The sequence below is a fragment of the Euleptes europaea genome, chromosome 1 (genome assembly GCF_029931775.1).
Source record: "Euleptes europaea isolate rEulEur1 chromosome 1, rEulEur1.hap1, whole genome shotgun sequence".
Classification (NCBI taxonomy): Eukaryota; Metazoa; Chordata; class Lepidosauria; order Squamata; family Sphaerodactylidae; genus Euleptes; species Euleptes europaea.
In genome coordinates, this window is record NC_079312.1 from 44,980,928 (window position 1) to 45,053,016 (window position 72,089).

Here is a 72,089-nt window from a genome sequence, read left to right on the forward strand (position 1 = left end):
AATGAGCATTGCTGACAAATGGCCATCTAACCTCTTCTTAAAAACCTCCAGGGAAGGAGAGCTTACCACCTCCCAAGGAAGCCTGTTCCACTGAGGAACCACTCTAACTGTTAGAAAATTCTTCCTAATGTCAAGACAGAAACTGTTTTGATTTAATTTCAAGCCGTTGGTTCTGGTCCGACCTCCTGGGGCAACAGAAAACAACTCTGCACCATCCTCTCTATGACAGCCTTTAAAGTACTTTATCTCCTTTCAAGTACTTTGTCCGGAGATGGGGCTCCCAACCCGCTCCCCGGACTTCCCGGCCGCTTCAGAGGGGTCGGCGCGTTCTCTCCGGCCCGAGGCCGCGCAGCCGGCGCAGCAGGGTCACCCCATCCTCCTCACTCCGAGGCCGCGCGGCCGGCTCAGCCTCCCCGCCGCCGGGGCCACATCTCCCGCTCCCCCGAGAAAGGGAGGCCTCCCCAGCCCGAGGCCAAGCCGCCGTCTTCCCGCCGGAGGTCCAAACCCCAGCCTTACCTCCGGCCCGTCCCTCCTCTCTTCCAGGGCCGAGCAGAGGACGGAGACGACGGAGGTGCGTCGGCTCTCCCCCCTCCACAGGGCCACGTCGCGGTTCGAGTCCCCATGGTCCCATAGCGGCCGCCCGAGAAGAGGAAGACCAGCCCGCCCGCCAGCGGAGTCACGGGCGGGCCCGCGTTCGGTTGAGCCGCGCCCCCCGCCCAACCCTGCAGGGCCGGGCAGAAGCAGCTGGTCATAGGGACCAGCTGAGTGGGTGACTTCCGGGTGGTGGGGAGGGGGCAGGGCCTAGGATTGAGTTTCGCTGGCTGGGGAGGATAAAGGGGGGGGAGAGCCGCCAGGGAGGACACGGAAGCCAGGAGTTGCAAGAGCTGTGGAGCTTGTAGGCACGCTGGCTGAGTCGGGAGGAGAGACTAGCTCTGATTCTCCTTCCGACTGGTCTGAGGCGGAAGAAGTCGTCTCAAACCCCTCTTCCTTGCGGGCAGCGACCTCGGACCCCGGGGGAGACACCCGCCCGCGTGACATACTTTATCTCCTATCATTTATCTAATTCCAACCAGATAGATTAATAGACCTGCAAAATGGAATTAAGGTCTGATTAAAGTCTCAAATTTGCATAAAAATCTGAAATCTTAAAAAAAAAAATCTGGGGGTTGAAACTCCCCAAAATAACAGAAATGATGCCCATGGTTTTAAGAAAAGAATGCCCACTGAGCTCTCAGTCGCCATTTTGGAGTCTGCTAGGCAACCATAACGATATTGCTGAGTCTTCTAAACCTTGTTTTCTCTACAGCAAAGCCATGGGTTGGGCAGGGATAAATATGAAGGCCAAAACAGTCCATCGCCCTCTCCTATCATGTCCCCTCATGCAGGCAGACTCACCAGAACTCACTATCCATACCACTTGGCCTGGCCTGGCCTATACCATGCGACTGGGTCCAACCTGGTGGTGGCAGCCACTGTGCAACTGAGCCTGGCCTGGTGATGGTCACTGTGCAGCTGGGCCCAGCCATGTGGTGGCAGACACCATACAGATCAACCAGAATTTTTCCAGGGAGAGGATGCCCAGGAGATGGGAAGAAGGGAAAGTTGAAGAGAGGGAAGCAGGTAAAGGTAGATTGGCTAGTGGGTGGGAAGAAGAAAAGGAAGCATGAAAAAGGGAAAGGCTCTGTGGGCTGCCAGGTAGGGATGCCAGCCTCCAGGTGGGACCTGGGAATCCCCCAGAATAACAGCTCATCTCCAGACTATAGAGATCAGTTCCTCTGGAGAAAATGGATGCATTGGAAGGTAGACTCTGCGGTCCCTGTCCTCCTCAGGCTCCATTCCCAAGTCTCTAAGAGTTTCCCAACCTGGATCTGGCAACCCTACCCACCAACCCCTGCCAGTGGCGAGCAGGGACCTGACATCCTTACTGCCGGGTAAGGGGGAAAAAGAAATACTGGGAAAAGAGGTACAAGGGAAAATGAGTCACCCCCGAATCTTATGGGTCCTCCACTTGTTTCTTATTATTTCATTATTGCCTTATAAAAGCTCCATTTCACTAAATAATGTAGGCTATATAGAAAGCAAGTCATTAAGAAATTAATTCATTAGCCACCACTGAATGGTGTAAAGTTAGGTTTTCCAGGATGGTGTTTTTGGCAGGCAATTGCCTGCCAATCTGCCACGCTGCTTGGAGAAGCAATTACATATGCGGGCAGCCACGCACAATGTGATTACATCACTTCTGGGGGTGACCCTCGAAGTGCCACATCACGACAGGATGCTTTAACAGTCAACCCCCCAAAACCCTAGTGTTTTGGGGGTTTGAGTGCTAAAGCGTCCCTTCGCAATGTGCCTTCTGGGTTTAAGTCCAAAAGTGACATAATCGCGTCCCATGCAGCTGTGCATGTGATTGCCACCCCAGGCCCACCCCCCCAAAACCTCCTTCCAGTGGAGATGGGGAACATGGAAACCCTATGTAAAGTAGTGGGCTGCCAACCTCCAGGTACTAGCTGGAGATCTCCTACTATTACAACTGATCGCCAGCATATGGAGATCAGTTCACCTGGATAAAATGGCCACTTTGGCAATTGGACTCTATGGCCAATTCCTCCCCTCCCCAAACCCCACCCTTTTCAGGTTCTGCCCCACATAAATCCCGCCAGTGGCAAAGAGGGACCTGGCAACTCTAAATGGGAAGAACTTCATATACATGCATTTTCACCACAAACATATTCTGTTGATAAATACACTTTGTACTTCCACTGAGGATTGTTGAGAGACACTACCTGAAAAGCAGTGCTGAAAATCGTAGGCTCCGGGACTTGTTGAGCCCTACAATAGTGTGCCCCATTGGGAACACCATGTGGTAAGCCTAATGTGGAAAAATCTGTGTGGAGGGTATGGAGGGAGGAGGCTAAAGAGAAGGACATTTTCTCCAACACAGCAGTATTTAGTCTCTAAGGTGAACACATGCATTCTGAGGCCATTCTGGAAAGCCATTGGGGGGGGGTAAATTTGAAGAGCAAAAATGTCAGTGTCCTTCCCTATGAGGGAAGTAGGAGACAGTATCTCCTGGGTGATTTGAAAAATGCCCACGTGCAAGCAATTTCATCTGCACTATATAGCTGAAAGCCAGAAATGAAATAATGATTTTGGGGGGTTTGGCGACATGGGAAATGCAAGCTGTGTTTAGAATAAAGGCTTTGCAAAGTTTGCTTGCTGGCTAATCTTCTGTGGGGATGGAAAAGAAGCATTTGTTTAGCATTACTGTTTGCTTTATAGTTCTCCACCCACAGCAATAAGGCCTGCAAGAGAAACTGGACTGGAAACGCACCATCAAATGATCCAATTGTTCCGCTTCAAATTTGTTTTTTCCCCACCAAATAATGCACCGGAAAGCCCAGCTGTTTACCACCATTAAACCCCTTTATAAAACAAACAACACCTGAGCCAACAGATGGAGCAATAATGCCATTTAAATCAAGTGTTTCATTCGAAACTGTACAAACAGCTTTTTTACAAAGAACAAAGGGGCTCTACGTTGGATAATCACCCCCATTTCTGACAGCAGCGTTTCACAATATTTTAGCTAGAGTGTATCATTTCTAATGATTGCCTTCATTCGCAACAGAGTCTAGGCAGTTTAGCTGTGCTGCTAAACTTCATCAGACACTTGAAACCCTGAGAATCACAACATGCACTCACTGCAGAGAGCACATGTCTGGACTGTTGTAAGATTGCTAGGGTATTTCTATGCCAAAAGGCGCCTTCGTTTGTTTTCTTGAAATGTCAGCAATATCCAGCAGAGGGCAACATTACAGTATGAGAATGAAAGAGGCTGCTAAAATGGGCGATTAGATAGAATATTTATGTCAGAAGGATAACATAGAGGGGGGAAATAATGGATTTTAGCTGAGTTTCACAATTTGTTTTTACATTTTATCATAAATGAAGCAACCATTTCTATGATTAAGAAGCTGTGTGTTACAAACTGTCAATGTAAGCAATGTTTTCAGATGCAGGGAAGGCTGCAAAAAAGATGAATCTAAGGGGGTGACTACCAGTTTATAGTAGGGAAAGGATGGCGAAGACCATTATTCGGGGAATGACAATTTTAATATAACATTAAATAAATAGTTTATGCAACGGAAATAAATATACCTACTTTCTTAATCTTATCAAGACTCTAATACTGAGTGTTCTTATTTTTCCCCAATCATGATCATTCAAAGTACAGATTATTTTGTGGCAATGCATTCCTCTATTGACTTCTAAAGTTAATATATCTACTTCTGAACCATGTTATAAAGCAAAATGGAGCAAAATAGAGCTAGGAATAAGGGTTGCCAGTTCCAGGTGATCTGTAGGGTAAGTACAATAGGCTAAGAGCCCTTAGGCTCTTGCCCTTTAGTTCACATCCAAGGTAGGGCTATTGAAAAAAAAATTCGGTATAGTTCGGCTTCGGCAAAATTCGGCCCGTTTTTATTCGAGCTGTGCCGAATTCCGAACTCCCCCGCTTCGGATCCCCGGAAATTCGGGGGGATCCAGAGTTCGGGGGAAAATTCGGCCCCCGCGTGCCTTCAGGGGGATTCCCTGAAGGTGCGTGGGGGGCCTTTAAACAGATCTGCGCCTCCCAGCTGGGAGTCCCGGCAGGGCTGTGGGGGGGCTTTAAATAGATCTGTGCCTCCCAGCCGGGAGGCACAGATCTATTTAAAGGGCCCGCCGCGCGCCTCCAGGGAAGCTCCCTGGAGGCGCGCGGCGGGTCTTCAAACAGATTTGCGCCTCCTGGCCAGGAGACACACATCTATTTGAAGCCCCCCACCAGCCCTGCTGGGAGACACCCCCCCAGCCCTGCTGGGACTCCCGGCAGGGCTGGTGGGGGGCTGGCAGGACCCTCTGCGCAGAGGGTTTCCAGACCCCCCCATCCCTGCTGGGACTCGCGGCAGGGCTGGCGGGGGGCTGGCAGGACCCTCTGCTCAGCGGGTTTCCAGACCCCCCCCAGCCCTGCCGGAAGTCCCAGCAGGGCTGGGGGGGGAGCTTTAAATAGATCTTGGCCTCCCGGCCAGGAGGCCCAGATCTATTTAAAGGGCCCGCCGTGTGCCTCCAGGGAAGTTCCCTGGAGGCGCTTGGCGGGTCTTCAAACAGATCTGCGCCTCCCAGCCAGGAGGCGCAGATCTATTTGAAGCCCCCCCCCGCCCTGCCGGGACTCCCGGCAGGGCTGGGGGGGAGCTTTAAATAGATTTGCGCCTCCCAGCCAGGAGGCACAAATCTATTTAAAGGGCCCGCCGCGCGCCTCCAGGGAAGCTCCCTGGAGGCGCGCGCGGGGGGGGGGGGAAGGAAACAGATCTGCGCCTTCCAGCTGGAAGGCGCAGATCTGTTTAAAGGGGCCAAATTCGCCGAATTTATTCACAAGCACCCCGAACCCGGCGAATTCGGCTCCCGGGTTTCCCCCCCTTTTGAGTTCGGTTCGTCCGAACCGAAAAACTGCCGAATTGCAGGAAATTCGGCTGTTTTTTGGTTTGGACCGAACCGAATCAACAGCCCTAATCCAAGGGCTTATGCCCCTGGCCACACCCAAGCTATAAACACTTGCAGCAGGAAATAGAGGGAGAAAACACTCAGCTTAGATGTTTCTAAAGGAGCCCCATGGTGCAGAGTGGTAAGCTGCAGTAGTGCAGTCAAAAGCTCTGTTCAAAAACTGAGTTCGATCCCAACGGGAGTCAGTTTCAGGTAGCCGGCTCAAGGTTGACGCAGCCTTCCCATCCTTCTGAGATCAGTAAAATAAGTACCCAGCTTGCTGGGGGTAAAGTGTAGATGACTGGGGAAGGCAATGGCGAATCACCCCGTCAACATAGTCTGCCTAGTAAATGTTGTGATGTGATGTCACCCCGTGGGTCAGTAATGACCAGGTGCTTGCCCAGGGGACTACCTTTATCTTTAGACATTTCTAACTGGTAGTCATCTTCTGTTTAATGAAGTTAGAAAGATGCTATTCTGCTGAGGGCTGCACTGTTAACTTTGCCAAAACACCTTTTTAAAAGAAAGGACAAGAGACGAAGAAATGTAACCGTGTAGTAGCAGCTATAATTCTTGTATGGTCTTTCATTTTTTTAATCTTGATTTCAGTGCAATGGAACCCGCTCCTAATAAAAATCTCAGGACACCAGGAAAGCATGCTCATTTCAGTAATATTCATTGCAGTTTTTATGGGCACATGGATTTTATTGTTGTTAGGTATACAATACAACAAACAATATAATTCTTCTTCCCAGAGGAAGAACTGTACTGGTTGAAATGCATTGTGAATCACCTTGACAATAAAATATTACCTTCTTGTATTAATTCTCTGTTACTTACATATTAAAAACCTGATTTATGCAGCAAGGAGAATGAGGTGAGAATTAGATGGCCATGGTGTTGGAACTGTTTAATCTTTAAGTAAGAAGCTTGGCTTTAGTAACTACTGTAGACATAGGAAAGGCAAGAAAAGAGAGGTAAAATAAAATGCATTTCAGTACCCAGATGTATTTTTGTCTTTTTTTTCTTTTTGTCTTTTTTGCCGTCAAGTCACAGCTGAATTATGGTGACCCTGTAGGGTTTTCAAGGAAAGAAACATTAGGAGGTGGTTTGCCAATGCCTGCCTCTACATCATGATTCTGGTATTCCTTGGAGGTCTCCAATCCAAATACTAGCCAGGGTCAACCCTGTTTAGCTATATATATATATATATATATATATATATATATATATATATATATATATAAATTGAAAGAAAAAAGATTCAAACCCATACATACAGTGTATCAAGCCTTCCAAAGGGAACCGTATATTAACCGCCTTAATAACAGCTGAGCTATGACATGTCATTCTTGAAAAACTGTGTTATGAAAGATTCATTTGCTTTAAACCAAAGGCTATCGTTCTTAATTACATATTTGCCTGACTACTTATTTAATCTTTGATTATTTTATAGCAGTTTACCGTACATATAAGATTAATCAACTTTCACATTGCTGATTCCTGCTTCTTATAGACCTCATCATAATATAATTTCCATTTCTTCTGAAACTCCCCCTCGGGTCTTCTGCTCAGCAACTGTGTCAACTTTGCTATCACTGCATATTCAACCCTGTTTAGCTTCTGAGGTCTGACGAGATTTAGGTGCTATGGAACACAGGAAGGATGGTACTTGTCTTGTTTGTGGGCTTCCTAAAGGCACCTAGTTGGCTGCTGAGTGAACAGACTGCTGGACCTGATGGGCCTTGGTCAGATTCAGCATGGCTTTTCTTGTGTTCTTATGTTTTTATGAGATAGCCTGGGCTATCCAGGTCAGGGCTAAGAGGTATTCTCCCCACAGCTAATTCTGCTAAAATCCACCCATGGGGGTTCCCAAGTAAACAAGGGCTATAGGGACAAGGGGATTGAGAAGAAGGCTGGTGAGGGATGTGGAACATACGGCATACACATGGGCCAAGATGAGGGGTGTCTGAAGCTACAGAGAGACTAGCAGGCTCTGGGGAAAATGAGGGGTCTATGGTTGAACCAAAGGGACACATTGCTGGGGAAGGAGTCTTGCAAGAGAAGGGATGAAGCTGTGACAGAGATTGTAAGGGTGGCAGGAAAATGGACAGGGGAGCAAGAAGTCCAAAGTCCAAAAAGTGAGCGCTGTGAGGGACAGGGGACCTTCCCCTCCCCAACCCTCCCTTCTCAGGCTCTGCCCCCAAAACCTCTCGCTGGTGGCAAAGAGGGACCTGTCAACCCTACTGATACAGCCATCTCAAATCGGTCCCAGCAGGTGGGCTGGGAGTAAAATGTGTCAGCCAGCAGGGCGGCGGGCTGATGTCCACGGATCATGCCCCTTTGCCATGCCAGTGCCTCATTGCTGTAACCAATAAAGTTGTGGCCATTTTCATCCAGCTACCATTTCTGTGTCTTTAGTTGCTCGCTCGTGGTTTACAGATGGGGGAAGAAGGTAGTAGCTGGCTCTCCGCACTCCCCAAATTGGCACTAGGTCTGCAGCCTGAGCCATCAAGGTTAGTATGTGTTGTCATTCATGTCAGCCATAAGCAGTGCTATCGATCCAGCTTCTTTGATGCGGAAATGTTCCTTTTGATGTCTTAGTATCTGAAAGTGCTAGATTAAAAGGCAGCTCCTTGTAAAGTAGTTTATTGGAATGAGAAAGAGAAAAGAAAAATAAAGAGTTGTGATGAGATACTTTTTTTTTTTTTTAAGAACAAGTTGCTGGTTAAAAACGCTGGGAAGCTTCTTCCAATTCCTTTGAATTTCTAAAGGCAAAACTATGTCAAATTTGCAATCTGTCGAGCAAATGAAGCTGTTAAAAATGTAATCTTGAAGAGATTACTTTCCTCTATTGAGCCTGTAAAGGCCGCTTTTTCCCAATTTGTTGCAGCTATGAAAATATTATAGTTGACTGGCAGTGCTCATCATCTGTTAGATACAAAGTGCATTTAACAAAAAAAGTATGCTAAAGTTTCTGAAGGGTTTCACTTCTGACAGAGCGTCCTGTTAATGCTTTTCAGTCCAAATCTCACTCAGTTCTACTGTGGTAGCTCTAAAGGCGTGTGGAGCATGTCAGGGTAATGGAATAGCAACGAACTATGGCAGATACCTTCAATGGAATGTAATGAAATAATGAAATGCAATTTAATAACAGCACACGCGCCATTGTTCCTGTGTGAACAGCACTGTGTGTAGTGTAGTTTCAAGGCATGGTGCTTGCTTTGTAACTGCAGCACAGGTGGGAAATCTGTTAAATGTCCCACAGAATCTCTGCTTTTCCTGGAGCTCTTAAAGGAAGATGAACATGGCAATCTTAATCACTGTTTCCAAGCTTAAGTCCCTTCATCTTGGGATGTTAGTGATCTCCTTTGCCAACAAAGCAAGACTACCCCTCAAACGTTCGGCTGTCATAAATGATTGCAGGATATGTGTCATTTATCAAGAACTGAGGTGCCCCTGATTCCAACCAACTGGGATTCGAGTTCTAACCACAGCAGCAAAGTGTGACTTGGGTGTGGAGGTGGATTCCAACTAGTATCAAGAATTATTTCATCTGTGCTTTAGTTGGAGCTTAGGAAGATCCCTCCAGGTTCCACACAGAACTGATCCCAGCCTTTTGTGAAAGAAATGAATAGCTTTTATTTACTTGTATGCATCTTGGGCCTAGAGGTGTTAACTGTAACAACTGGAGCAGCCATCTAACAACAACGAACACAGCTTCTTTCCAGACACCACCATGATGCAGATGGTCTCTCCTCCAAACATTAACTCTTTCTTAACTGTATCATTCTGAGCAACTATTTACCACATTCTTGTGGCCAGCTGCTTCCTCATGGGGATTTTCCTCACACAGATGGTGGGCAGCTCTTGCTGTGAAAGGGTAACTCCAGGCCAAGTGCTCAAAATGGGTCCCAATTTTTACCCCTGCCTTTTCTCAGTAGAAAATATGTATCATTTTTTTTCTGAACTAGAATGAAAACTAGGGTGTTTGTGGGTGTATGATTCCTCATAGACACCACAGAGGACTGGTAGAGCTATGCTCCTCATTCCCCTCCCATTTAAAGGACTTTTCCCCCATTTATTTACCAAGCCACATCTAGAACAGAAGAGAGAGAGCAGGAACATTCCACATGGTTCTCCAGAAGCCTCAGGCCCCCTAATGTTAATAAAGACTTTGTTTTATGGGGAACTGCTTTTCTGGGGAACTTTACCTACCCAAGTCATGTTGAGGAGCTTCCCCCCTATAGACTGTCCATCTTCAACCACAGTTGCCAAGCTGTGTATGTTTTACTCCTTACTTCAGCCTGAGCCAACTAGAGAGCAGCAAGACCAGATCAGTGAATCATGTCGAGAGACAGCAGGCAACCTCCTCTGGGTATGGGTGCTTTGAATTTACACGTGCCTTTTTCCTTATGGCACATTAACAGTGCGATCTGATGCAGAACTATTCCAGTCTCAGTCCATTGAAATAAAGGCATTTAGCATGGAGTAACTCTGCATCAGTCTATGGTGCATTAGTTGTTCTGTGGGATGCTAGTGTGTTCCCGGCACAGAGTTTTGGAACTGGACTTCTAAATGCACTGCCTCTAATATAATATATGATAAGCAGAATTAGCTTAATTATTTGCCAACTCTCACATAAAGCAGTTTCAAAGGCGATTGCAATTTGTCATCTTTCAGTAATAGCTAATTACATCGCCCGATTCCTTCATGGGCTTCCCATGCAGAACAAGGAACATTCCGGCAATCTGGTTATTTTAAAATCCTCACATCAGATGGAACAATGCACAATATAAAGGAAGTTCATTAGACTGGTTGAAAAGAAAGACAATTGTATTTTAATGTAGCTCTTTAAAAGACAGCTTTTCTTTCTTTCTGAGTTTTATTCTTCTGTGTGTGGGGGTTGGGGAGGAAATTACCCCAGACTTTATTGTGCAATCATTCAGTGAACGTTTACTGGATGTAGCTTTATGGAGGCATAAAAATGCAAGTTATTTAACTCCTACTGTAAATACATGTTTGCCTACTTCTCCTGCCTCATCCTTTATCACACAGGAAGTGACTATGCAAATTGATTTCTAAAGTTTCAACTGTTTACCTATCTTTGTGCTTATCATCTTTCAGGAACAATAATTGAATCCCCTGTTTATTTATTTCACAGACACCTTACTTTCATAGAAGGCCTAGGTAGGGTTGCCAGGAGGTCTCCCATTTCAGGCATTGACCAGGTCAATATCTGTTTAGCACCAAGAAGAATGCTGTGCTTGCCCAATATATCCTGTCAACAGTAAGTTATTTCTATGGCAATGTTCCAAGAAGAGTGATCACTGAGCTGCAGAATGAATTCAAGGAAAGAGACAACATTTTAAGGACTCTTTGGACCAGGTGTAACCGGGGCTTCTCAATCTGCACTAAGACAAAAGCCCTGCTTTTGATAAAACTTCTCAGTTGACCCATCTGGACAATGGTGGATCAGTTAATGCTAGGTTTATTAACACATAGTATTACCCAACACATAGTATTACCCAGCTTAAAGCAGTAGTCTCAGGGCCAAACTCAACGTGACAGCATCTCAGTGCCGGATCTTGGGGGGGGGGGTCTGGGGGGGCATTTGCCCCAGGTGCAAGAAGAGGGAAGGCACCAGCAGGGACATGGGGAGAAGGAGCACCACCACAGCGCGGCACAGGCACAGCTCCTGCCTGTGGCCCTGCTTGTTCACACCACCCTCCCTCATCTCATACCAGCTGCTGCTCTCCCTCTCTTTCTGTGGGGGTGGCTACTGCATGCCCCACCTGGCGCATTTCTTCTCTGCCCCTGGGGCCACCGGTGCCTGGCTCCAGCTCGTGCATGCATGGTGCACCCTCTCTCCCCCTCCCCCGGGCGGTCCTTCCCCCAGCTCCCTGCCTGCAGCATCCTCCTGGCCACTATGCCGTCACATCTAGTTTGGGTCTCAGTAGATTTGAAGAGATTGATTTCAAGAGATTTCCGGGCTGGGTAAGAGCTCCATTCCCTCAATGGCTTATCAGAACCTCACAGTTACCCATATGATGGTAAGTGCAGAAAACATCAGAAGGATCTTAACCATTTCAAGGAAATTCATATCGCACTGTCCCTCTCTAGAAGCCTCCTGCTGCTGAGGTCTAGTTCCTTGGAAGCCAGACCACCAGGCTTAGCAATGACCATCTCTGTTAGCAGCCTTGGTTCCCCAAACAGATGAGTTCCTGAACTGGACAGGATCATCAGTCTCTTCCTGTCCTTCAATCAAAACAGCTACAATCAATTTCCCAACAAAACTAAGACAGTCTCCTTGTCTTCGAATCTGAATCTCTTTTCCTCTTTGTACCTTCAAAGGTACCCAACAAACAGCACTAGTAACAGAGCAATATCCAGGCACTTTCTCCCTTGTTAACAGGTCCTTGAAGATTTGCATCCACTATTCATCTTGTTTAGGATGGGAAGCACCCACTCTTTAAATGCAGGGATCCTCCAAACTATGGCACAATATGAAAATCAGCTCCAATCAGCCATGCCATTTCTTTCTCTTGTATCTCTGCAGACGTTATTAAAGTAGTCCACCAGGTGGCAGTTTAAAAAAGAAAAGAAAAATAATTTGTTACACAAGCTAATATGAATTGCAATGTAACTTTTAAAAAATCTTATTTCAAGTACTTGTGTCTAAGGAATAGTTCTGTGTAATTCAAGGCATTCGTTTCCAACAATTTGAGCCTTACTTTGTCTCAGAAATAATTTTGCTCAGGGTAACACTTCAGGATTCAGTGCAATAAACCCCAAATCTGCAGGACATTCAGAGAGTAACCCTAAACAGGTCTGCTCAGAATCCTTCTCAAGTCTACTCGGTGGGCTTCTTCCCAGAAAAGGATCTTAGGACTGCACTGTAACCGTGAAATTCTGTGCAGAAATCAATGGGTTTAGACTCATATAATAGAAGAAGTGTTGGTTTTTATATGTTGACTTTCTCTACCACTTAAGGAAGAATCAAACCAGCTTACAATCACCTTCCCTTCCCCTCCCCACAACAGACACCCTGTGAGGTAGGTGGGGCTGAGAGAGCTCTGAGAGAGATGTGACTAGCCCAAGGTCACCCAGCTGGTTTCATGTGTAGGAGTGGGGAAACAAATCCAGTTCACCAGATTAGCGTCCACTGCTCATGTGGAGGAGTGGGGAATCAAACCCAGTTCTCCAGATCAGAGTCCACCGCTCCAAACCACCGCTGTTAACCACTGGACCATCTGTTACTTTTTCTTACTTTGATCTTAGTGTGACGTTGTTCAGGGCTGAATTGGCCATGTGAGCAATATCATTAAAGTAACCACTAGACCATGCTGGCTCTGAGTAGGACAGTTAGAAAAGTAGAAGGAAGTAAGAGTAGACGTAGAAGAGTGTAACTGCGTTTGGGACTGTGCTGTAAATGAAGCTGTAACAACATATCCACTTCCCATGAATCTGGCCATATGCAAGGTGGGTCCATCCTTCACAATGCTCCTCCGCACGGCCACATTAACTTGGGAAGAGGAAGGGTCAATACAGCTTCATCGAGTCTGTGATCCTTAATTAAAAGTGCTGTAATTATTAGGCAGAGCAAGCAGATTTGTGACAGCACAAGCAAATCCTCTACCTATTGCTTCCCCCCCCTTTTTTTTGTGCTTTCTGGGAACGGGAAGGAAGATACCAATTTTAGACATTGTCAAAATGTCTCCTGACTAGCTGACAACTCTACAAACTCTGTCTTCATCCTGAACCTTTAACACGGTTTTTAAAAGTAAATTTAGAGGTTAGAATCAAATGCACAGTTTAGTTCAATTTTAGGTGTTTTTTTGGATTTCTATTGGAATCCAGAATATCCCCAAGGTGGACTGCGCCAAGCAAGTAGGATATGATCCAGCCAATGTTCAGCACTTATAATCAAAAGAGATATAAGTACATGATCTTGTTGTATTCCTGTACTCAGAGGTTATAGTAAATAGTTTGGTTCTGAGGGCAAGCCTCCAGAGGGTATGTTTCCTTGCATACCATTACTTTTTTTTTAAGTTCCCCAAATGTACACTGGCAGAAGCTGATGAGACTGTTTTAAAATAACAGATGGGAGGACCTGACTCACTCTAGACATATCGACTGGTGGGAGAGGCACCTACTCCAAGTGCTGACAAAGAAGAGCTGGGAGATGGTGCGATGTGTCTTTAATTGGAACTGTGTGTGGGATTTCAGCAAAATACATCTGGAGTTTATCGTCTAGATGATGGTGAAAATGTATGCTAATACATTCTGCCAAAACCAAAACCCTGAAAGGTCAGGACTTACCCAATATGCTATATGGCTCTTATTTAGGGGATTTAAGAATGTTGTTTCAGGACTTCTGTCCCTGCAGTCTACATGACTGGCATGCAACTGCATCGATTGTGCAGACACAAGGTTGGCAGCTTATTTTGCCAGCAGGGATCCAAAGAAGAAGAAGAGTTGGTTTTTATATGCCGACTTTCTCTACCACTTAAGGAAGAATCAAACCGACTTACAATCACCTTCCCTTCCCCTCCTCACAACAGACACCATGTGAGGTAGGTGGGGCTGAGAGCTCTGAGAGAGCTGTGACTAGCCCAAGGTCACCCAGAAGCCATGTCGATACATCCTTTACCTGATCTTGCAGCTCTGTGTTCAGTGATATCTAACTGTTCTGCTTTTTAACCACCAGATGGCAACCCACGTTAACTATACCCCCAAACATACTCTGCTGAAATTCACTTTTTGTTTACTCTTTCCATCTGTCTTCCAAAGTCCCGTACTGTTTCGACCAGGATTTTACCTCCCCCTCGAGTCTAAGGAGTAAATATGCTTAAAAGTCTGATACAAACAGCCACTACCCTATTAGTTTAAATGGAAGTTCATTATTTTAATTCCTTCCCATAGCACTGTCATTTATTCTTACCTCCCACCCCCAAATCCAGCACCCATAAAGCACAGCATTGATAATATATATTGATAACACACACACACATCTCCTTTGAAAACTAAATTCTATATTCCACGACAGGGCTGTGTTATGGGAAAGTCTTCTGAATGGATACGGAAACCAATACAACGTGCCTCTATTTCCAGCAGTTGCAGTTAGGAAGTAGCTACAGCCTGGAAGATGCTAATGTGAGCTGGGCACTAGAAACTGGAAAGCGATTGACACAAACCAGCAGGGGTGTGTTATTTTCCCTTTTTCCCTCTGTGCCCCATGCTTATCAGAGAAAGCGGTATCACTGTTATGCAGCATGGCAAATGAGGGTGTGCTGCCACCCTCCTTCTCCCAACAGAAAAAAAGTAACTTACAAATGGGGTGGTTTCATTGGTTGTCTGGATCCTGCTGGCGTGGGCAACAGGGGAAGCTGCCCGGCTTATCTGTCTAGTGTTCCACTTTGCCTCCCTGCATAATTCCAAAAGTTGGACATACTTGTGTCCATTATGCATTCTTACACTACCACTGAGGAATGATAGTTCAATCCAGTCAGTCTTGAGCGTGCAGCACCTGCCAATGACTGCGCAGTCACAAACACAACACATACCATCAATATGTGTGTGTTAAGTGCTGTCCAGTCGCTTCCGACTCATGGCGACCCTATGAATGAAAGTCCTCCAAAATGTCCTGTCTTTGACAGCCTTGCTCAGATCTTGGAAATTGAAGGCTGTGGCTTCCTTTATTGAGTCAATCCATCTCTTGTTGGGTCTTCCTCTTTTCCTACTTGAATTTAAATGATGCGTGGCCTGCTCACGATGACCCTTTGACATATGTCATCAAAGCAGGCCAGAAAATTATGAATAGTAGATACTCAGCCAACTATCGTGCTGAATGTTGCCACGATTGAGATGCCCCAAAAAATCCCTCAAAACTCTGTTCATTCTGAATTATTAACAAGTTGTTCAAGGAAACCACGTGAGGTATGTGAGGTGTAAAGAAGGTAATTTTAAATGTCAGTCACATTGTTTGCAAAGTTCACAGCATCCTTGTCATGTACTATATGATTGCTACAGCAGTAGCAATCCTGATACAGCAGTACTTTATCCTGATGAGTATGATGTTGGAAATAATTTCTAAAAATGTTTCCACTAAGTGTAAATGGATACTAGTGAATTTAATTGTGACAGAAAAATGGGATGGGGTGAGACTGCTGCGCATATTTTCCAAGTGAGCTGATTGAAGATGACAAGAAGGAACAGAAGCTATCTTTACAAGGACGAGTAGGAAAAGTCCCAAAGCAATGGATTCAGATGGCAACAAATAAGATTATGATTTCGTATAGCTTATTAATGGTATGAATGTAATATATTTTGTGAAGGAAGTATGGAATCTCCAAGTAATTACATGGAGACTCACATGGGCAATTCTGAGTCTCCGTCATGGAGGCTCTGCCACAAATGTGCAGGAAATGGGCAGTAGCTTGACTAGATGATCCTTGATGTTTCTTTCATATTTGTGGTTTGAGCCTGTAGGAAACTGATATGGAAATCTGTTTCTTTTGCAGGAGGACAGCCACAATTAAAAGGGTTTGCTAATTTGAATATTCAGTGTCCTACTTGGTAATTTAAGAGAATGCATAAATAATGAGGATTATTTTAAGGAAGGTAACATCAGAGCAACATGGAAGGTTTTAGTAAGATAGTTCTTACTTTACACTATAAAACACTGGATTTTCCTTGATGTTAACCACATGGATAGGCTGATAGAGCTAAAGTTTTCATGTGCTTAAGCTCCATCCTGTTATTAAATATTTTAATAGCTCAAGCTGCACTTCATTCTTTTCCTCTTTTAAGTAAGGCTACATGTTTATTTATATCTCATCTATCATATTCTATATACAAATCCGGTCCCGTAATTATTGAATACAACTGATCCTAGTGAGCATTCAGTTATAAAACAGCATGCTTGTTTTAAAGCTCTTGAAAAGGCTAATCAGTGCTACAGATAGGACATAATATTATTTTACAGTTACAGAACACTTTTTGAGAAAAAAAAAGTTTTCAATGCACCATATATCAATAATAGGTGGTCAAGTGCAGCCCTGCATGATAGGTCTTTAGGGTTGCCAAGCTCCTGGTAGTTAAACTAAAGGAAAAGAGCAGTATTGGTTCTAAAAAATGTACACAAACAAGTATTCAATGAAAAAGTGAATTTAGTGCCAAAGTGAAAACTACAAAAATTAACAAAGGAAAAATACAAAATGCTAAGAGTACAAACTTGATACAACAATGTATCACAGGCAAGGATTCAGTTCTTATCTCATTCAATCATTTGTAATCCCTTAGGACTTGTGTACAGTTCATATGCTTATAAATCCCACAGGCGCAGGAAGAAGAAGACTGGCGAGAAATGGAGGAACGCCATCCGGATGCTTCGCGTTTTCACTACCACGTGGGCAGCTTCATCAGCTCTTTATTCAAGTTGGAGTCAAAGCTCCTTCAGATGAAATACAAAGTTTCACAAAGTTACCAAATTTCATGCGCCCACTAGGAGTGGAGCAGCTTAACTCAAGTTAACTTCAAGAGATTTAACCCTCTTAACTGTTCCTTTCAACTTCCTCTTTACCAGTTTTCTCATTTTAGAGAAGTTCCCTTTTTTAAAGTCAAAGGTAATTTTATGAGATTTCCCAGTCACTTTCCCATTTGCATATAAATTAAATTTGATGCCATTGTGATCACTATTGCCAACTGGCTCAACTACATCCACATCCCGCACTAAGTCACCGGCAGCACCACAGAGTATTAATTCCAGGATCGCTTCCCCTCTGGTTGGGTCTATGACCAACTGTTCGAGGGCACAGTCATTTAGGATGTCTAAAATTTTTATCTCTTTGGCTTGTCTGGAGCATACATTTATCCAATCAATATGAGGGAAGTTGAAGTCTCCCATTATTACTACTTCGTTTCCTTTACATGCTTCCCTAATTTCATTCTCCATCTCAAGATCACCCTGAGCCATTTGGTCAGGGGGCCGATAGAACGTTCCCAGTACTAAATCTCCTTTGGGGCCCGGAATTGTAACCCATAAGGATTCTGTGGACGAGTCTGCCCTGTTTATGGTCTCTAGCTTATTAGACACTATGCCTTTCTTGATATACATAGCAACACCCCCTCCAATTCGCCCTTCCCTGTCATTTCTATACAGTTTGTAACCAGGGATGACTGTATCCCACTGGTTCTCTCCCCCCACCAGGTTTCTGTAATGCTCACTATATCTATGTTTTCTCTTAAAACCATGCACTCCAATTCCCCCATTTTTGCTTGGAGGCTTCTAGCATTAGCATAGAAACACCTCCACACTGTTTCTCTCTTTTGACTTGCCTGGCATGTGCCTTTGGGCATCTTTAAGTGGCTATCCATCTTTTTTCCCCATTCCCTTTCATGTCTAAGTAATTCCTATGTGGGCAATCTGAAGCAATTTTCCCTTTGTCTGTATGCACTGAGTTTGCCCGAACCAGATGTTTCTCAGCTCCTGTCGGCTTTCCCCCCAGGTTCAGTTTAAAAGCTGCTCTGCCACCTTTTTTATATTACACACCAGCAGTCTGGTTCCATCCTGGTTCAAGTGGAGCCCATCCCTTTTGTATAGGCCCGGCTTGTCCCAAAATGTTGCCCAGTTCCTTACAAATCTAAAGCCCTCTTCCCTGCACCACCATCTCATCCACACATTAAGACTCACCAACTGTGCCTGCCTAGCTGGTCCTGCACGTGGAACAGGTAGCATTTCTGAGAAAGCTACCTTGGAGGTCCTGGCTTTTAGTCTCCTGTCAAGCAACCTAAATTTGGATTCCAAGACCTCTGGACTACATTTCCTCACGTCGTTGGTGCCAACATGTACCACAACCACTGGCTCCTCCCCAGCACTATCTACCAGACTACCTATATGACCGGTAATGTCCGCAACCTTCGCACCAGGCAGGCAAGTCACCATGCTGTCCATGCACCTGCCAGAAACCCAGCTATCTACATTCTTAACGATTGAATCCCCACTACAAGAAGCCCCCCTCCCCTCTGAGGCATATCCTTGGTACGAGAGGATATCTGTTCATCCACCAAGGAAGATGTCCCTTCTAATGTGAGATGGCCTCCTTCCCCAAGGGCTCCATCATCCATGACTGGCAGGTTGCCGTCATCTTGGGACTGGGATGTGGCTATTTCATTTCCAGAGTCCTTAGTCACCGCTCTCTCTGCCTGCCTCAGCTCCTCCAGTTGAGCTACCTTGGCCTCAAGGAAGTGAACTCGCTTCCTGAGAGCCAGGTGCTCCCCGCACCGAGCACACACCCACAACTTCTGTCCAGCAGGCAGATAATCATACATGTGACACTTCATGCAGCACACTGGATAGCCCCCCGACCCCTTTCTACCTTCATAACTGGTATTTTATTTATTAATTAATTATTATATTATTCTTTGGTGTTGTAACCCTGCCTTTTACTCTCTTGCACTCTTCCTGTACCAAATAAGAACTGAGTGCCAAAGTTCCTTGCCCTGCAGCTATCTGCTACTAATTCACAGAGATTTTCAAGTTGCTTGGTACTCCAACTGGATGGAGCGAGTTACTCTGCCAAGATAAAAAGATTTTATACTCACCCTACAGATCCCCAGTCACGATCCCCAGGCTAAGAACCACAGGGCAAGAGCTCAGCTGAATCAAAATGCAGCCTCTGGCAAGCAGGAGATTTGGAATTTAAATGCACACAGCCCCCACCTCTCTCACACAAGCTCCAATCACAACAGCCCCATTAACAAGGTCACAATCAAGCTTTCAGGCAGCAATCAACCTTAATCACCCACTGGCACAACAACCACAATCCTCTCCCAGCAAACCTCAATTAAATTCTCAGTTTAGTTAAGCTTCCTAGCATTTAAAAAAGGCAAAGTTTAAACTCGCCCCTGCCTGTAGTCCCCAGCTCAGCTCAGCTGAATCAAAATGCAGTTTGGGCAGGACGACGACACGGCTTCCCCAGAGCAGGCACCCCTTGTGGATCAAAGGTTTGTGCTGGTGAAGGGCTTGAATTTGCCGGCTGGCGAAGGGCTTGAATTCTTCCCCCAGGCGAGCCGCAGGCCACCCCTTCCCCACCCAGCTGAGGACACGGGCGAGGGTGCAATCCTTCACGGTGTGCGCGGCGATGTCTGAGGCGTGAAGAGGCGGCTCCGGCAGGGACTCGATGAGAATGACGTTGTATGCTGGGGACGGGTCGGGGTCGGTCCCCTCGAGAGGCAAGCGGCTGAGGGCATCCGCGTGGCCAATGGACTTCCCAGGGCGGTGCGTGAGGAGGAAGTCGTATGCATTCAAGAAGATGGACCAGCGGAGCATACGATGCAACAGGATTTGCGGTGTCTGCCGGTCCGGAACGAAGAGGCCCAGGAGTGGCTTGTGGTCGGTGACGATCTCGAACGGCCGGCCGTAAACAGAATCACCACTGTTAAGTCTGCGTGGGGAGGACACACGAGGTCGAGACGGAGTTCCAACAACAACGCTTTATTATAGTGAAGAACAGAACTGGAGAACTGTGTAAACTGGCCCCACGTATACGCCCCCCTGGCCGCCTGCGGCCACTCCCCCCTGATCCGTGATAGCGAAGGAACAACCCCCGGGTCACCAATGGTGCATCCCAGATTAGGGCCAATGTGGCGCGCCAATAGCACGTGCAGGCTTAGGAGCCCTCGTTGGGGACTCAAGCTCCTAGGTTTTCTCCCTGCTTACTTGCCTACTAATTGCATACACAACACCGGCTACTTGTTTGAATTCCTCTTTGTTGATTTCTCCCTTTTTCCACTTCTTGTACATGTCCTTCTTAAATCCTATCTCAACCAAAAGTTCTTTAGACATCAACCCTGGTTTCTTCCTCCTCGTGGGAATTGATTGAAATTGCGCCTTCAATATCTCCCTTTTAAGAATTTCCCAACCTTCATGTACTCCCTTCTCATTCAATATTCTCACCTACAGGATTACACCCAGTAGTTCCCTAAATTTATTGAAATCAGCTTTCCTAAAGTCTAGAATACATGTTTGACTATTTCTTGCTTCTCCTTTCTGCTGTATAACAAACTCCAGGAGAACACCCTGAGCAGCATTTTGTAGGGCATTTTTGGTTGCTGTGAGAAGGAAGAGGAAAAAGCCAGGCTCTATAGATGCAAACCTTTCCATCTACAGAAATGCTCCATTTGAGCCAATCCAGTGCTGTGCCAGAGGCCACTTAAGTAGAGCCTGATTTCAACATGACACCCATGAGGCAAATGAACTCACCTTATGGGAATCCCAATTAATGCAGCTTCTCATTTAAAATAGGCTTCTGCCCGTGCGAACCCTGACCTGGATAGCCCAGGCTAACCCAATCTGGTCAGATCTCATAAAAGAAACAGAGTCTGCCCAGGTCGGAATTTGGAAAGGAAACCACCAGAGACGTCCAGGGCTGTGACAGAGAGGCAGGCAATGGGAAACCACCTCTGAATGTCTCTTGCCTTGAAAACCCTATGGGGCTGCCATAAGTTGGCGGCGACTTGATAGGAAAAAAACAAAACAAAACATGCAAAGCATCCATGCACTTCAGCGAAGGTAGCTCAGGAGAGCAGGGCTTGAGTCTGCCAATTAAGTACACACTGCTATGTAGAATGGGTAGCAGCCTGACAGAAACCTGAACCTGAGTTCAAAGCCCCACTGGGTGATTCTGTTTTGTTTTGCAAGCATCATGTTTCAATCCAGATGAGACAAGATTTGAACCAGGGGCCTTGACAGTACATCGGTTCCCTCAAACAAAACTTGCAATGAGTTCTTGTTTTGTTGCTTTTCTTCTATCTGGTTTTTTTTTTTTTTTTTTTAAAGCAAGGTCAGTAACAAGCTTCAGCGTGTTTACAGTTACCAAGAGGACGAGATTTGTTATTGTGATCAGATAAATGTGCTGATGTGCTGCTTATTTATGGACACGAGATAAAAATGTACTGAGACAAGACTCAGGTGTGTTTTACACCTACATTTTTGATGAGTTCCCCTATACAACTTGGGCAATGTACGAGTTCATGACTGCTTAATGTACGTATTTCTTGTCATAAAGCTGTCAGGTTTGAGGGTGGGTTTTTTTTTTTTTTTTTTACAGCTCCCATTTAGGCAAGTGGGAAGCCAACGTCTTCCTTCTATATTACTTAGGCATACAACTGCTGAATCTGAAATCACGGCTTACTTTGAGGTTCTGCAGGCTGGGGATACATAAAGAACAAAACACACACACTCAAACCTAGACTTAATGCAGCATTTATAGGGCAGAATATTTCACCGATAATAAAGTCATGTTTATTATCAGGAAGATTCTCAATGACAAATCTTTCTTGGAAACCCTTGAACCGGCTGTCTATTCCAGCTAGCCCTGATTAAAGGTACACATAAGGGGCATAAAGTGGGATACACCTCTCTAGGCTAGCTTTACTTGAGGAAGGAGGGTCAAATGAGGAGCATGGGTTTCAATCAATATTTTTGCTGAATTCAGGGTTTCAGTTGCAAGATAGAAAACCTATTTAGGATTTCATATATCTTGTCTAGCTGGGACTCCCTTCCCCTCAGGAATTTTTTTTTTTTGCTACTAGTCTGAAAGCTGCTTTTAAGACCTCTTCTCTCCTGTTTTTTCACTTAGTTGACAGCATGATGGGCTTTTACATCAGAAGAATCATAACAACATTCCACTGGGCTTCTCATACTGTTCTTTGAACACCGGCCTTGGTCAAAATATATATATATCCCCTGTCCCTGCAACCAGTTTCTGTATTTATTTATTTAATGCAATCAACACATTATTAGCTGCCTGTCTACCTTCTAGGAACTCAAGGAGGTTTACAATATAATAATAAAATACATTAAAAAGCACCACTTAGAATCAATCATTTAAAATTGCCTGTAGGCATAAGGAGGAGGAGGATGGGTCCCACAGGTCACAGCATGTGAGCGAGGTGTATGAACCCAGAACAAAGGAAGATTCATACATGAATACCTGTACTGAATCAGACCCTGAATCAGACAATGCTCAGTATTGTCTACTCAGACCGGCACCGGCTCTCCAAGGTCTCAGGCAGGGGTCTTTCACATCATCTACCTGCCTAGTCCCTTTAACTGGAGATGCCAGGGATTGAACCTGGGACGTTTTTGCATGCCAAGCAGATGCTCTACCACTGAGCCACAGCCCCTCCCCAAAGATTCCACCTTTAAAAATTCTGTCTGATTAGGTGAAAACACACTCTGAAAACACACTCTGAACCACAGCAGCCACCTGATTTTCTGACTGCTGTGTCGAGCAGCATACCCAAACTGCAAACCTGACTTTTCAAGGAGATAATTCACAGTGGGTAGCCGTGTTAGTCTGTTTGCAGTAGACAAAAAGGGCAAGAGTCCAGTAGCACCTTAAAGACTAACAAAAATATTTTCTGGTAGGGTATGAGCTTTTGTGAGCCACAGCTCACTTCTTCAGATACAGCTAGAATGTTCACTTCTTCAGATACAGCTAGAATGTGAATCCATCGGTCTTTAAGTAGAGGAACAGTATGTAAATCTGAATAGCAGGCTTGATGGGATTAGGTGTGATATGCAGAAGAGTCTGTGATGTCCAGGGGAGAGATGGGTGTGGAGAAATCAGCATTGGTAATGGGCCATGAATGCAAGGTCTTTATTCAGCCCAGGTAGATATTAGTTTGATATTTAGTTATAGATATTTAGTTTGATATTCAAACTAAAGTCAATGCATTTACCTGGGCTGAATAAAGACCTTGCATTCATGGCCCATTACCAATGCTGATTTCTCCACACCCATCTCTCCCCTGGACATCACAGACTCTTCTGCATATCACACCTAATCCCATCAAGCCTGCTATTCACATTTACATACTGTTCCTCTACTTAAAGACCGATGGATTCACATTCTAGCTGTATCTGAAGAAGTGAGCTGTGGCTCACGAAAGCTCATACCCTACCAGAAAATATTTTTGTTAGTCTTTAAGGTGCTACTGGACTCTTGCCCTTTTTGACTTTTTCAAGGAGAGTTTAACCCCATCCAACCCAGGGGAAATCACAAGTCCTTGGTCTGCCTATCTACTAACCGAGAGCACCCCGTCTTGTCAGGATTAAGATTCAGCTTTATCCATCCCACTACTGATTCTAAGCACCTCTTCAGACACATCAGCTGCTTTCTTGGAATTAGGTGGAAAAAGAAAGGGAGAGATGGGTATCATCCACCAGTACTGGTGACACTGCATCCCAGACCTCCTGATGACCTCTCCCAGTGGCTCCACATTGATGCTAAATAGCATGGGGCATAAGACTGAACCCTGGGGCAGAGCAGGAATCCTCTAGCACCTCCTTCTGAGACCGGCCTCCCAGATAGGACTCAAACCACCATAATAAGGTGCCCTTTAGTCCTAACGCTGAGAGGTGGTCCAGTAGGATACCATGGTCGATATTGCTGAAGGCCACATAGAGATCCAGCAGAACTAGCAGGGTCACATTCTTCCTGTCTAGCTCTTGGTGAAGGACATCAAATAAGGCAAGCAAAGCAGTTTCTGTTCCAACTCCAGACTGAAATGGGTCCAGAAAACCAGACACTTCCAAGAGCACCTGCTCTAGAACCTTGCAAATTAATATGGTGTTGAATCTAAAATTAGAAATTTCAAAATACAAAACAAAGGCAGAAGGTAAAAGAGACATTTATGCTACAAAACTGGAGACAGGGCAGGAAAAAGAGGGGTGACCCTGAACCTGAAGTACCCTGGAAGAAGCTATGTGAACTGAAGCAAATTTCTTACCACTTGAAGTGGTAGGTAGGACTGTCGATTCGGTTCGGCCCGAAGTGAAAATCAACCGAATTTTCCTCGATTCGGCGCTTTTCTGTTCGGACGAACTCCAAAATGGGAGAAATCTGGGAGGCCGAACTCTTCATGTTCGGCGAGTAAATTCCGTAAATTCGGTGGTTCGGCGGAGATGCATGCGCAGGAGCTGATCCGCCCGTTGGCAATCTGCTTTCTCCCGCGGCCAATGGTAGCCCAGCAGATTCTTCTCATGGCCAATCAGAGCATTGATTTGAAGTTTTGAACTGGCCAAGAGAAAGTTTAAAATGCCCGCCCATCCCTCCCTTCCCCACTGTCTTCCATTTTGGTGGCGAGAGATCCAGCCAGCAGAATTGGTGCGGTTGAGAGATCCACCCGAGTTCGTCAGTTGAAACTGGTTTGAGGGTGTTTTGTGGTGTTTGTGTTGTGCGGGTGGTTGCTTTGCTTGGGGTTCCACGGTCCGGCCTAGCCTCCCCCCCAGGTTGGCTTGAGATGGGCGAGCGGTCTCCGTGCGGAGGTGCGAGGAGGACCCTCTCGCCGCCGGGGCTCCCGCGTTCCCATCCCACCCCCCACCCCCCCGGTGCTTGGGTGCCACTTGAGTTCATCCAGCGCTTTTGGCTTTTGGTTGTCTTGTGGTCTTTGAGTTGTGCGGGTGGTTGCTTTGCTTGGGGTTCCACGGTCCGGCCTAGCCATCCCCCCCCCAGGTTGGCTTGAGAAGGGCGAGCGGTCTCCGTGCGGAGGTGCGAGGAGGACCCTCTCACCGCCGGGGCTCCCGCGTTCCCATCCCACCCCCCACCCCCCGGTACTTGGGTGCCCTCTAATCTTTGCAACCGGGGATTGCCAAAAGCCGCTGGGCAGCCACACCTCAAAGTAGAAGATATACATTACACAGGAAAAGACTCTCTGAGAAAAAGAAGGGGGGCGTATGTCTTTCCCTTCCTCCAGCCACTTTTTGTAAGAGAGTTGGGTGGTCAATTAATTACTTCCTCCAGCCCGCGGAGCTGCCATGGGTGCAATGCTTATATTTCGCGCTTCACCCCGGCATGCAGTTTGTGAATTGCATGGGCTCTCTCAGTCCAATGTATTGCCGAGCCAAGTCACGGACGGTCTATGCTTTGCGATGGGCAATTGGGGGAGGGCTTCCGGGATCCATATCTCGCCTCCCTAGGACCCCATCGTCACCGAAATTGGCGGTCCTTTCAATAAGGGTCACAAGAAGCAATGATGAAAGTTTTGAACGTCCAGCTCTAACCCCCCCCCCCGCAGCCGCGGGAGGCCAAGAGCGATTGTTTAAAATTTAAATGGCAATATTCGGCCGAATATTTTGCCGAACTTTAATTTCTCGCCGAATTCAACGGATCCGAATCGGGGGAGTTCGGACTTCGGCGTGTACCGAATCCAGACAGGCCGAATTCGGCCGAATCCGAACTATACCGAATTTTTTTATTTTCAACAGCCCTAGTGGTAGGGTTGCCCGCTCTGGGTTGGGAAATACCTGGAGATTTTTGGAGTGGAGCTTGAGGAGGGCGGGGTTTGGGGAGGGGAGGGACTTCAGTGCCATACAGTCCAATTGCCAAAGTGGCCATTTTCTCCTGGAGAACTGAACTCTATCGGCTGGAGATCAGTTGTAATAGCAGATCTCCAGCTAGTACCTGGAGCTTGGCAAACCTATGAAGTGGGTATGATGAAAAGGGAGGAGTCAACTGGAAATAGTGACCAAAAGTAGAGCAGGAAGAAAATGAAAGCAGAAATGATCCCCAACATTAGACAAGAAAGGAAAAGAAGGATCCTAGCCAATACTGGGGCTAGCTGGGCAACCTTCCCACATGTGGTAGCACATCATCTGAGGAAGAGTCCATGCACTCTTTGTTGAGGTAACCAGTGGTAGGTAACCCATGAAGCAATCACCAAGCCTCTAACTACTGGACAGTAAGGAAGTGACAGTGGTAGGAATTCTGAGTCTAGGAGTGGGCTGTGAAGAGCTAGCATTTCAATAAATATTTACCTAAAGTGGTGTGGTATAATTGAATGACATATAATGTCAAGATGGAGATGTGTTCGTCCAGTGACCATTTTCACTGATGGAAGGGATTTTTTGTCTCCCTCATCCTGCTGGGGCCCAAAATGGTCCCTGAAGTACTACTCCTGGGGGTCAGGGACCCCCCTAGGAAAAGCATGAGGGGCAAATAAGATGTCTGAAGTGGAAAGGAACAATCAGTGAAAATCACTCCCCCCTTTTCATTACTGGTAATCTACCATGGGATGTAACTCAATATCTGTCTCTCTCTCTCCCCTCCCCCCCCCCACACCCTTGAGCGATGTTTGTGTATGTGTGGCCATGGCCAATATAAAACATGCTGAAAATTGCTTGCTACATTGCCCATTGGCTGATGATCTAATTACAGCTACATTTAATTTGCAGGATTTTTTTTTAAATCAGTCTTATATGTCATCTATAGAACATTTTTATTTGTTGTAGCTACTTATGAAATTTGATATAAATTCATCTAGTCAATTTCTGTTTCCTTTATTCCTGTACCAGCAGGGTTCTCTCTGACTTTATTCTCAAGTGATTATCCATTTGTGTTGGAATATTTATTTGGATTAAGCATTGTTGTAATTACATTCATTGCATTCTGTAGTTCCCCAAGGCCTCCTTCTGGGGCTATGGCTGTGTAGTCTGCTTCTTGTTGTAGCCCTTCTATGGAATCTGCCTATCTATCTTGATAAACGGGGGAGGGGGTGTTAAATTAAAAGCTGGCCACCATTAGTGCTGTGAGTCACATGTTCTTCCAGTGTAGAACTAGCCCCAGGAAATGCCCCAGGATCTGCCTGATCTGCTGTCAAGGTAGGATTGGGCTCTGCTCCCAGTGAGGGTTGCCAACCTCCAGATACTAGCTGGAGATCTCCCTCTATTACAACTTATCTCCAGCCAATGGAGATTCGTCGACCAGGAGAAAATAGCCACTTTGGCAATTGGACTCTGTGGCACTGAAGTCCCTCCCCTCCCCAAACCACACCCTCCTCAGGCTCCGCCCCCAAAACCTCCCACCAGTGGTGGAGAGAGACCTGGCAACCCTACTCCCATACCAATAAAGACATGTGGCATGATATGATGGGTGGGGCTGGTAAAAGCTGTAAACTTGGTAAGGCAAGAGCCCAGCTGTGCCCTATTGACACTACTCCTATGCATATCCAGCATTCAGTAAGAACAATGAAGCAAAAGACGTTGTCCCTCTCAATATGGCTGCAATGCTAAGTGGCTTTACTTAAAACTTTAAATCAATGGGGCTTACTTTTGATGCAAAGGTACTTGGAAAGGGCAGTGGCTCAGTGGTAGAGCATCTGCTTTGCATACAGCAAGTCTGGAGTGCAACTCCTGGCATCTCCACCTGAAGTCAGTGATGTGAAAGACTTTCACCTGAGACCTTGGAGAAGAATTGCCAGTCAGAGTAGACAATAATGACCATAATAGAACAAGGGCCTGGCTCAGTAGAAGGCAGCTTCATGTGGTTGGGCTGCAAGTAAGCTACATTTGAGGACTTCATTGACTATGCTGCTACCCTAAGAATGAATAAACAGGTGCATTAAACAGTTGGAATAAACACAGACAAATAACATAATGAAAGTAAATACTTACGATAATGACTATCACACCTTGAGGAGCTGCAACACCCACCCTCCCACACACACACCTCACTCTCTTTCTCTCTTTCTATACACACACACACACAAACACACACATATATACATATGTATGTTTGTGTATCTTCACAAACAGAGTGAAACAGAAATATTTCCCTCCTTTATAAAAATAACAAAGAAATTGCTGTACAAACTTCTGCTCTCCTAAGGAAAAAGGTATTGTAGGCTGTTCAAACTCTGGAATCATTTTTATGCATCTCATAGTATGTATGTCATAGGCTCCAATGGCATAGCAAAAAAGTCATGTGTGTCTAATGTTAAATAGCAATTAAAATGGAACACAGAATGCTAATGGAAATAGTTTATAAACCCTCTGGTTTATAAACTAACCAATTCATGAAGAAGAAGAGTTGTTTTTAATACCCCACCTTTCTCTACCTTTAAGGAGTCTTGTAGCGGCTTATAATCACATTCCCTTCCCCTCCTCACAACAAACACCTTGTGAGGTAGGTAGGGCTGAGAGAGTTCGGAGAGAACTGTGGCTAGCCCAAGATCACCCAGCAGGCTTCACATGGAGCAGTGGGAAAACAAACCCGATTCACCAAATTAGAAGAAGAAGAAGAGTTGGCTTTTATGTGCCGACTTTCTCTACCACTTAACAGAGACTCAAACAGGCTTACAATCACCTTCCCTTCCCCACAACAGACACCTGTGAGATAGGTGGGGCTGAGAAAGCTCTAACAGAGCTGTAACTTACCCAAGGTCACCCAGCTGGCTTTGTGTGTAGGAGTGGGGAAACAAATCCTGTTCACCAGATTAGCCTCCACCGCTCATGAGGAGGAGTGGGGAATCAAACCCAGTTCTCCAGATCGGATTCTACAACTCCAAGCCACCGCTCTTAACCACTACACCACTCTGCCACTCATGAGGAGAAGTAGGGGATCAAACCCGGTTCTCCATATAAGAGTCCGCTGCTCTTAACCACTACACCATGCTGAACTAAGAGGAGTAGATGGAAAAGGCCGATGGTGGAGCCAAGTTTGACAATGGCATAGCAAAAATTCAAGTTGGCCACAGTCTCTTTCATCTAGTAGCCAGACACTGTGGGAGAATGGTACATACACCTCTTCAATGGTCCTTGGTGCTGTGAGTATGCACAGGCTCGCAAGTATCCTTCATGTTGCCTCTCCAGCCCCAAAGCAGCTGAAAGTTATTCTTTCTGGCAAGAAGGGAGAAACAAACTTTCCCGAGCTTCTCATTCTCTGGCCAAGCTCAAATTCCCTTTGCCATGTGCTCTTCCTGAGAAGGAGTGGACCTGTGGCTGATGGTCTCTCTGCAGTCACACAGCAATTTTTGTATATGGTGTACAAGATGTGAGGGAGGGTGCCCACAACTTCTTGTGACTATTAGCCTTCTCTGTGTGTTCAGATTAATTGGTGAAACGGCTTGCAGAGGTTTTTCTGTCTACACAAGCACATCTATGGAGCCTGTGAACAATTTGTCCACATGTTATGTGTGTGTGTAAAGCGCCGTCAAGTCGCAGCTGACTTATGGCAACCCCTTTTGGGGAGGAGGTTTCATGGCAAGAGACTAACAGAGGTGGTTTGCCAGTGCCTTCCTCTACACAGCAACCCTGATATTCCTTGGTGGTCTCCCATCCAAATACTAACCAGGGCTGACCTTGCTTAGTTTCTGAGAGCTGATGAGATCAGGCTAGCCTGGGCCATCCAGGTCAGGGCCCACATGTTATAGGTTGTGCCAAAAATAGCAAGGGAAAAAGGGAAGGGTCAGCAGGCATGGGCAAGCGCAATGCTCATTTACCACTCTAAACATGTTAATCTGTGCAAGGGGCCACAAGGATATTTGTTATTTTATTTTATTCATTCATAGCCCACTTTTCTCACTTTGACTCAGGGTGGGTAAGAACATAAGAAAAGCCCTGCTGGATCAGACCAAGGCCCATCAAGTCCAGCAGTCTGTTCACACAGTGGCCAATCAGGTGCCTCTAGGAAGCTCCCAAACAAGACGACTGCAACAGCATTATCCTGCCTGTGTTCCACAGCACCTAATATTAGGGTTGTCAACCTCCTGGTAATAGCTGGAGATCTCCTGCTATTACAACTGATCTCCAGCCAATAGAGATCAGTTCCCCCAGAGAAAATGGCCGCTTTGGCCATCAGGCTTTATGGCATTGAAGTTCTGTCAGCGAGGGCATGCAATCGGACCCGGGATAGCGAGGTGACTTTCGTTTCATCTCTCCTTCCCGTGGGAAGGAAGAGGCAACAGCCAAAAGGCTCGAGAGATCTCCACTTCAAAGTGACTTCCTGATTGTAATCCTGCTCTGATCTTAAGGTGTGAATTCTCTCTCTTGGTATTGGGGAACCTCTGATGTTTTGCATTTCAAAGATGTTACTTGTAAACATGCTAGCGTGTGTACTCTATAAGAATACCCTCCAAATGATTTGGCGCCATTGTAACGTTGTGTTTCATAGGTTACTGTACCCTTCCTTTCAAATAAATTCTACTTTAAACTCTCTGCTAACGTCTGGAGTAAAGTGGATGATTCCTGAGAGGCAACGGAGTCCTAGAACCTGACAGTACGTTACAATCCCAACCTTTTTTGTTTTCGGGTTAGAAGTAGTATTAGGATGTCGGCACCACCCTCGGTCCCGCTCAACGCGGGAGAGGAGCTTCGGCAGACTCCCGCTGATATTGAGGTTGGTCAAGGAGCAGCGACCCCGGAGCAGCGCCCACCCGGGCCTACCGATGTCCCTGGGAGGCCGACGTGGACCCCCCGATTCTCGGAGACCGGGCAGCGGCAGAGAGCAGCGTCAGAACCAGGAGGCGACTTCTACCGGGGACCGCTGGCCGCTTGGTATGGAGAAGGGGAAGGGTGGAAGGACCCCACGCTCGCTCACACCCCGACCCTCACTGCAGAAGCGGCCACTCTGATACGCGGACAGAATCAGATGCTCGTTCTGCAGAATCGGGACCTGCAGACTCAGCTAGATACCTTGCAGCGAGACCTGGCAGCCGTTCTAGGGGCAGTGAGGGGGCTTGGACAGCCCGTGCAACAATCCCAAACGGGTTCACGGCCGACTACAGGACCGCTCGTTGTTGGGGAGGCTCCCACGCCCAGACGCCCTACGGCCAGAGACCTGAAGGTATCTTTCGACGGGTCCAGCTCACAGTTGTCTCACTTCTTACTCCAAATCTCCGGCTTTATGAAGGACCAGGGGGAGACCTTTGCCTCGGAAGAAGCTCGGGTCAGGTATGTGATCAGCCTGCTGGAGAAGGAGGCAGTGGAGTGGGCAGTGACAGCGGCAGAAACTATGCCCCGAGTTTTGGCATCCCTGGATGAGTTCTTGTGCGCTCTACGACGCCGGTTCGAAGACCCCCACCGGGGGGAAAAAGCAAAGATTGCCATGCGTCGTTTGAAGCAGGGAGCCCGCTCAGTAAGTGAGTATGCACAGGACTTTTTATCTTTGTCGTGCAAGATAAGGGAGTGGAGTGAGGCCACAAAGGTCCAGCATTTCCGCGAAGGGTTGCGGTGGGAAGTGCTGGATGGCTGTTTGACTTTGGGAGATCCAGAGTCAGTGGAAGAGTGGGTAAATTTGGCAGCTCTAGTGGAGAACCGCAAGCTTACCCTCCAGTTCTCCAAGGATCGTCCTTCGAAGACGATCCCTATCCCGCCCACGAGAGGGGACAGCGCAGCAGGTCCCCGGCGAGAGGGAAGACATCGAGGAGTCTACAGTCTCGACAGGGCACGTCGGTTCAGGGAGGGAGCTTGCCTTCAGTGTGGGAAGATGGGTCATTTTGCAGCAAGATGTACCAACACGCCGTCAGAAGGGACGAGCAACAGGGCGACACAAGAGCGGGAGGCGACACCACCTCGGAACCTGGAGCACAGGAGAGCGGAGGGGACGAACGGTCGCCGGGGGCGGCGGCCCTGCAAGCGGAAACCTCATCGGATCTCCACAACCGTGGCACCCGAGATAGCTTCCGAAGCCCCTCACCGGCAAAAAACGAGGACGGCCTTCTGTGAGGGAACCGGCACAGAGGGCACCCTTGGAAGAAACCAAACCGGCTCCATGTAGGGTGAGTGACCAGGGAGAGACATTGCTGATACCTGTTGTATTACGAAATCCCCAAGGGGGGGAACCGGTGGCCGTTGTGGCTATCGTGGACTCCGGGTGCTCCCGGACCCTAATTGATCAGGCGGTGGTAGAACGTCTGAGAATTGGGACTCGAGAACTGGATCAACCCTTACATTTCCATCAAATGGATGGGAGTGACCTGCGGGGGGGGCCGGTTCATTTGCACACTCGCAAGATGTGGCTGGGGGTGGGAAACCACTGGGAACAGATCCACTTCACGGTAGTGCCTAAGATTTCCTACCCGGTGGTCCTCGGCGTTAATTGGTTGGCGGGACATAACCCGAGCATTGACTGGGAACAAAGGCGGGTGGTGTTTGGAGCTCCTCAGTGCGAAAAACACAGCCGGGATGATTTACCCGGGGGCGAAGGGGGAAGCGCCGCTGCCTTGGAGGAACCCACGTTGCCCCCAGAATATAGTGATTTCGCAGATGTATTTGAGGGGACGGACTGTGACTTATTGCCTCCTCATCGCACTACGGATTGTGCCATCGAACTGATTAAGGACGTTAAACCGTCCAAGGCCCGAGTTTATGCCATGAGTCCTCAAGAGAAAGCAGTGCTGCGAGAATTTCTGGACAAGAACTTGGAGCGGGGCTTCATACGACCGTCCAAAGCTGCATTTTCTTCTCCCTGCTTCTTTGTGAAGAAGAAAGGTACATCTGATCTCAGACTGTGTGTAGACTATAGGGGGCTTAACGCGATTACTGAAACTAATGCCTACCCCCTTCCCTTAATCCCAGACCTCCTGAGTGTGTTACAGGAGGGTTGTATTTTCTCGAAAATTGACCTGGCGGAAGCCTACTACCGGGTCCGGATCAAGGAGGGGGATGAAGCTAAGACAGCCTTTTCTTGTTGTTATGGGTTGTTTGAATTTTTAGTCATGCCGTTTGGTCTGTCTGGGGGGCCCTCGTGCTTCATGCAATTAATTAATGAGATTCTACACGACCTCCTATTTAAAGGTGTGGTAGTCTTTTTAGACGATTTGCTCATTTACTCCAAGGATCCCGCAGAGCACAGGGAATTGGTGCGGGAGGTGTTGCGTCGTCTAAGGGACAATCATTTGTATGCTAAGTTATCAAAATGTGCATTCAACCAGGACCAATTGTCGTTTTTGGGTTATGTGATCTCGCCACAAGGGTTAAGCATGGATCCGGAGAAAGTGAGGGCAGTGTTAGAATGGGAACCTCCCAGAACTCGCAAACAGGTTCAGCAGTTTTTGGGGTTTGCGAACTTTTATAGAAATTTTATTCAGGATTTCGCTCAAATAGCTTTGCCTATTACTGATTTGCTTAAAACCAAAGGGAAGGGGCAAGGGGCCACTTTTGCACAATACCAGGTACCTTGGACCGCCAGGTGTCAGGCGGCTTTTGAAACTCTTAAGGAGCGCTTTACCTCTGAACCCATTCTGACGCACCCAGATTGCTCCAGGCCATTCACTTTACAGGTAGATGCCTCGGACAAGGCGATGGGAGGCGCACTCCTTCAGAGGGATGATCAAGGGAGGCTTAGACCCTGCGCATATTTTTCTAAGAAGTTCTCTGGCCCTGAACTCAATTGGCCAATTGGGGAAAAAGAGGCAATGGCGATTAAACATGCACTCACGGTTTGGCGACAGTTCCTGGAGGGGGCTGCCGAGCCCTTTGTGGTATGTACTGATCACCGCAACCTCGAATCTATTTTGGGTCAGCGGAAGCTGTCAGCCAAACAAGTGCGTTGGTCTACCTTTTTCTCTAAGTTTAATTTTACCATCAAACACATGCCTGGGAAAGAAAACTGCTTAGCAGACGGACTGTCTCGCATGCCGCAATATGAGTGTCAGGTTGAGCGGCCGGTGGGTTCTCTTTTCACACGGGAACACCTGGGTTTGACTCCAGAGGGGAATAGTGCAGGAGTTCTGACCAGAGCGCAAAGCCGCGCGGCGGCACAGGACTCGAGTTCGAGTTCCCCTCGTGAAGTGGTCGCTCCCACCTCCTCATCCCCAGCAGTCCCCGGAGAACTCTCAACCACTACCGCTGGGGAGGGGGGGGGAATCTCCCAAATAGAGCGAAGGGACCAGGCTGAAGGGCCGGTACCCACCCCCTTGCCGGGGTCGGATGTTGCCATTCCCCGCCTCTGGGCAGTTCCAGAAAGCCTCCCGGAGGTAGTCAAGAAAAGGTGGGGGGAGGCTCTTCAACGGGAGCGGGAGGAAGAATCTATCCCGTCCCAGATGACGGACAAAAACGGTATCTGTAAGAACAAACATTACGTGCCCAGGGAACTGAGGCGGGAGATATTGGAACGGAGCCACAGTTCAACAATAGGGGGACATTTTGGGTTTGCTAAATCCTTACACCTAATAAGAAGACAGTTTTGGTGGCCTGGGATGCGCCAAGACATCGAAGTATTTATCAAATCCTGCCCTGTGTGCGCAACTAGTAAACGTTTGATGGGAAAACCCCCGGGATTATTAAAGCCCCTAGAAACTCCCGAGGCACCCTGGCGAGTAATTGGGATGGATTTCATAACAGACCTCCCATCCAGTCAGGGGAAGACTGTCCTGTGGGTAATCACGGATCTTTTCTCTAAGCAAGTTCATCTCGTACCGTGTGAAGGGATGCCATCTGCACATAAACTGGCTCGCTTGTTTGTGCACTGCATATTCAAATTGCACGGATTTCCACGGAAGGTCCTGAGTGACAGGGGCTCCGTGTTTGTGTCCAAGTTCTGGAAAGCGTTTTTAGGAATTGTAGGTGTGCAGTTGGGTTTGTCATCTGCCTATCACCCCCAGACGGATGGGCAGACCGAAAGGGTTAATGCGGTGATGGAATGTTATTTGCGTTGTTTTGTTAATTATCACCAAGACAATTGGGTTGATCTGCTGCCACTGGCAGAATATGCCTACAATAACTCGGTGCACTCTGCAACCGGGGTGAGCCCATTCAAAGCAGTTTATGGAATGGATTTTGGACCATTAGGGGCTGTACCCACCCCGCCAGAAGGCGATCCCCCCGAGGTGTCTAAATGGGCTCACACAGTGAGGAACACTTGGCCCTGGCTTGTAAAAAACCTGGAACAGGCTAAAGATAGGTACAAACTACAAGCAGACAAACACAGAACACCTCAGTGGGAATTGAGGGTCGGAGAAAAGGTGTATCTTTCCACTAAGAACCTCAGGTCTTTACGCCCGTGTAAAAAATTGAGCCAACGGTTTGTGGGCCCATTTTCTATCTCCAGAGTTATCAATGAGGTTACGGTAGAGCTGGAGCTACCCAAATCCTTACAAGGGGTGCACCCGGTGTTTCACGTGAGTCTACTAAAACCCTTTCTACAAGCACCAGAATGGCACCCCGAACCCGAAGCGGCAACTCCCATCATGGTACAGGGCGAACGGCACTTTGAAATCTCCAGGGTGCTCGATTCTCGGAGGCGCAGGGGCCGACTGGAATATCTTGTGCGTTGGAAACATTTAAATTCCAGTCACGATGAGTGGGTGTCCGCTGTTCACGTACAGGCTCCAACCCTTGTAGCGGATTTCCATCGCCATTACCCGGACAAACCAGGAAATCTGGAGGGGGGGCCTTTGGGGAGGCGGAGTGTCAGCGAGGGCATGCAATCGGACCCGGGATAGCGAGGTGACTTTCGTTTCATCTCTCCTTCCCGTGGGAAGGAAGAGGCAACAGCCAAAAGGCTCGAGAGATCTCCACTTCAAAGTGACTTCCTGATTGTAATCCTGCTCTGATCTTAAGGTGTGAATTCTCTCTCTTGGTATTGGGGAACCTCTGATGTTTTGCATTTCAAAGATGTTACTTGTAAACATGCTAGCGTGTGTACTCTATAAGAATACCCTCCAAATGATTTGGCGCCATTGTAACGTTGTGTTTCATAGGTTACTGTACCCTTCCTTTCAAATAAATTCTACTTTAAACTCTCTGCTAACGTCTGGAGTAAAGTGGATGATTCCTGAGAGGCAACGGAGTCCTAGAACCTGACAAGTTCCTTTCCTCCCCAAACCCCACTCTCCTCAGGCTCCACCCCAAAATTCTCCAGGTATTTCCCAACCCAGAGCTGGAAACCCTACTGTCACCAGAAGCTCACAATTCAGGCACAAGTCTTTCTTAAAAACAAACCAGAATCACCTGTGAGAAGGCAGACAACACAGAAGGTGTGACTCCAGCAGGTGTGAGAAGGCAGACAATACAGCAGCCACTACAGGCATAGAGATCCTACCAGCATCTCCACCCCCTTGCTTCTCAGTGGCTATCCTCAGTCACAAGCTTTTCTAAAAGCAGACCAGCAACACCTATCCTGCTTCAGAATTCATTCATTAGGGGAACAAAATTCAGCTATTACTTCTGAGGACAATGTTTCAGTGATCCATCTTCCATCCCAGCTTGGCCCAACCCTCACCAATGGAGAATTCCTTGGGGAGAGTGAAAGAATGTTACATTTCCAGGTATTAAGAAGCTCTTTGTGTGAAGTGAGTCCCTTGTGGACTTGTGGGGGAATCTCTTCATACACAAAAAAAGCCTTTATGTGCTCTTCTAGTGTCTGGGACTTTGCTGACAACTACATAGTTTGTATAACTTGTGGATGTTGCCTGATTTGAAATAAAGAGACTGCATCAGTCCATATCTTATGAAGAGTTTACAAGAGAGAACACATTTAGAAAAGGCATCTGGTTCAGGTTCGTAGATGATACATTGACTATTTGGAGCCATGGTGAAGAAAAATTAATGGACTTTCTAAACCATCTCAATAATATCCATCCAAACATTCAGTTTACCATGGAAAAGGAAATTGAGGGTAAACTCCCATTTCTTGATACCCTTGTCATCTGTAAAACAAACTTTCAATTAGGTCACAAGGTCTACCGGAAACCAACTCACACAGATCGCTACTTACACAAAAACTCCAACCACCCCCCGACAGAAAAGAGGAATAATCAAAACATTAATGGACCGTGCCAGACGGATCTGTGAACCACAGTTTCTCAAGGAAGAAACTAATCATCTAAATCACGCACTGCTAGCAAACGGCTATTCCAGAAATGAAATCAGAAGGGCCATTAAACCAAACAAAAATCAGAAAACTCAGGAAAAACAGTCTCCCATATGAAAGGTATTCTTGCCATTTATTAAAGGATTCACTGATAGGAAAAACTTTTGAAAAAACATAACCTACAAAGTGTTTAAACCCACCAAGAAAATACAACAGATACTACGATCAGCAAAAGACAAAAGAGACCCCCTCACCTCTGCAGGAGTATATCATATACCTTGCAGTTGTGGACAAGTTTACATCAGGACCACACAACGCAGCATACAAACAAGGATAAAAGAACATGAAAGATACTGCAGACTTGGCCAAACTGGGAAATCAGCAGTGGCTGAACATGGACTGACCCAAATAGGATGCAGGGTCTCATTCCAAGACACTGAAATACTGCACAATAAAACCAACTATTTTGTCAGATTGCACAGAGAAGCCATTGAAATTCATAAACATCAGCACAACTTTAACAGAAAAGAAGAGGGTTTAAGAATGAATAAGGCTTGGCTTCCTGTCCTGAAAACCTCCAGACTAACAAAGACTACAGTCCACAATAGCCATGTGGATTAGCTTTGGATTTCACACGTTAACAGATCACTTCAGGATACAATGGTTCCATATTAACATACCACACCCTCATTAGCACATTATCTGGATACTTACAGGACAATGGTTAGCACATTACATTTGATACTTTTTGCAGGACAATGATTCAGCTCAAACCCAACTCCTTTCTGACTATATATTACTCTTCCTACACACTTGACACTGAGAGACACTGTCCTTCAGTGTTACTCCTCTGAAGATGCCTGCCACAGCTGCTGGCGAAACGTCAGGAAAGAAAATACCAAGACCACGGTCACACAGCCCGGATAACCTACAAGAACCATCTTTTCACAGTTTGAGATGATCTATTCTGCAAAACCAAGCTGCTGTTGTAGATAGAAAGGGGGTAGAGAAAATGGCATGTGCTTCCATGGTTTTAGACAGGTAGAAAAATAGAATTCGAGCGTCAGTGAGGTGAATTTTGGAACAACATTTTCATCCAAAGGAAATGAATTATACAATGATTTAACCAAGAGAAGGAATATTTACTTCCAAAAGAGCTTTTGACGGTGATGGAGTTTACAATGATGGTGTCATTCTAAACACCCAGTAGTACCGCAGGAATAAGCAGGCCCCATGTGGGTGCTCTGAAAAATAACCTTGCCTCAAGCCTAACTAAGCTGGCTTCTCGTCAGCGTCTCATTTTTGTTTGCGGATAAATAAAGGAGTAAAACTATTTGTCTAGGAGACCACTAGAGGGTGCTCAGTATTTGTGCAATGCTTTCATGTCCCTTTTGCCATTTTTCCTTTATAATAGGCAAATGCGTTGTCCTTATAAAAATACAGGCAGCATCTCATTCTGACTTATCCTTAATGCTAAAAATGTCACTTCGCTTTGAATATAGAGTAGAACCCATAGAAAAGCTGTGTTTCTTGTGAGTGAAAAGGAAACGTGGAGAACTGGTGCGCCGGGACACAGCTCTTTGGTAGAGCACCTGCTTGGCATGCAAAAGGTCCCAGATTCTATCACCAGCATCTCCAGTTAAAAAAATCAAGTCGGCAGTAATGTGAAAAACCTTACACCCTGGAGAGCTGCTGCCAGTCAGAGTAGACAATACTAACCTCGTTGACCAAGGGGCTGAATCAGTATAAGGCAGCTTCCTGTGCTCATGTCCATGTGCCCACCTGTGGTGGTTTTGCTCGATGTTAAAACCCTTTCCAAAATCCTTTGTCAGGGTGAAGGGCACAACTCTGCCACTGAAATGTATTCCCATGGACACTATCATTTTGTCTCTAAATGCCCTGCATTACCCTTGGTCTTGTATCCAATTTAAATGATGCATTGCCCAACCTCATGGCTTAAAGAGCCTTTAAAGAACAGCAATCAGCCTATGTGCAGTCTATTGTCCTTTAGGCAACCTAGACTACAGTCTAGAAATCCATTTTCTGGGGAGTCACTCCTACTGAAATCAATGTAACTTACTTCTAATTAGAACACAATTAGGGCTGCATCACATAATGAGAATTCTTCATTTGCATTCATTGCTGCTGCAAGTGCAGAGACACATGTGCTGGCAACAGAGCATCCACTTGGGGGTTTTGTGTGCACTTTCCTTTGTCAGCTGCCTTTTCCCCTGCATTTTTTTCTCTGCAGTTTTACCAGCAAGATTAAAAAATAATAATCAGAAATGTCTAAAGCATTATAAGTGCTATTGCAATTAAAGGTAAAAGTAGTCCCCTGTGCAAGCCCCAGGTCATTACTGACCTATGAAGTGGTGTCATATCCTGACATTTACTAGGCAGACTATGTTTATGGGGTGGCTTGCCATTGCCTTCCCCAGTAGTCTACACTTTACCCCCAGCAAGCTGGGTACTCATTTTACCGACCTCTGAAGGATGGAAAGCTGAGTCAACCTTCAGCCAACTTCCATCAGGATAAAACTCAGGTCGTGAGCACAGCCTTTGACTGCAGTACTGCAGCAGGGAAGGAAAATGTTACCATTGTGGGTAGGATCTTTGAAAATGTGCACCTTCCTACCCGGACAGCCTGACAATGTCCTTGGATTGCACTTTTGGACCTCCCCCAAAGGAGAAAAACAGGTATGGCCGGATTGGGAAGGGTATATCATGGGTGAGGAATGGATGACTGGCACATGATTGGAGCATCATGTCAGGTGGAGGCTCAAAAAGAAGTGCTTTGGTTTGGAAGGCATGTGGAGGCAGAATATGACTACTTCCACATTGTAGTCAATCTCTTTCTCTCTACCATGCCCCCCTTCCCAAGGGACAAGATGAAAGAGAATAAATTATCAAGAACTGGACTTCCATTTGAAAGGACTTTTGAAACTCAAGAGACAATCAGAATGTTTATCCCTCTTTATATTAAAGATGAAAGAGGCAAACTTTTTATCTCCTGATTTAATCATTCTATGGTAAAGCAACAGCAAAATGCTGGGCAGATCAAAATAATAAAGATAAAGGAGCCACCTGTTCAGAAAAGCTTTAGATCTTCGCACAGTTATGCATCCCTGGAAGTTTTTCCACCTGGAGGAACTTGTCTTCCAAATTAAGGGGGGGGGGACTCGGGCATGGGAGTAATGCAAAGCACAATTGACAAAACTGGGGATCTGGGTCTGCCCAAAGCACAACACTCTATACAAGCATTTGTTAAAACACCATGTGAAAGGGGTTCTGGGTATAATTGCATGCTCACATCAGGTTTCCTATCTGTGTCCTCTTGATCACAACAGTAGTAATTCTGAAATTAATTTTAGAAATTCCCCATTAGGGAGAAATGCAAGGTAGAATAAACCCCCCAAACAAGGTAGAACAAACCCACAAAACAGCAACAGAATGGGTTGGGGACATTCATTCATCCCTATTAATAATCTTGAAATACCTTACAGCACCCTTGTTCCTTAGATTACTGAGATACTGTGTGTAAGACTGCCAAAATGTTCTATAGCACTATATAAATAAATAAAGCCAGTTCCACACTACAACATTTTTGTGCCTGTATTCAGCTGTAGTGAAATTGAAATGCATGCTCCAAAAACTGTAATATAAATGTAAAAAATGTAATAAAATGTTACATTCACCCATAAAAACACATCCCCACAGGCAGGAACCTTCTATGTGTCTACTTCTTGTTAGCCTGGCAAAAACAGCTAATCAAACAAGTACCATGTGATAATAAGCACCACACAGCATGATTTAAAAGTGCGTTCCATATGGTATCAACAAAGACATTCATGTTTGAAGACAGAACTGGTCTTCATATCGTACCACAATAAGATGTATTATGTGCTTAGCTAACTGATGAACTAATGCCTTTGAAGAAGTTCAATGGAACATTCTAGGAATTTCATATTAAATAACAACTGCATCTTCTTGGCTTTGCTTCTTCGATTCCACACGGCAGCCAAAACATGCATATGATCCCTATGTTCTACATTTCCTAAAGACAGCAATAGCAAAAAAGCGGAGAGAAACAATTTGATCCTTCTCATACTTTGAGGGCACTAGGGGATCTGGGTAAGTACGGACAGGACAGGACTGAAAGGTCTTTGCAGATGGTGTAAAACAGACGTTGATGGTAACGTCCCCTCAGGTTATTTAACACATATCCTCTTCTGTTTCCAACCGGATGTTTGCTCGTACATTCTCAGCCTCTTGGCTCATGAGCTTCACAACGGCACTGCTGTGTCCTTCCAAGTTCGTAGGGTACTCAGGCTGGCTCCTTTTTTCACATGAATTAAGTTTCTGTTTGAATGTTGGCCTTGTGGAAAGCTGGCTGCTTGTTGCACTACAGCAGGCCTGGAATGCTGATCAGTTAATTAGTGGCTGTACTTCCCAAGGAGTCAAAAAGCAAACGTTCTCAGGCCTTGGTGTTCCTGTGGCAACAGTCACGAAACCCTGGGCGTGACTTCTCTGGGTGTGCATTCCAGCGTGGGAAAGCACAAATTGAACTGATTAGCAAACTAGTTGTCTATTTGATCTTAATTTCTTTCTCGTCTTTTTCGCATTGGCAGTTTGCGGGACTGTAATGTCAGGAGCTGTCCGTATCTGTGCAGGCCACAGCCTGATAGTTTTGGTTGCAGACAACATGAAGAGGGCCTGCTTCCGTTTGTCCCATCATGACAAATCTCTGGGTGGTGCGGTGTTGTCAGTGACCACTTAAGAGGGTTGCCAACTTCCAGGAACCCAAGATATTTAAAAAAGTAAATTCAACTGTACAGAAAAGTGGTATTCAAAAAACAAAGTTGTAGGCTACTATATAAATACAATATTTCTCTCTATATATACAAAAATCTCTTAAACAAGTGGTATGAAAGAAAATTCCAAAAGCATTTTTTTTGCTATATATTCATCATTTTATATACATGATGCAAAAATATCAACATAAACATGGCGTAAGTAATGTCACAATTTAATATAGGTCTTCTAGTAATTTTTGTACAAATTCATATTTGAAAAGAAGGCTGTTTTTCCATTTGGTAGTGGTACAGGTTGCCTGTAAGTGCCTGTTTCAAACCTTCATCAGCCACCCCAAAACCTTCATCAGCCACCCCAATATATATATAAATTTTATTGGCTAACGGTGTATAGTTGAAAGATGCTGTGATTTTATGCATCTGGCATTCCTTTGGAACAAAAAGAGTCTGTCGTTCCATTTTGTCAGCCTATTTCTTCGCCCTATCAACAATGTGTGGGGGATAGCCCCTCCCTAGTAGAGTATTCTTTAGGGCTGCTGCTCCAGTCTCAAAGTCCTCCTTGTTAGTTGCATTTCTTTTTAATTGCAGAAACTGCCCATATGTCAAGTTATTTTTCAAGGAGGAAGGATGATATGAGCCATAGTGTAACAGTGCTCCCTTATCAGTGGGTTTCCTGTATGGTTTAACCCACAATTTCCCATCTGAGTCTATATTGACCACAGTGCCCAAAAAAGGCAAATTTGAAGTGCTAGTTTTACAGTCAGATTGGAAGTTAAGATTACATTGCTTGATTTCCCTCATAAACATTTCACTACTTTGTAGGCTATCAAATACCATCATCAGGTCATCCACAAAACGACAATAGAATAATACATGGCGTTGGAATATTTCATTAACATATATATAATTTTTCTCATAAAAAATCATAAATATATTTGCCACTGAAGGCGCTACAGCAGACGCCATAGCAACCCCTTTCACTTGCTGGAAGAAATCATTTTTAAATCTAAAGTAGTTGTTTTCCAGAACCAAATCAAGCATATCCATTAAAAAATGCGTAGGTGGGTTTTTTCCTTTCTACTCATAAGTAAATCCTCAATAATGGTGCACACTTCTGCCAATGGCACATTAATGTATAAATATCTCATGTCTAATGCCACTAGGACTGTGCTGGTGTGCATTGAGTTGCTTCTACATGAGCAATGAATTGAGTGGAGTCCAATATATAAGGAGTCAAAATTGAAAAACAATGTAGATGACCCTCCAAATATTTAGAAATAGGGTCTAGTAGCCCATTAATTCCAGAGACGATTGGACGTCCGGGAGGTGGCACCACCCCTTTATGAATCTTTGGTAATATATAAAAGGTTGGAACCTTAGGGAATCTATTTATGAGGTAGCCAGCCTCTTTCTTAGATATGTAATCAAGTGTCAGTGCTTCAAAGATTACTGTCTTTATACCATTCATGATTGTGGAAGTGGGGTCTCGCTTCAATCATTTGTAAAATTCTGCATTACCGAGTTGTTTATAGCATTCATTATCATAATCAGATTTTCTCAACAGAACAATAGCACCACCTTTATCAGCTGGTTTCATAATAAAGTTATGATTAGATTGTAGTTTATTTAAAGTGTCCTTATCTTATTGTCAAAGGCTTTCATGGCCAGAGTTCATTGGTTCTTGTAGGTTATCCGGGCTGTGTGACCAAGACCACAGTCACACAGCCCGGATAACCTACAAGAACCAATGTCCTTATCTTCTTTGGTAAATTATTTTGAAATGGGACTCTTTTCCGTTCCACTTTTTCTATGTCCCTTTGAACCAATTGCGGAAAGGTGGAAATAAGGTGGTTTTGCGTGGGAGGAACAAACGTAGATTTTATTTTTACTTTAGAGGAGGTCTGATGAGTGTCTTTGAAAAAAACCATTAATTTAATTAGCCTAATTAATTAAAAAAGGTCTATATGGGTTTGCATATGTGAGTATCTCGAAGTGGGCACGAAGCCCAAACCATAATTTAACAACTTCAATTCCTGTTCGCTCAATACATAATCAGAGAGGTTCACCACTAAGTTTTCCGAACTCTGCGGGCTCTCCTGGGAAAATAACCTCCTCTATAATTACATGGTCATAAATAATAGTCCCTGCTCGAGGCTATACTCGAGATGCTAGAGGACTCTGTCTCGTCCTCCCCAGGTGAAAATGTATCTCGATCTTCCCCTTGGTAATATCGTTTATTAGAGCATGAAGTTAACCATGGATAGACCATTTTATTACTGTAGTCAGCAGTATCCCTGTCAAGTTTTTTGATTTTATAGGCTCTGATTTGTTCCATGTAATCACTCAAGTCACTATCCAGTTGTGCTATCTTTTGCTCAAAAGATTTCTTATCTAGTATGTGAGCTAATTCACTCTTTTCTTTCTCAATCTCCTCCTTAATTTTATCAGCTTCATCTGTTGCTTTTTCTATAAGTAACAACATTAAGTCACTGGAGCATTTATTCAAAATTTCAATCCATCTTTCCTTAAATTTTTCGTCTTGCCTAAACAAGGTTGGAGCTTTTTGTATTCTAAGACCTCTTGGAATCATTTCCTCTTCGACATAATCTGCCAAGGAGGTTGCATGTAAATCATATCTGATTGCTTTCCTACTTTTAAAAGAAATTTGTTCAAGTTTGTCTTTTTTCTTTTCAGATAATTCACAGTGGTTAGCCGTGTTAGTATGTCTGCAGTAGTAGAAAAGAGCAAGAGTCCAGTAGCACCTTAAAGACTAACAAAAATATTTTCTGGCAGGGTATGAGCTTTCGTGAGCCACAGCTCACTTCTTCAGACACAGCTAGAATGTGAATCCATCTGTCTTTAAGTAGAGGAGAGTGAATTCAGACAAGCATTAGTATGTAAATGTTAACAGGAAGTCTTTGGTGTCTCGGACATAGCTGGGGGTATTAATGACATATGGTCTCAGAAGGGAGTCCATATATCCTGATACTCCTACGGTGATAGTTCCAATGCTCGAAACAATGGGGCGTCCAGGGTTGCCAGGTTTATGTATCTTAGGCAGGAGGTAGAAAGTGCCTGGTCGAGGTTTTTGAGGGGAATCCATATCAATTCATTCCTGTATGTGTTTTGGTAATTTCTTCATGATTTTGTTGAGTTCTCGCTGGTATTGCTGTGTGGGGTCTGTGGATAGCAGCCTGTAGAAACTGGTGTTTGAGAGCTGTCGTTCAGCTTCTTGTTTATATTTAGTCTTGTCCATTATGACAATGGCCCCTCCCTTGTCAGCATGTTTTATTATAATATTTGGATTGTTTCTCAGGCTGCTTATGGCATTCTTCTCTGTACGGCTGAGACTGGATCTTGAGTGGTGTTTTCTGTTGATTATTTCAGTTTGGGCTCGGCGGCGAAAACATTCAATATACATGTCCAGTGTAGTGTTGTGGCCTTCAGGTGGAGTCCACATGGAGTTCTTCTTTCTATGGTGTTGGGTGGGAACCAATTGATCATCCTTATATGTTTCAATGGGGGAAATGTGAGGAGGTTGTTCAGGAGTAGATTGTTGAAGCTGTGAGGTCTGTTCCTGTGTATTCTGTTCTGTATTGTGGCAGAAATATTCCTTCAAACGTAGATGGCGAAAAAATGCTTCCAGGTCTCCACAGAGTTGTACTGTCTCTGTGGACTTGGTGGGGCAGAAGGATAGGCCTCTTGAAAGGACATGGTGTGATGATACCTATGGTGACCAGACGAGGCCTCATTTTATGACTGATAAGCCCCAGCCTACCCCCTTCCTTACTGGTTGTCAAGGGGTTCCTGACAACCCTAGTTATTGTTCTGTATTTCTGCTATGATATAAATGCTATTCCAGTTGTCTGCTGGCAAGAAAAGAGATCCTTGGAAGGTTAATTTTTTTTGCACATGAACCTTTACACTTGGTTTATCCTACTTTTTCCTCTGTTGTTTTAATTACACAACAGCACTCTCACATAGAACTATAGGAGAAGAATCATTTAGTAAACCTATTCCCTCCCTCCCCCAAAATGACCCTGAAAGATTCTTTACACTCCCCTTTGCTTCCTTTTAATGAGCATTCAGCAGTTCTCAACAGTTTGTCCTTTCTGGAACATATATGAAACTCATCAGACTTTTTTTTTTTAAGGTTTTTTTATTTTTTCTGGTTGCTTTGTAAACTCATATTTTTTTATGCATACTGATTATGTAAAGACGTCTACCATGCCCATAGGTGGTCCCCTTTCATTGTTTTCATGATTGGGCAGGGACCGGTTGTTTTACAATTAGATATACAGATCCTATGTTCCTAGCACTGCAAATGCATGCACAGAATAAACATGCCACATGTGATCTTCTCAATACATGTGTACAATCTATGTATGTTTTCATTTTCAGAAGAAACAGCGATCATGCACTTCGGGAGGATCGTGCATAGCATATTTGTCCCATACATGGAGTTAAACATAATGAGTTTACAGGGCTATCATGCTATAACTCTGAAGGTCCACTGATCCACTGGTTGTAGAGACACATGGGGGGGTGGGGGGGAATGTTGTTCCCAGAGAAGTGATTTCGTCTGTCTGTGTGTATGTACATTTTCATGTGTTTTTACTCTGTTTGAATGCTGAGTAAGTACATGTGTTTAAACAAATATGTTTTGCAAAAATAAAACCCCTTCTTTCACAGATGGAACAATGTTAGTGCATCAGTGCTTCAGTAAAGAGCAAATATTTAAAAATGGGGAAAGCACATCCACAGAAGAAGAAAAATCCTTTCCATTGAATTATTTGTCTTTCCTTTTTCACAAGCTCAGGACATAGCTTAAAGTAATGATTGTATTTGTTCCTGTTGGAGTCCATTTATCATTACCAACAATGTAAATTCAAAAATACATTAGTGGTTCTATTCTGGTAACCGGTTGGAAAACACACACACGCACACTAATCTGGGGGGAAAAATCAATGAAGAAAATGTTGGAAGTGTCCCTAATTTTGTAGACATGGATAAGGGTCAGTGTCTACTTACATGTATTTTGGGCCATTCTTTTAATGACAGACTTCAGAACTCCCCTTGATATTCATTACGCATAGTTTATCCCAAACCTGTTTTCCCACTGCAGAAGCAATGTTTGCAGCATTTCCCCACCCACCACAAGGAAGGGAAGAAGGGAGGGACGGAGGGAGATAACAGAGAAAAGGTTGTTCTTAATTTTCTGCTTCTTTTTATCTCATTCTTTCCTTCATCCATTTACTGTTATGAAGCAATATAACCCCTTAGCAAAATTATTGGGATCATGCCCAACAGAACCTTAGTTTCCAGTACACATTTTCCCCATTGCACAAAACTTGTCAAGCTGACCTTGAAAAAACAATAACAGCCCTCTGCTATCAAATTCTTAACATCCTTTTAACTTCCCCCTCCTCTTCTCCTACTTTACTTTATCCCATGGAAAGTCTTCCTGGGTCAAGTAAATGTTGTGGGCGGTAGTTCAGATTTCAACCATTTCAACCATTTCAACCATTTCAACCATTCTATGTGCAGGGGAAAAAAGTATATACACCTTCCTCCTTCTCCTGTCATTTCCTAAGGGCCACTACCAAATATTTGGTGGAGTCAGTGGCATTTGTTACATGGTAAAGCCTGACTTAAAAACAGGTAAGGTGACAATTATTTGTAAAATCTGTGAGTAACAACACATCTTAAGCCCCTTATAATCCCTGAAGGAAGAACAGCTGCCGAAGTCCGTAATTTGCACCACACATTAGGGAACCTTCTCAGAGGACATTAGGGAATTCTCAGTTTGGTTATTGCTACTTTGGTAATGCTTCAATATCTGTGTATGTCACCAGCAGTGTGAACCTGGACCTGACGAAGTCTTATAGATTAAAACCAAGCAGGCTGTATCAAAGCAATGTTGTTTGAAATGCACACATGGAAACATGGAATTTAGTAATGAACAGGGCATTTATCAACCTCAGGACCATTTCTTAACAACATCCTCTCTAAGACACTCATATACACAATGACACACACAACATCCCCTGCTAACCCACAAAGGCAGCTTTCATCCAGTTCCACTTGGAGCACATTTGAGGGATACCCCCAGCCACTTTCATTTGAACTGTGGGGTTGGAGGAGAGTTTTATGGATACCGTAGACAACCAAAAAGACAAATAAGCGGGTTCTAAATCAAATCAAGCCTGACCTCTCCCTAGAAGCTAAATTGACTAAACTGAGGCTATCATGCTTTGGTCACATTATGAGAAGACAAGAGTCACTGGAAAAGACAATCATGCTAGGAAAAGTTGATGGCAGCAGGAAAAGAGGAAGACCCAACAAGAGATGGATGGACTCAATAAAGGAAGTCAGAGTCCTCAGTTTGCAAAATCTGATCAAGGATTTTAATGATAGGACATTTTGCAGAACATTAATTCACAGGGTCACCCTAAATCAGAAGTGACTTGACAGCACTTAACACACACACCCTACCTCCTGTATCCTGGCCCAGTGCACAGGAGAGCTCTGTGAAGAGTCACTCATGAGTACAGAAACTTCAGGGCTTTATTTAATGGCCCCAAGAAAAGCAACAATCTCCTCCTTCTCCCATTTTGTAACTTGGGGAGGATTTTAAGAATGAAGAAACTGCTAGGTTCATTTCCTGAAAACCTGGAACTGGTTTCACAATAGCCCTGTTCACATGTTACAGTGAATGAACATACATTCTGCATATATATGCATTATGGTTGCCAGATCCCCCGTCTCCTCTGGCAGGAGCTTTTGGGGTAGGAGAGTGGTGCACCTGCGTGTGCGCGCGTGCATGTTTGCCCACCAACCCTCAGGTGGTCAGCAGGCAGAGGGGCAAATTACCGGGGGTTTGCAACCACCAGGCACCTGGCAACCCTAACACGCATACATCTGTTTGTAAGAAAAAAAAGTGCACTGCTGGCCTAGAGCTTAAGGGGAGCCTGCAGAACCAGCTGCCTAACTCTCCTCCCCCCTCCCCTTGGCCAGGCCAGGCCTGATTGGTCCGTTTAAACTGGGGGTGAGCCGGCAGCAGAGCAGGTGGCCAGAGCAGGAGCTTGCCAGCCCTGAGTTCTTCCCAGCCACCAACATGTGCACTGCCATTTTGACAGCTTGCAAAAGCCCACAGAGGGCCTTCCCGAGCCACCCAGCACCCCAACCAGCTTGCAGCTGCCTCCCCATGCCAGTTCAGCTCGGCTCCCCACACAGGCCACCAAAATGGGCCCACAGGTCAGTCTGAGCCCATGCTTCACTTTATAAATGAAACTGGGGACCAGTACCTGGATAGATGTGTGGTTTCAAGCACATCTTCAGCTGCATATGCACTGAATTAACATGAGAATTACTCAGCACATGTATAAAGAAAAATGAAGTGTATACTTTACAGAGATTGTACATGTGTTTATGGTAATTTATGAACAGGGCTAGAATCTTGTACAAGTGGAAATTCACATAGGAATACAATAAGTCTGACTTAGCATACTAATGGCAACCCCTCATGGGATTTTCAAGGCAAGAGACTTACAGACATGGCTTGTCACTGCTTACCTCTTCATAGTGACCCTGGACTTCCTTGGTGGTCTCTTATTCAAGTCCTGACCAGGGACAATCTTGCTTAGCTTTCAAGATTTGATGAGATTGGGCTAACCTGGGCCATCAAGGTCAGGGACACAAGTGGTTCCTGCAGTCTTGTGCTTGAGTTTCCACTCGTGCAAGAGCTTTCGTGCAAGCAAAAAAAAAAAAAGTGCTGGATCCAACCCCTTATCTTGAAATTGGGTATTTTTATGTATTCCAAGAAGCTGCATTCAGAAATTCAGCCTCCCCCCACCCCTTTCTAGATCTTTTTTTTGGGGTCCTAGAGATAGGCTTGAAAACATGTTGGAAGCACCATTAATGTTTCTGAAATCACAGTGGAGATGTGATTTACTGGGGTCGGATGATGGAACTTCGGATACAGTTGCTACTGGATTTTTGTCTAAAGCAAAACTCAAGAAAATTCATAGTGTCTAATTTGATAGAGCATCAAATTTGATAGAACTTGAGAGAAGCCAAAAAGCCACAGAATTATGCAATAGTGCAGTGGTGACTCTCCAAAGAACAGAACCATTTAGCAGTATTTTCAATGATAAAAGATGGGATACTTGTTATTGGTTCTCACTGTAATCCTCAGTGCAGTGTCCTGCTCCATGATATCTCTATTGGTCTGTTTACCTGCCTGCTGTCAGGCTAAAAATTATTAAACACCGAGAAGCAATTTGAAGTCCATCAAGGAAAGGAGTGTGATGCCAAAAATATCACCATGCTATTCACTGCCCAATCAATCAAATGATAACTAAATGCAAATGGGAAACAGCTTGAAAACATTTCCCTGCTTAGCTCAACAGAGGACTGAAAGAGGAATAACTCACTTTTAAGCCCTTCACACACACAAAAATCAGTTTTCGATCAGCCCAAGTGGTGTTTTATTTATTTCTTCCAAATACATTGTTAGTTAAAAAAGGGGGGAAATCAATTTTAAATATCATATTAAATGGGCTACAATATACAGCATATTGATCCAATCATGTAAATATAATTAGAGGTCAAGTCATTTATAATGTGTCGTATTCTTGATGAGATATGGAGCAGAACCAGATTGGTAGCATAGATTAATGAGTTCATGAAATGAACAGGTATTATTGGCTTCTGGGTGATAAATTGCCTTCTCCTTTTCATGCATACCGCATTTGATTATAGTCATCCGAGTGTGTTGTTTAGTTTGGTGCTAATCCATAATCTTAAAGAATGGAAGCATTATGTAAAATGAAAGGGCACAACATGGCAGGATCCAGACCCCAGCTTTTTATCAGTGTCTGGGTATAGATTTATTGATTAATTCTTTTGATTGTGGCCCAGTGGCTGGCACATATGGGGCAGAGTAGGGTGCCACTTCACTAGGGTTGTCAGTTCTGGGTTGGGAAATACCTGGAGATTTTTGAGGCAGAGCCTGAGGAGGGCGGGGTTTTGGGAGGGGAGGGACTTCAATGAAAGTCCAATTGCCAAGCAGCCATTTTCTCCAGGGGAACTGATCTCTATTGGCTGGAGATCAGTTGTAATAGTGGGAGATCTCCAGCTACTACCTGGAGGTTGGCAACCCTACACTTCACAGACGCAAGATACATACTTTCACATCCCCTGATATATTGGGAGATAAGATAGATATAGCTCTCCCCATCTGTTTCCTACCCTGTCAATGCACAATTGCACACACACTTTCACTGGCGCAAGTAGGTCTCTGGGGGTGGAACATGCTAACAAGTTGCAGCTGGCTTTTGGTGACCCTGCAGGGTTTTTAAGGCAAGAGAGGAACAGAGGTGGTTTGCCATTGCTTGCCTCTGCATATTATTATACCTTCTGTTACGGCTGCTATGGGACCTCACTCACTTTTGGAAAATATTCATTATCAGATATTAATTAGATGGCCTTTTTAACCTGTATGTTGCTTTAAGTTGAGAGCCAGCATGGTGTAGTGGTTAAGAGAGATGGTTTGTAGCAGTGGACTCTGATAGGGAGAACCAGGTTTGATTCCCCACTCCTCCACATGAGTGGTGGAGGCTGATCTGGTGAACTGGATTTGTTTCCCCACTCCAACACATGAAGCCAGCTGGGTGACCTTGGGCTAGTCTTAGTGCTCTCAGAGCTCTCTCAGCTCCACTTACCTCACAGGGTGTCTGTTGTGGGGAGGGAAGGTGATTGTAAGCTGGTTTGATTCTTTCTTAAGTGGTAGAGAAAGTTGGTGTATAAAAACCAACCCTTCTTCTTGTTGTGTTTTAAATTCCTGATTTAATTATATGGTGTTGGAAGCTGCCCTGAGCCCAACTTGGGTTGGGAAAGGGCGGGGTACAAACTGAATAAAATAAAACCTTGGTGGAATCCCCTCCAACTACTTACCAGGGCCAACCCTACTTAGCTTCCCAGATCTAATGAGATGAGGCTAGCCTGGGCCATCCAGCAGGACTCTAATTGCGCACTATATCGAATGGGATGATGGCAGGAGAAGGGAAGGAATGGACAGAGCAACCAGATTAAGACAGCCTCTGTATTGACAGGGACAGAGAGGACTTCCCATGGTCACAAAATGGAACCCTTCACTTTCCTTTGCCAATTAAATACAATAATACCCTTTGTTGCTTCTACCCCTTCACTTGACTGTTATTGTAAGATTAAACTTCCACTTCCAATATCCCATTTTGTACTGTAAAATGTCTGAAGTGTTGAGAAATATTGACAGGCACAAGCATCTCCCAAAGGAAAAGGAGGGTACCTGAAAGATGACTTTTGCCTCATATCTCACAGCCTACATTTGAGAAGAATCCTAATCCCCAGACTGTTAAAATTCATGACTTTCTTTCCAGTTCTAAGGGAAGCCTTTCCTTTTTCTGTCAAGTACTTCAGCACAGAAGAACCAATGTATCCCTTACATTGTACAATAGAAAAAAAATCCTTTAGTAACATATATGTACATTCGCTTAGTAGATACTAAAGAGATAAGAGAGAGATGGATGGGTTTCAGAAGGGAACTACCTGGACAAAACTGCTTGCAATTGTAGCATCACAAGAATGTTAAAGAAAAGAAAAAGCTATGAAAAAACGATTATCTGAGCCCCTGTGTTCATAGGGACTAAAAACAAATGATCAGTTCAACCACTAGGGTTGCCAGGTCCCTCTGCCACCGGCGGGAGGTTTTTGGGGCAGAGCCTGAGGAGAGCGTAGTTTGGGGAGGAGGGGAGGGACTTCAATGCCATAGAGTCCAATTGCCAAAGCAGCTATTTTCTCCAGCTGAACTGATCTCTATTGGCTGGAGATCAGTTGTAATAGCAGGAGATCTTTTTCTAGTCCCTGGAGGTTGGCATCCCTATCGATCACCCTGGTTTTGATGACGGAGAATTCTTGTGTAAGAAGTCAACAACTGCACATATCTTTTTAACGTTAAGCACCAGTTGCCTTCGAAGGCTTTAATGGTCAATTTTTTCCTGAGCGGTGGACTCAGATGAACTATAGTAAGAAAAAAGCTTGCTGTGCTCTTGCACTCTTTTCTAAAGAGATCGGCTGCTTTCCCTGTATCCCATCCAACCTCCCTGAATGTTATTTATTCATTGGTCTGTGGTGTGTAATTATTGTATTATGTTCCTTATGTGGCAGGGGGGAAAGAATACAAACACTGCCTTTCTCCAGACTATGTTTACTGTCTCCATTTTATTTTTGTTGAAATTAATCGGATATTTCTGCTTACTTTTTTATTGCTTTGCTTTTAGTGCCTTTTAGCAAAAACAAAAACAAAACAAAGGAAAAAATGATGGAAGTGTGTGCTGCTCCATTTATTCCTGTTTCCTAATAGCATATGTTTTTTCATCAAGGGAAGCAGCTAGCATAAAACATTTGCCAAAGAGTGACAGGGAGTAATTTATTCAGTGTTTTGTTTTGTTTTCTAGTGTGAAACGTTTGCCCGTAAGGGCAACTGTTGGAAAACCATTTGATGCTTTCTCTTCAAAGCAACTCAAGGGCACTGTGCCTGGATAAGATTGTTCCATCTTAACAGAAATTATATAATATATACTTTACATGAAATCATATTAAAATGATAGACTTCCTTTTTCTTTTCTTTTTTACTTGAGCTAGCACAGTGAACTTTTAATTTTAGGAGTCAATGAAGAAAACCAAGTATGCTATACAATCACTCTGTCACATCTGAGGTCTTGAACTTATTGTATCATATATGAGCGATACCCAAATAGTTCATATGATCAGTTGTCCCTCTGCTTCCAGGAACTTTTCATATGTGGGGCTTTACACTGGCATTGCGTGAAAATCACAGATCAATGGGTTTACCGGGTACTTGCCAGGGCTGATTCACACATTATGGAGAACACAGACTGGGTCCTGACTCCACGCTGTTCCCTGTGCAACTTTTGTAAGCTCTCCTCAGTCCCTACAAGCACAGTGCCTGATTTGGATCTAGGGTTGCCAACCTCCAGGTACTAGCTGGAAATCTCCTGCTATTACAAGGGATCTTCAGCCGATGAAGATCAGTTCACCTGGAGAAAATGGATGCTTTGGCAATTGGACTCTATGCCATTGAAGTCCCTCCCCTCCCCAAACCCCACCTTCCTCAGTATCTGCCCCAAAAACCTTCCGTCAGTGGCAAAGAGGGACCTGGCAACCCTATTTGGATCACAAGTGTGGTATGCATGGAGAAGGGGCTTAGGTCTCCCCCCATGCCATTGTATCACTCAGCAATAATCCTGGGGGTGCACTATTTGGCCTACTGGGGAACCCACATGTACACATAGCCACTCCCATTGACTGTTTCAGAACAGGACAATTGGGGCTGAAGCTTGTTTACCACTCATGTCACAGCTGTGATCCAAATTGGGTATGGTGGGGGTGGGGGATTAAGGAGAAGCCACAACTCGTGTGTGACTGTTATACAGGACACAGAGTTGGGGACCCTGGACCCAACCTGCCAGTAATACATGAATCAAGAAAGTACACCTAGATAAGAATTAAGGTTGCCAACCTCCAGGGACTAGAAAAAGATCTCCTGCTATTACAACTGATCTCCAGCCAATAGAGATCAGTTCAGCTGGAGAAAATAGCTGCTTTGGCAATTGGACTCTATGGCATTGAAGTCCCTCCCAAACCCCACCCTCCTCGGGCTCTGCCCCAGAAACCTCCCGCTGGTGGCAAAGAGGGACCTGGTCAACCCTAATAAGAATCACTCTGTGAAGCTTCAACTGTGCGGAGCTTTCAGCCCAAGGCTTCTTTTGTGCCAGAGTCACTCAGTCTCAATGTAACCTAATATCTAAGAGGGTTCTTGTGTACATTAATCTGAGTTCCTTGAATGAAGGCTGAGATGTCAGTGTAAGGAATCTACATCATGGGAATGAGGATATCAGTATCTGCTCCAGAGTTGGATAATAATAAAAACATGACTTCTTAATAGATCATCTGAAATATTGAGGGCATTAGAATGAATGACAGATGACATACTCGTACATAAACAAAAAAAATAGTAGCAACCTAGCTTGTGAATCTTACCAATATTTTCACCATTCCTGGTTCAATGCCTTAGATGTATCCCATCTTAAAAGTTTAATTTTACAATAATTAGCATCTAAACAACATGGAGGTTGAAAAAAGAGGACACAGAAAAGTGTGTAAGCAATTTGAATGGGCTTTTATTTATTTTTGGTTTGGTGCCACCACAGCATTCAGTGCTGAAAGCAGACGTTTTACCATGGAAGCTGTAACATTTGTAAACGAGAACACGGCAACTCTGTCAGTTTGACTGGCACAAAATGCCCAAATAGAAAAGAAGTCTGGCTTATCAAAAAACAAAGAAATGTGTGCAGGGAGCAAAGATGTGGGATGGAAATTCAGGCCAAAGGAAGCTCCAAAAACAACAGGGGTGCAAGATGCTAGGAAGCAGAATGGGGTCAGATAGATATAGAGCATTGCATGGCTATCAAGAAAAGTTGCAACTAGAGATTTGTTTTATTTTGCTATGATAGGCTAACACTACTACCCCTTTTTATTACCAAGAAAAAGGCAGTTCAGAAAGAACTTCTGAAAATGGCATTCAAAAAGCTAAACAAAAAGAAAATGGTGAGGACAAAATCATGGATGTGACTATAAGGAAGACTGGGGTGAAGACATTAGAGATGTGCAACTGAGATACAGAAATACTGACTAAAGCTATATTAGGAATAGTTACAAATAATTCTGAATCTGAATTTTATAGTTCCAGATATTTGGAGAAACATCCAGAGTCCCCTTGTCTTCTATAGAAAGTAGGCTAGGCTGCTTGCAAGAGGAGAGAAGTGAAATATGTTCCTCAGACCTAGGATTGCCAGGTCCCTCTTCGCCACTGGGAGGTTTTTCAGGCGGAGCCTGAGGAGGGCAGGGTTTGGGGAGGGGAGGGGCTTCAATGCCATAGAGTTCAATTGCCAAAGCAGCAATTTTTCTCCAGGTGAACTGATTTCTATCGGCTGGAGATCAGTTGAATTAGCAGGAGATCTCCTGCTACTACCTGGCAGTTGGCAACCCTACTCAGACCTGGCTTCTTGAGAAAGAAATCTGAAACATTCCCCAGACAGCCTGGCACCAAAGGTGATGGGGGCAGAGAGTTCCCTGACTGGTGTTGCTATGGGAAAGGAAAATGGGGTGAGACCAAAGCTTTTGAGTGGTGACTGCATTTATGAAATCCTGAAACAGGCACAGACACCAGAAGGTACTTTCATATTTTTGGCTGTTGAGTCACATCTGACTTATGGCTTCCCCTGGTGAGGTGTTTGAAACAAGAGACATTTGGAAGTTGTTTACCATTGCCTGCCTCCACATCATGGCCTTGGTATTCCTTGGCGGTCTCCTATCCAAATACTTGCCAGGGTCAACCCTGACGAGATCAGGCTAGCCTAGGCTATCCAGGTCAGGGGAAATTCCCTGCTGTCCCCTGACCATCTGCTTTTCAGTAGTGTTGAAATAGTCTTCTCTGTGACCCTAAGCACCTCGACCTACATTTGATTCCCTCTCTACCCCTCAGTATATATTGGGGCTTTTAGGAACAAAATAGATTAACTAGATTGTAGATTAACAGGGAAATATCAAGCATAAAGGACAAGGTTTGTTAGACAGATACAGAAAGATGTAGATAAGACTTTGATAATAGATTTTGCGTGCATGCATGCGTCCATGTGTGTGTGTGTGTGTGTGTGTGTGTGTGTGTGTGTGTGTGTGTAAAGGAAGTTGGTGCATGACAGCGGTTGCAGGAACATTGCCAGGCTTCCCTGAGAAGCCCTTGTAGAGGCAATGGGACACTCCAGTTCACAGTACAAGGTATGCCATGCTTTACTCTGCTGCCTTCCTCCGCTGCCCCTTCCTTTCTTCCAACTCCAGGACTGTGCTCACTCATACAACTGTGCTGCGCCTAACACTGTTGCAGTAGTTCCCTGATGCCCACCATTCTGCCTGCCAGTGCTCCCCAAGGTATTTGCCCACTCCTCAGCACCAACTGTCATCTGTTCCACTGTGCCATGCCCAATGTTGCCCTGGCATTTTCAGTGTTCAGGATCCATGTCCAGATTGCAGCTATTTCAGTAGCATTGTGACGATTCCTGGCCCAAAGGAGATTTAGTACTGGGGAGTTCTATAGGCCCCCTGACCAAATGGCTCAGGGTGATCTTGAGATGGAGAATGAAATTAGGGAAGTATGTAAAGGTAATCAAGTAGTAATAATGGGAGACTTCAACTTCCCTTATATTGATTGGATAAATGTATGCTCCAGTCAAGCCAAAGAGATAATTTTTTTAGACATCCTAAATGACTGTGCCCTCGAACAGTTGGTCATAGACCCAACCAGAGGGGAGGCGATCCTGGATTTAATACTCTGTGGTGCTGCCAGTGATTTAGTGTGGGATGTGGATGTAGTTGAGCCAGTTGGCAATAGTGATGACATCAAATTTAATTTATATGCAAATGGAAAAGTGACTGGGAAATCTCACACAATTACCTTTTACTTTAAAAGAGGGAACTTCTCTAAAATGAGAAAACTGGTAAAGAGGAAGTTGAAAGGAACATTTAGGAGGGTTAAATCTCTTGAAAAGGCTTGGGGGTTACTTAAGTCCACATTACTAGAGGCTCAGCTAGCTTGTATACCGCAGGTCAGGAAAGGTAGTAATAAGTCCAAGAGGTCACCACCATGGCTAACGGGTAAGGTGAAGGAAGCAATTAGAGAAAAAAAGTCTTCCTTCAGAGACTGGAAGGGTTGCCCAAACGAGGCGAACAGAAGCAAACACAAACTTGCATAAAGGAAATGCAAGCAGATAATTAGAGATGCAAAAAAAGATTTTGAGGGGCATATTAGAAAACAAACAATAAGAAATTCTTTAAGTATATTAGGAGTAGGAAACCAGCTAGGGAAGCGGTTGGAGCATTGGATGACAATGGGAGTAAAAAAACTGTAAGAGAGGATAAAGCAATTGCTGAAAAACTAAATGAATTCTTCTCAACTGTCTTCACTGTTGAAGATACAGGGCAGATTCCTTCTCCTGAACAGAGATTTTGGAGAGGAGAAAATGAGGAACTGAGGCAAATAGTGGTAACAAGGCAGGAAGTCCTAGAACGTCTAGACAAACTGCAAACTAACAAGTCACAGGGACCAGACGGTATTCATCCTAGAGTTCTTCAAGAACTCGAATGGGAAATTGCTGAACTTCTAACAAAGATATGTAATATGTCTCTTCGATCAGCCTCTGTACCAGAGGACTGGAGAATTGCCAATGTAACACCCATTTATAAAAAAGGTTCCAGGGGGGACCCAGGAAATTACAGGCCAATTAGCTTAACATCTGTTCCGGGTAAATTAGTGGAAAGCATCATTAAAGATAGAATTGTCAAGCATATAGAAGGGCAAGGTCTGCTGGGCAAAACCCAACATGGCTTCTGTAAGGGTAGGTCCTGTCTCACTGACCTATTAGAGTTTTTTGAAAGCTTCAATAAGCATGTGGACAGGAATGAGCCTGTGGATATTGTGTATTTGGATTTCCAAAAAGCTTTTGACAAAGTCCCCCACCAAAGACTGCTAAGCAAACTTCATAGTCACGGGATAAGAGGACAAGTCCTCTTATGGATTGAGAGCTGGCTGAAAAATAGGAAGCAGAGAGTAGGAATCAATGGTCAGTTCTCACCATGGCGGGATGTGAGCAGTGGGGTGCCTCAGGAATCTGTGTTGGGACCGGTGCTTTTCAACCTGTTCATCAATGACCTGGAGTTGGGGTTAAACAGTGAAGTAGCCAAGTTTGCAGATGACACCAAATTATTTAGGGTGGTTAAAACAAAATCGGACTGTGAAGAGCTCCAGAAGGATCTCTGTATACTGGAAGAATGGTCATTAAAATGGCAAATGAGATTCAATGTGAAAAACTGTAAAGTGATGCATATTGGGACAAAAAATCCCAACTTCACATTTACACTGATGGGATCTGTGCTGGCAGCGACAGACCAAGAAAGGGATCTTGGGGTGGTAGTGGATAGCTCAATGAAGATGTCAACCCAGTGTGCGGCTGCTGTAAAAAAGGCAAATTTCATGCTGACTATAATTAGACGAGGAATAGAGAATAAAACTGCTGATATCATACTGCCCTTGTACAAATCTATGGTGAGACCACACTTGGAATACTGTGTACAGTTCTGGTCACCACACCTAAAAAAAGGATATTACAGAGCTTGAGAAGGTGCAGAAAAGAGCAACCAAAATGATTAGGGGACTAGAGCAACTGTCCTATGGGGAGCGGTTAGGATGCTTAGGGCTGTTTAGCTTGGAAAGAAGGCGGCTGAGGGGAGACATGATAGAGGTCTACAAAATTATGCATGGTTTGGAGAGAGTGGACAGGGAGAAGTTTTTCTCCCTCTTCCATAATACTAGAGCACGGGGTCATCTGCTAAAGCTGGAGGGTGAGAGATTCAAAACAGATAAAAGGAAGTATTTTTTCACACAACACATAGTTAAATTGTGGAACTCCCTGCCCCAGGATGTGGTGATAGTTGCCAGATTGGAGGGCTTTAAGAGGGGAGTGGACATATTTATGGAGGAGAGGGGTATTCATGGCTGTTAGTTAGAATGGATATTAGTCATGCTGCATACCTATTCTCTCTAGTATCAGAGGAGCATGCCTATTATTTTGGGTGCGGTGGAACACAGGCAGGATGGTTCTGCTGCACTCGTCTTGTTAGTGGCTTCCTAGAGGCACCTGGTTGGCCACTGTGTGAACAGACTGCTGGACTTGATGGGCCTTGGTCTGATCCAGCAGGGGCTTTATGTTATTATCGTCTCAACTCTTTGGGGTTAGCATAGGCACTAGGCAAAGATCAGAGGGGTGATGGAGACCTCTTAAAAAGTAGTTTCAGAGGGTAGCTGTGTTGGCCTGCAGTAGAACAGCGAGTCCAGTAGCACCTTAGAGACCAACAAGAATGCTGGGCTATAAACTTTTGTAAGCCAAAGCTTTCGTAAGTCACAGTCAAAGCTCTGAAAGGAGCTCTGTCTCTTGAAAGCTTACCCCCCAAAACTCTTGTTTGTCTCTAAGGTGCTGTGTGTGTGTGTGTGTGTGTGTTAAGTGCCGTCAAGTCGCCTCCGACTCATGGCGACCCTATGAATGAAAGTCCTCCAAAATGTCCTATCCTTGACAGCCTTGCTCAGATCTTGCAAATTGAAGGCTGTGGCTTCCTTTATTGAGTCAATCCATCTCCTGTTGGGTCTTCCTCTTTTCCTGCTGCCCTCAACTTTTCCTAGCATGATCTAGGGGTTATCGCATTATGTATTCCCAGCGATGTATTAAGAGTTTGAAAACATTATAAAAAATACTGTTCGCACTTTCTATGTATTTCCAGCGATGTATTAAGAGTTTGAAAATGTTATAAAAAATACTGTTCGCACTTTGTTTGGCCCCTTTAGCTGTGAAGACGTCTTCCAACCATTTTTTAGCCGTGGTATCCTAAAACCCTTTTAAAGTGATGTTTTTTATAACATTTTCAAACTCTTAATACATCGCTGGGAATACATAATGCGGTAACCCCCCTAGCTGTTTTTAAAAGGGGTTTCCCTTTCTCTGTGTTTTTAAAGTGGAAAATGGCTTTTTGAAATGATTTTACTGGAGTTCTGGACATTTGGAAATTCCAAATCCAAAGATCCCAAATTAGGAATCCAAATTCTGGATCTTGATTTTGGTGCTACTGCACATTTCTAGAAAACATTTCACCAATATAGTTGTTACGGTTCAACTGGCCTCAAACCAGGGGTATCCCTATGGACTAGCCAGCTGGACAGAGCTTGTGTGGGTGGGCCATCTGCTACAATATTATTTTTAATATATACCCCAAAATGCAGCAATTATTTTTCATTCTTTCCAAAATACATTCCACCCACCATTCAGTTATTAATTTCCTACAGATCCTTTCCTTAGGGCTGAGACTTCTTTCCTAACCTCCAGGTGGTGTCTGGAGATCTCCCACTATTACAACTGATCTCCAGGCAGCAGAGATCAGTTCCCCTGGAGAATAGGGCAGTTTTGGAAGGTGGACTGTATGGCATTATACCCCACTGAAGTCCCTCCCCTCTCCAAACCCTCCCCTCCTTAGGCTCCACCCCCATAATTGCCAGGTATTTCCCAACCCAGACCTGGCAACCCTATTCCTCACATAACATTCTGTTCTCCACCAGCAGAAAAAGTTACCTCATTAATTATCATGGGTTGGGTCCTGTGACTCCTTTCCAAGAGTGCTCAATCGCTCAGTGGTTTGACTCCCACCCTTCTCACGGGTAGCAGCAGAGTTGCCAGCCTGCCTCTGGAGATGTCAGGTAGATTTCAGAAATAGAGGTCTGGGAAATGGCATCACTGATGCTATGATATCATTCCCAGGGGGGGAAAACCCTAGAAATAATATCAGAGACAACTCCACATGCATTCCACAACTCTGGTTGGCCTGGTTGGCCGCTGTGTGGTTGGCCACTGAGTGAACAGACTTGAACTTGAACAGACTGTATGGACTTGATGGACCTTGGTCTGATCCAGCATGGCCTTTTTTATGTTCTTAGGGATTGCTGGAATTCCTAGACTGTCATGGCGGGTGTGTGTGTGTGATGTCACTTCTGTTTTTTTGCCCAGAAATGACATCATGGCATTGACAACACCATTTTATCACACCATTTACTTGATTGGAGGAGGGCACTTGGCTGTGGTAGAAAAAGATTGCACACTGCCACCAGACAACTGGCAAGCCTTCATGGGAATCAAATATCTGACACACTGTACAGCTACATCTGAACAGATTTAATGTGTCTGATCATAGGAAAAAGATGTCTGTGCACGCAGTTATATACCACTTGGTTGCATCTGTGATCCCTCACAGACAGCTGCCACCTCCTATAACTTAAATGAAATACTTATAAACAAAAATGTCTGACATTCTGAGTTGAGCTTGTCTCTGTGTGACTTAGAATAGCTTTATTTATTTGTTTAGCAGATCTTCATGCTGCTGCTTCAGAATACTGCTTGAGACATCATACAAACAAAATAATAAATTACCAATAAAAAACAAAGCAAGCCAGTTAATCATGCCAGGGACATATAAAAACAACATATTTGCTGCTAAACTATTCAAACATAAATTAAACAATAAAGGCTCAGTCAATTCCCCTTAGTCACCACAGTGAACCTGAGCTATAAGAATTGTATGAAATTGCTGTATGAGCCATAACAATCTCCTATCCATGCTGGAATTTGATAATTTCCTCCAGAGTCTTTCCCTAGGAATAGCATCGAAGGCTCCTTTAAGATCCATGAATCCAGCATATAGTGAACCATTGAAAGGGGAAGAATATTTCTTGACTAAATGTGAAAGTATCACACAATGGTCCATAACAGACCATCCTCTTCTAAAACTGATCTGCTCCCAGCCAAGGACATCATTTCGCTCAATCCAATCAAGTGATTTCCTTAGCAAGTATGAAGAATAGAGTTTGCCCAAATAAGATAATAGGTTGATTGGGTGATAACAACTTGGGTCAGAACGCTGACCCTTTTTAAAGGCTGTGGAGTGTCTCCATGATTTTGGAATGGCTCCCAAAGCATTGATTTGTGTGAAAACAGGAGCAAGAATATCAGCCCACCAACGAGGGTTCACTCTAAATAGTTCATTTGGGATTAAATCAGAACCTGGGGCTTACCCCCGATGTAGGTGACCAATGAGGGACTTACAGCCCATTCCTGAGCTGACGGTGTATGCAGGCGGCGGGGAAGAGGCGCAGCAGTGCCTCCTCCTAAGCCATTTTGTGTACGCCATTAAACAAAAAAAAGCCCTTTCGCCCCATAGGGAACAACGAGGCTGTGCCTGCTAAAAAGCAGGCTCAGCACCACCGTTCCTGGTCCCGGCGTACCGGGCCGAACTGGGATAGGAAGCCCCCCTTGCACCAGAGAGGCCACTTTATGCTGTGGCCTGCACCACAGAGAGGCCGCGCCGGCAGAGGAGCGAGGTGCGGCTCCGCAGCGCTTGGGCGCCGGCAGAGCTGCCCTCCTCACCAGCGTAAGTACATCTTCAGTGGGCAACTGGCTTTAAATCCCATCATGCAAGGATTTACACCAGACTTGGGAGTTCAGGACAGGGAACTTTCCATGAATACAGCCTTGATACGTTGGCGGGCAGGTCATGCCGCCTCCTATTGAGATTCAGCACGAATCTCAGGAATGGGCTGTTAATCCCATAAGGGGACACATCTGGCCATGTGTGCAAAATGGAAGAGGTTACTACAGTTGCAGAACCTTGATTGTCTAGGGAATAAGACAAAAAATAAGTTACCCAAATGGAAGAAGGTATACAGGCAGGGACTTTCATATGACTGTTATTGGCAGAATTGACAATAGACCCCGCAGGCTGAGTTGTCATTGTTATTTATAGCTGGAATCAAACATCTCCAGTTCTTATATAAATCCTCCTAAAGAACTACTAATGTTTTGGGAGGTATACTTGACCTCTGAACAGTCTACAGCCTTCTGCGTGGCAGCCTTTGGAACAATTTGGAATAATTTGCCAAAGGAGATGTGTAGGCTACCTTATCTGGCTACTTTCAGGAAACTATTTGAAGCTACCCTGTTGCAGTGCCTGGAGGTTAAGGTAGGCTACAGACATACATTTACAAAAGGAAGATATAGTTTTTCATCTCATTTATTTTCCTAGATTTTCCCATTGCATGTGGTCACACACACATATAATTTTCATTTCAAGACTGGCATCATGATCTGCAGGAGTCATTAATACAGGATAACAACAGAAGCTCATGATATGAATAGTCGGTACTAATTTTTTCTTACACCATTGATCTGATGGTGTGGGCTCCAAAGTTTCTCCACCAACTGCTCTGTGGATTGAGCGCCATCGTTGTGTCTAGTTGAAGAAATTATTTTTATTGTTTTAATTCTATTAAGAGATGTCAGATTTTAACTGTTTTATTGTAATGAATTGTTGTAACCAGCCCTGAGCCCGGCCTGGCTGGGGATTGAGGGCAGGGAAGAAGAAGAAGAAGAAGAAGAAGAAGAAGAAGAAGAAGAAGAAGAAGAAGAAGAAGAAGAAGAAGAAGAAGAAGAAGAAGAAGAAGAAGAAGAAGAGATTTTAGGATTCTGAGTACAGTATGTTGTTTGCTATGACTTTGAATCAATGCAATGAAAGTATTTAGTTTGGTCCTCCTTTGACCCATAACTAGAACATAATTTCAAGTTTTCCTTGTAGAGTTACAAAACAAAGATACATTCTTTGACATTGGAAGTTAGCTCATTAACGATGGGCAAACAAGTGCCTCCCATAGTCTGGCATCCTTCCAAGTTATGCAAATTTGCTCTTGAAGGTGGCTTCCATGATTGCTTCTGTCAGTCACCACAAGCATTTTAAATGTAAATCCCATGCTGTTTTATCCATGTCTGCCTCCACATTATCTTTTTCTTCATATTATAAACCTTTCAGTGCAGTGCACCACTTTTCTTCTCCCCTGTCAGTTGTTGTTCAGTTCTTTAGGGTTGCTAGATGTTCCATAAAGAAATGAAGATAACAAGATTATGGGAATATTGAAAGAATACATAATGGTTTTTTTTTTTAATGTTAGTTTGGTATATAGGGAAAAAAGAAGACTTGGTAACAAGTAGGAGGGATCGTATGGTATGTCATTTATGAAGCTATCGCCATACATGATAGCTCCAGATGGTGCCTTCAGGGAGCTGAATATTCCCATCTCTGTTCTAACACCACTAAAGAGGTGATATGGGGGAGGAATGAGATTGGTGTTATCTATCTCATCTGCACAGCAGAAAATAATTACGATTATGCAACTAATGACCTAGGGGATTATTACATGCCAAAAATAGGAATACTGCCAATTTATGCTGAGACACATTTAGACAGAAAGGCCACTTGATGGAATAAAAGACCATCTATATATGGAGTTAGGAAACAGTGGCAAAGACTTGTTTCTTATGTGTGTGTTGTGTGTGTGTTAAGTGCCATCAAGTTGCTTCCGACTCATGGTGACCCTATGAATCAACGTCCTCCAAAATGTCCTATCTTTAACAGCCTTGCTCAGGACTTGCAAACTGAGGGTCGTGGCTTCATTTATAGAGTCAATCCATCTCATGTTGGCTCTTTTCCTGCTGCCTTCAGGATTTCCTAGCATTATTGTCTTTTCCAGTAGGACTTGAGCAATTCTGTCCTCTCTTCACCACTTGTTTCAATTTCAATTTCAATTTCAATACCTTTATTGGCATACCATCAAATAAAACCAACCCTCTAAACATCATTTAACCTCAGCCTCTTAATAATTTCATCAAAAAATTTAGCCACAGATTCAATAGTCTCAGAATCTCGGGAGGATAACAACAATTTGATTTACTATCATCAGCTTGATCTACATGATTTGAGATAAAGGGATCTAAAAGGACCGCACAAATTTCACAATAAAATGGACAATACAAGAGCATATGGTAAATACTTTCTATCTCCCCCAGGGCACATTTACACCCCCTGGCAGAGTATGGAATTTTCTTATATCTCCCATACAGAATAGCAGAAGGGAGAACATTAAAACGGGCTAACATAAATGCCCTTCGGAGATGAGGACAGTAAGACAGGACAAGTACTCTGGCATGGAATTTGACGTTGAGGAAATGGTGCTCCTTTCTGAGAGAGCAGCATATGCTTTGATCAAGCAAAGAATTATTGATGTTGAAATGCAAGAATTTAGAAGTCTAGCTTCTGGAAGATGCTCGCCTCTGCGATGGGGAATATCAAATTCATCACTTGCTAAAATTTCACTTTCCTCTCCGCACTGTGGGCCTTTCACCTCATCGTTCTTTTCTTGCTCCAAACATAACCAAAGAACCCCTTTTTGTTGTGTTAAGCATCTCTCATACTGAGCTTTGGATTTTCTAACACGCCCTACAAGCACTGGCTATTTGGTTATAGTCATCCTTGGTTATATGGCCCTCATTCCATTTCCTAAATGGGTCTTTTTAAATTCTCAGATCTTTAGAAAGCTGTTTATGGAGTCACATTGACTTCTTTAGGTTCCTCCCATTTTTCCTTCTCATGGAGTCATTTGTGATTCTGCCTTCAATATCTAAATTTAAAAAAATTTCCACCTCTCCTGAGCTCCCGTCTCCTTGAATATTTCTGACCTTGGGATTATACTCAGCATTACTCTGAGTTTCTTAAAATTAACTTTTCTAAAATCCAACCTATATCTGATTGCATTGTTTTGTAACATATGTGAGCAGTCTAGTCCAAGGCAATGGACTTTACTAAAAACACAACTTTATTTCTACATTACACAACTCTAGATTGAAATACAGTTCCATGTCCAGAAAAGAACAAGAGTCCAGTAGCACCTTAAAGACTAACAAAATCTCTGGTAGGGTATGAGCTTTCATGATTCACAGATACAGCTAGAATGCCAGTCCATCTGTCCTTAAGCAGAGAAGAGTGAATTCACATGCCCAATGGCAATAGTATGCAAATGTCAATGGCAAGTAAATGTCAATCGCAGGTAAATGACAACAGTAGGTGTGATTGGGTTAAGTGTGATATGCAGAGGGGTAGTAGGCATGGAGAAATCAGCATTGGTAATGAGACAGGAGTCCTAGATCTCTATTCAGTTCAGGAGAATGCATTGTTCTGAGGTTCATTATTAGTTATAATTCAGCAGTCTAAGAAAAGAATGGAAATGTTGCTAAGCGATTGAGAGATTGAGACGTAAGTAAAAATCCTGAGTGTTATGCTCCCTCCCTTGCCAGGAGTTTGCAGATGGGTATGCATGCAGAGGTAATGTGTCACTTTTAGTCCCACACATGTTCACACACACAATAGATGGTTCTGGTCAGGCCTCCCCTCCCCCTCACACATCTGTCAGGAAAGGCTTTGTCCAATTTGGGTCTTCAGTTCTGGCTCCCAAAAGCCCAGCTTGGCCAACAGAGAGGTGTTAGTATATCAAAGAGATATATTGAAGCTTTTTTCCAGCCTTGCTGGCTTCTCTGTGATGGCCAGTCTCCATAGCTCTCAGACACTGCTCTGGCCGTCTGCCCATCATTTATCACAGACATGTTTGCTGTGAAATAATATGCAGATGAAACACAGGGAAGTTAGAAAGACACTGGTGGCAAGAAATCAAGTTAGCATGATTAGTTGCCACACAGAAGGCTAGGAAATTGCATAGGGCTGTACAAGAGGAAATGTGAAATGTTTTAATTTGCATTTTAAAATAAGGGCTAAATTGTTATACCCTGGGAGTCAGGATCTATGCATATGTATACACAAGTCTACCCTTTCATGTCTAAAGCAGGGTGTGGGGGCTTTATTATATTTTCAACAACATGGAGCATGTTAATGAGAACCCTTAACATGCCATACCCCCCTCCCCGTTCCCTGTGTTCTGTTTCCCCCCCCCCCCCCCAGTTCTTTACTTCCAGACTAGCTTACTTCTGGAATCAGGGCCAAGCTGCAAGAAAAATGCCAAAAATTCCAGTTGAAACAGGGTAACATGGAGGATAGGTAGGGTTGCCAACCTCCAGGTGGTAGCTGGAGATCTCCTGAAATTATAACTGCTTTCTAGGTGACAGATATAATTTCACCTGGAGAAAATGGCCACTTTAGAAGGTGGACTCTATGACGCTATACCTCATTGAAGTCCCTCCCCTTTTCAAACGCTCCCCTCTTCGGGCTCCACCCCTAAAATCTCCAGGTATTTCCCAACCTGGAGCTGACAACCCTAAGGATAGGGTTATTTTTACTTGCCTGCATATTTCACTTTAATAAAAATATACTTCCTAACCCACACTTTAGAGAGCTGTTGCAGTATAGTGGTTAAAAGCGGCGGACTCTAATCTGGAGAACTGGGTTCAATTCCCCACTTCTTCCTTTGGGACCCCATAAAATTGGACCTCCTGACACAATCTTCACCAAACTTCAGGGTTTGTGCGAGGACAGTCCCTTCAAGCTGTGCTGCAAATTTGGGGCTCTACCTCCAAAAACGGCCCCCACAGGAGCTTCAAAAAAATCCCCATAGACTATAATTGGCCCAAATTTTTTGGTAAACCCAAAAATAAGCCAAATACTTATATTTACAGGTATGGGTATTTGGCTTATTCTGGGTTTACCATAAAAAATCAGGCCCAATTGTAGAAGATTCTTGTATGTATTTTGCGTGACCAGCTGGGCAGGCCCTTGGCACAAAAAGCATTGCCTACAACCGTTTTCCACACCCTCGCCATTTTCATATTTGTTCCATTGAACACTGATTCTTGCCTTATTGAAATATTGGTCATAACAAATTCTAGGTCTAAGAAATACTCCTGGTCAAAGTTCAGTGGCTGTATAGTGACCTCCTTACCTCAGCAACCTTAAAGGTCGCTATACCTTGATCTTGTTAATCATTAATCATGGTATGCATTGCCTAAGTTCCATTCTGTGATCACTAACTGATCTTTGCTATCCATTGTAATATTCCTTAATAAAACTGAGAGATCACTGGGGCAATTCAGACTGGTCTCGGAAACTCAAGACACTGTATGCGTCTTCCCTCAAAGCACCGTGCGTGCTTTCCCCAATGCACTTTCGGGGTGCCTTCCCTTCACCCAATAAACCCAAACCCAAAATTTACCTTTTTTTTTTTTTTTTTTGCACAACCCTAATATAGAGTTTTCTCCTGACCTGGATGGCTCAGGCTAGCCTGATCTCGTAGATCTCAGAAGCTAAGCAGGGTCAGCCCTGGTTAGTATTTGGAGGGGAGACCACCAAGGAAGTCCAGGGTTGCTGTGCAGAGGAAGGCACTGGAAAACCACCTCTGTTAGTCTCTTGCCTTGAAAACCCCATAAGGGGTTGCCATAAGTCGGCTGTGACTTGACGGCACTTTACACACACACAATATAGTTTTAGTAAGAGTCCCATGGTGCAGAATGGTAAGCTGCAGTACTGCAGTCCAAGCTCTGCTCATGACCTGAGTTCGATCCCCACAGAAGTCGGTTCAGGTAGCCAGCTCAAGGTTGACTCAGCCTTCCATCCTTCTGTGGTCGGTAAAATGAGTACCCAGCTTGCTGGGGGTAAGGGGAAGATGACTGGGGAAGGCACTGGCAAACCACCCCTTAAACAAAGTCTGCCTAGGAAACGTTGGGATGTGACATCACCCCATTGGTCAGGAATGACCTTGTGCTGGCAAAGGGGACCTTTACCCTTTTAATATAGAGTTTTAAAGGCCTGATCTTCATAGCTGGCTGCAGGCTGGCTGCACGCCCAGTACAGCAGCATGCAAGCAAAACTGCCTTTCATGAACACACATACAGGCCGATGGCACTGTCATCCATACTGCAGAGGCACATTTCTTTGCTCAGCGACTAAATCACAGATTTAAATAATGAGATATAATGTACTGGAAAATGAATTCCTTTTAAAGGGGATCCCACTTTTTTGCTCTTCCCATTAATGATTTCCGATAATCACCACCATTATGCGTGGTTCAGCAGGGATTTTTTGCGTGTGTATGATGCAGTTGATGGGTATGGCCATTAACAAATGACTGAGTGCATGCTGGAGACTTTCCTCAAGAAGTAAAAAAAACCTTAGCTTTTAAACACGTAGAACAAATAATGTTACAAGTCCACTTTTGGGGAAGGAACAGTACAGAGCTCTCTCCTGCTCTGTAGCAGAAACAGCAAGAGGGGTAAGCAAAACTGAAACTAGAAGAGAAACTTCTAGGGCCTGCCAGTTGCTAGGCAACACACATAGTCCGTGTATCGGAACTTCAAAACTGAATTAACTCTCTAAATACTTCTCCCCTTTTAGTAGTGAGGTCTGCTGCTATTACAACTCCAGAAGTAGTTTCCTACCATTTTTGTTTTTCATGTCTGGTCACTCACAAATGCTTCTGGCTCTGCATGTACCCTGGTTTGCATACCGATAGGGTTGCCAGGTCCCTCTTCGCCACCGGTGGGAGGTTTTTGGGGCAGAGCCTGAGGAGGGTGGGGTTTGGGGAGGGGAGGGACTTCAATGCCATAGAGTCCAATTGCCAAAGCGGCCATTTTCTCCGGGTGAACTGATCTCTATCGGCTGGAGATCAATTGTAATAGCAGGAGATCTCCAGTTAGTACCTGGAGGTTGGCAACCCTACATACCCTTGCTCCTCCAAGACCCTCAGTGTCTCAGTGTCTGTATGTGCATTTGTCCTGGGGGCACCCCACTTGGGAGCAGCTGGCACAAGAACGGGACTTTGGACTGGTTCTCAGGACTCAGCATGCACCCTCTTGGAGAGCACGGTCCCTAAATGTGAGAGTGTATGACCTGTGGTGGTCCAGACTTTATTTTGGGGTGCAGAGCTCTTAAATTGTCCTCGGTATCATTAAAGAACTAGGAAATGTGAATAAGGAACTGGGAACCAAGTGGGAACTGGGAACCAACTTCAGCCTCCTCCTTCGGTGCTCTCTCCCTCTAGGATCACCAGGATACCAGGTCTGTCCGTTCATAAGGCATGGAGATCAAGATACTAGTACACCTAGTAAGCATAAAAGCTACTGCATGTCCACAAATAGTTTGAAAATACTTTGGGGATAAGCTCGCATTAATCGCTGTCGGTGAAGAAGTTCACCTGGTAAACTCATGTGTGCCAAAGCTCCTGACATCCCTAGTATAAATACATGTGAATGTTCCCATCCCCAATCATTGTTGGTTTATATTTCAGAAATCCTAAATTTCAGCACTGATACAGATTAGCAGGGCAAGAGGGAAGTTTTTTCATTTGGGTTGGCTACAGTATTGTTATGCAATACAGGCATATTTGAAAGCCTCCATCATAAATGAAGAATGCTGTGAGACATTTTGGGACTCCCAAGGGGAGAAGAGTGGGGTATAAGTGAAGTAAATAAATTAATGTTCGCCTGACAGGGGGGAAAAAAATTAACAATGAATTACAGTGTATCCGTTTGACAGACTGAAACCTACCGTGTGCAGCCAAATGATGTTAGAGACATGTAAATAAAAATGAGAATTAGCTGTATAGCAAATTAACTTTCTGTATGCATTTGCTTCGAACTTGCTCTGAACAAGTTGCCTCTACCTCCCTCAGAGACTTAGACTCAGAGCAAAGCAAGCCAAGCGGAGTCAGTATCAAATATAGCCCTTTTACCGTATGTTGGCCTATGCAAATGAGCAGGATGAGTTCGTTCCTTGCGTTTTTAGACAGGTGCCTACATCCCAGCAACTCTGTGACAAATGGCATCTTTGTTGACAGCTTTGTCAGCTTAATTGGGCTTCTGGGCTGAGCTAATTCTCCAAACGACAGGGCTGAGAACACAGTGTCAGGAGAACTTGAAGAGTTTTACATGTCTGCTGCTGCCGGCTCAGGATCAGCTGCGCCTCCAGATCATGAGAGCTTTGATAGACTGGATTAGGAAATCAATACGCATTTACATAGGGAGACTTTCAAAAGTCATCGTCGGATAACGTCTCGGTGAAGAGGGACCAGTTCTATTAACACAGCTGACAGCCCGTAATCATGGTTTGATCTAATGACCTACATGCTATGTAAATTCATTCTTAAGTATCTGTAACAGTACAGTGCTACAAAGCCTTGCCTAGACCTCACACTGGTAGCAGTGCTGTGAGCCTGAAAACAACAATAACAAAGTGATTAGCATCCTAACACACTGTTTGTTATGCATGTTTTGTCTAGTCTTTAGGGTTGCCAATCTCCAGGTAGTCTCCCATAAGGGTATGTATATAATATGAATCAATTGACTTTAACAGTAATTTTAGTATATATTATTGGTGGTTTTGCATTTTCTCTTTTGGCTTTTAGGTTATTGGCACACGGATACATTTGAAGCTTGAAAAAAGAATATGAAATGGGGACTTTACCGGAAGCCCATTGCGGTTTATAACTACTCCGTTGCCTGTGCATACTTACCAGTTGGATGTTTGGACTTTTTGCTTATTATACCTCTATTTACCTTTTAGAGAAATTGTATACTTACATTTACCTTTGGGATATTGTAACTGTGAATATTGATTGGTTTTTGTCTTTTGC